The sequence below is a fragment of the Heterocephalus glaber genome, unplaced genomic scaffold (assembly GCF_053883595.1).
Source record: "Heterocephalus glaber isolate CG9 unplaced genomic scaffold, H.glaber_assembly_v1.0 deba00001553, whole genome shotgun sequence".
NCBI lineage: Eukaryota > Metazoa > Chordata > Mammalia > Rodentia > Bathyergidae > Heterocephalus > Heterocephalus glaber.
In genome coordinates, this window is record NW_028258344.1 from 11,356,715 (window position 1) to 11,417,662 (window position 60,948).

The following is a 60,948-nucleotide window of genomic DNA, read 5'->3' on the forward strand; positions in this document are numbered from 1 at the left end:
TCCTTTTTATTTTAAATTGCCTGAGCTTGCCTTGAACTTGTGATCCTTCTGCCTCAGTCTCCCAGAGTGCTAGCATTATACATGTGCATCACAATGCCCACTTTAAAATGAACTTTTTCAAACAGTGTTGACACCTATCTCAAAAAATTAACATTGATCTAGAAATGATGCAATTCAGGATAAAGTATAGATTAGGATAACAAAAAGCAGTTACAGAAGAATCAAGCAAGAATACGAGAGTGGAAAAAAGTACAGAAGTAGATGAAGGAGGAGGAGGTAGCTATAGAAGTCTTTAAAAATCTCGGCAAAGAGGTTGTTACATAGAAATCAATTCTTATGCCTTCTAAATTTATTTCCATCTCTGGGAGGGAAATTTCTGATAGTAAAATGTGTTATTAAAATACATCCTCTTCAGTAGTGTGGTTATTGCAATAATTGAATTATCTATTCCCCTTTAGGTCATATAGCAACATTCTGTTGGGAACTGAACATCCAAAGGAATAAATATTATTGTTTTAATTAGTTTATTCTGACTTATGAACTGAATTGGGAGAAATATGATGAATGTGAAAATGAAGAGCATAGTGAAGGGCATAAATTAGGCACTTCAGAAATGTTGACTGACATTAACTTGTCTAACGTCCTATACTATTTAATAACCTTTGCCAGAGAATTTAGAAGGCCTAAGCCCTAGTATTGGATGTGTCACTAACTTAAGTAACCCTTAGCCAAGTTTGACTTTTTTTTACTTCAAATCACTCGAAGTTCTTTGCACCTCTAAAAGTTGATGGTTCTATTAAATTTAGAGGTGGAAGTTTTTCTTGTTGTTTTCAACTTTTACAATTTTAACTAGGGTATGCTGGATGAATAAGAATCTTTATAGCATTGTCTTAAAACCAATCGCTGACTTATTTGAAAACAAAGAGTTTCTTTGCAGTGTCATTTCTCTTGACAGTGCCATGAATCCAAGGATTATTCTACACAAATCAGAGAACAGTTGCATAGTTGTACTTAAATTTAAAGTTCCGCAGAGCCATTCACTTGAGATGAATTGAGGTGAACAAATATTGGTTTGATTTTTTTAAAATTTTACTAATACGTGTTTGCAGTACATACAGTTTACAGTCATCTTGGGGAGTGGTTATATGTACACTCTACAGCTTGTTTTTTATTTTTACTCCCTCCCCCCTTCATCCCTCCTCATTCAATTCTCCTATCCCATTTTTCATTCTTGTTGATATTATTAACCTTAGCTCATGTTATGATATGTAATGTTTATATTAATTGAGGTTATTAGGTTCCTGTACAGGGTTCCTCTCATTTCCCCTCTCCCTTCTCACCTCTAGCCCTTGTACCCTTGAACCACTTCCCTATTGTAAAAGATCCATCCCCTTGTCCTCTTCTACCCATCCTTTATTATTCTGTTTGTACTTTGTCTCACTCAAATGAGAGATACCATACGATATATAAACTTGTGTATCTGGTTTGTTTCACTCAACATTATATTTTCCAGGTGCATTCATTTTTTTATAAATGTCTCAAATGTGTCTGTTCATTTTTCTTGTCTGTTTCTTGACTGAGTCTTTAATAGTAGGTGGTTTAATTTTTTCGAGTTCTTTGTATATTCTAGATATTAGTCCAATGTCTGAAGAGTAGGTGGCAAAATTTTTTTCCCATTCTGTAGGTTGTCTCTTCACTCTACTGATTGATTCTTTTGCTGTACAGAAGCTTTTTAGTCTGATATAAACTCATTTGTTGATTCTTGCTGTTATTTCTTGTGCAATTGAGGTTCTGTTTAGAAAATTCTTTCCTACACCTATGTCTTCAAATGTTTTACCTATTTTATCTCCCAATAGGTTTAATGTTTCTGTTTTGATGTTTAGATCTTTGACCCTTTTTTTTTTTTTGTACCACGGATTGAGCTCAGGACTTTGTGCTTGCCAGGCAGGCACGGCGCCACTGAGCTACATCCCTAGCCCTGATCCATTTTGATTCTAATTTAGTATGAACAAGTATTTCTAAAATTAATTTGTAAAAGCTCTAAAATATACTGGTGTAATTTGCTGCAGGAATCATAATTAAAAGGAGTTTGGAAATGGGCTCAGGTATGCAAAACTGTTGGAGAAACAATCACTGCTTATTTTATTTGTTTTTGTGATCTGTGATTTCTAATAAAAAATCCAATGATAATGTATATTTTAGAAGCATTTTTACCATTTTGAAATGATATGTGATATGACTGTTAAGAGTGGATTGCACTGGGGATTTAGCTCAGCGGCATGGTGCCTGCCTTGCAAGTGCAAGGTCCTGAGTTCCATCCCCAGTACCAAAAAAAAGAGAGTGGATCAGTGTTGTTGATCATCTTTATTTTTAAAGAAAGCCAAGGTATGACTTCAAATATTGGTATATTGAATCTTATTCAAGTAGTATACTTTATGTAAAAATTGTTGAAGTTGTGAAAATCAGAAATATTTTTCCACTTCTATTAAAAGAATACAGTTTACCTATCAGGTTTCTTGGGGACACCAGGAGGCAAGACATCCAAATGTACTGTGTTCTTTTTTAAATTTTAAACTTTTGCTATTAATATTCATCTATTGTAATTTCATCTATACTGTTTATGCACATAGTTCAGTTTTAAAATGAGAGGAAAGAGGAAAACTAGTTGCAAAACACAGACTTAAGTAATAAACAGTGGTTGTGAGTCATTATGGTTTGTTGTGTAAGTGTGTACAGAAGAAGAATCTGTAGCTCTCTTAAAATGATAGAGTTCCCAAATATTTAATGAAAAGGATGGTGTATATAGTGATCCTTGGTGTCCATGATTCCGGACCCCCTGTGGCTATCAAAATCCACAGAGCTCAAGTCCCTTTTATAAAATGACAAGTACTTGCATATAATCTACATACATCTTGTATAAATCACCTGTATATTACTTGTAATACTTAATACAATGTAAGTATGGTGTAAATAGTTGACATACTATATTATTTAGGGAATAATGACAGAGGGAGTCTGTACACGCTTAGCACAACCATAGATGCAATCATTCTAGTTTACAAATGAGGTACTGGGCGTCTCAGCATGGTAGCACACATCTGTAATCCCTGCAGTCTAGGAGGCTGAAGCAGGAGGATTGCAAGTTCTATCCCTACCTGGGAAATTCAGTAACTTAGTGAGACCCTGCCTCAAAACAAAAAATAAAAAGAAGGACTGGGGATATAGCTCAGTCTAAAGGCCCTGTTTCAATCTCCTCAGTACAATAAAAAACAAAATACCATATAGTAATACTTCAATCAGTGCTGGAGAAAGACTATAAAATGGTGGGAAGCTTCAGCAGGATATGCCAGCACATCAGAAATGCAACAAATTAAAGTTTTGTTTTTCTAGAACTTTCTGGACTTTTTTTGTTGTGGAGGTTGGGATCAAACCCAGGCCCTTGATTATGCTGAGCTCATGCTCCACTACTGAGCTGCACTCTCAGCCTTCAGATTTCAATTCTGATATTTCTTTCTATGATTAAAGAAGAACAAGTCTGTGGACTATGGCACTTATTAGAACTTTTATTTAAATATTAGTATAATCATTTGTAAAAATAGAATATACCCCCTTTAAAAGGTATGCTATAATATGGTCACAAGTTGAATGAATGTCATTGTTAAGCATTGTTATGTATGGCAGTAGCAAGTTGGCTCTGGTCACTTACAATTTATTTTCAACACCTTTGAGAGAATATATTTAATAGTGGTTAAGAATGGAGCCTCGTGAGCTGTGAGTGTAGTTCACTTGCTTAGTATGTGTGTGCCCTGGACTCAATCCCCAGCTGTGCGGGGAGTGGGAAGGATAGAGATTCAAATTTACCCAGACCTCACCTATCACTTATAAATTTCTTGTGAAGGTTGTTACTAAGTTTAAAATAAATAATACTTATAAAGCAGTTAACATAGTGCTTATAACATAGTAAGTGCCAAATAAATGTCAAGTTATAAATACTTAAATATTCTGAATGAATTATATTTTTACCTTAACTTTATTTCTCTGCTGTTTCAAAGGAAGACATAACACAGCTTTTTCTTTAGTAAGTCCTAAGAAGCTGTAAGAGTTTTGAATAATAAAAGAAAATTTTTTAGTGATGATTCCTGACCTAAGATTAAGTTGATAACCCCATTCCTCCTAATGTTAGATATCCCACTGTCTGACTTCAGCCCATTGCCCTTTCTTTGGGCTCCACTAGCTCTCTTCCAGCAATTAAAACTACTCTTCATGGTTTTACCTGTGTCTTTTGGCGGTGACTCCCAAATCCATGGCTTCTACTCTGATCTCTAAGTCTTTTCCCTTCAGACTGATAAATCCAATTGCCTACTACATGATGTGCTGCCGCACAGGTAGCTCACATTCAACATGTATAAAGCAAAATACATCTCTATCTTTTTGTTGATGCCCCACTCCCACATTTCACCAATTTTCTTTTCTTTTCACTGTTTCTATTTCACTGTATGATCTCATAGTACTTTGAAAAGGTATTTTAGACTTCTGGGTCTCCTTGATTGCCTACATGTTGAAAGTCCTCCTGATTTCAGAGTTAGCTCAGTTGTAGAATTCTTGCCTAACATGCTCGAGACCCTGGATTCAATTCGCATCATCACAAAAGAAAAGAAAAAAACCCTCCTGGTTTTGCCTCCTAAGTAATTCTCATGCCTCTCCCATCAGTTCCATTTCTTCTCCTGCCTCTTAAAGCCCTCATCATTTTCTGCCTCTTGGAGTGATTCCTTTATGTGATTTCTCAATATCTAGTCTCAACAACCCCCATTCATTCTCCATTTTGATTTCAAAGTGATCTAAAGTGCATATCTGACCACTGTCATTCCTGTGTATACCTTCTTCATTTCTTGCAAGATCAAAGTTGAAGGTCCTTAGGTAGCATGGCTTGTCAAGCTCATTGTGATCTTCTGGCCTCTGTTTATCTACTGGCATTCCCAGGCTTCTGCTCTTAGCTCCCATGTAATAATTGCTTCTCTACCCTATGCTAATGAACAGTGTTAACTAGCTAGTACTGAGCTCAAGAGTTCCCTTCTTCAGGACATCTTCCCTATCTGCTTTCACTACACTGCTGCTCAAAAGTTAAACACTTGCTCCTCACCGGTGTTTCCATTGTAGCCTCTGGTTACTTCTATCCTAACCCATTTTTGTACTGAAATTCTGTCTTTCAGATTCTTTGTCTATATTTTTGCAGCCTATGAGGAAGTCTTGGACTCCCTGAAATATATTCAACATATTTGTGCTTATCTCTATAAGTGGGAGACATAATTGTCATTGAAATTATTTAGTGGTACAGAAGCACCAATAAAGTAAGAAAAGAATAAGAAAAATGCCATTTGGTCCTGTGGGAATAGTAAGTCCAGTCAAAATGAGATTCTTTCCCATTTTTCCTATTAAGCATCATAGACTCTCATTTCTCTACAGGAATGCTGACACATTAATGTGACTCAGCTTTCAACATTTTTTATTCCTTTTCATTATGAGTCAGGTTATTTTTTATTTATTTTTTAATTTTTTGGTTCCGGGGATCGAACTCAGGTCCTTGCACTTGCACAGCAGGTGACAAAACCATTGAGCTAAATCCCCGGGCCAAGTCAGGTTATTTTTTGTGATATTCTTTTCCATACTGAGGATTGAACCCAGGGCATTGGATATGTTAGGTGTAGCTCTATCTCTGACCTACACTTTAGACCCTGAAGTTAATTTTTATTATAACATAGCAGAACACATAAAAAGTAGATCCTCAAAAAATGTTTATTCATTTAATGAATATTAAACTTCATCCATGCAAACTCAGCCTTTGTCGTTGATTGTTCATGTTGCTGTGGTCATGTGTTCACACCTCAAAATACAAGCCAGAAATAATGGAGGGAAAAAAATTCACCATTCTATGCTGCATTCCAGAGAAGACTAATCTTCTTAATGCCCCATTTTAATTACATGCCCACCTCTTAACCCACAGTAGCTCTTTATTTAGTTCAAGTTCAAACTCCTCACACTACCTTACCTATTTGACCTATTTGGGGCAGTGCTTCTACAGATAAGTCTGTACAATTATATTAGTTTGCTTAAGAGGCAGAGTATAAATTGTTTGTTTTTGCTTGAATCACCTTTTGATTTTTCAAACCTAGTCTTAGTATCAGAATTTAGACTTGAATATATATGGCTTCATATTATCAAATATTTACTGAGTGCCCACTATGGGATAGGCACTATACCAGTGAATAAAGCTTTGGATATAATAAAAATCAGTGCAGCCTCTGTCCTCACAGAAGTTTTAGTCTAATTTTGAAGGCAGATAAACTGCTATAATCTCAGGTTTAAAAAAAATGCTGGGATAGGGGAAGTGACCCAAGAAGGGCACCTAACCAAGCTCTGGAATCAGGTGTGATTCTCAGGCCTAGTGATATCTAGCTTGATATCAGTCATCAAGAAGTACATTACAAGTTGAAGGAAGAGCAGGTACAAAAAACCTAGTGGGAAGAGAACTTGGCATGCTCAAGAAAGTAAAAGAAGTTTCTTAAGGCTGGGTCTCAGGTACAAGGAGCTATCTCTAGTAAAGTAGTTGACTACAAGAGGAAAGAAAAGATACCTGTTTGTCCAAGAACTTGCTTGCTCTTCTCTTCAGGGTCTGAACTGATCAAATCAATTCATTATGTTCTTTCAGAAAGGTTTAGGAGGAAAAAATCCAAATGTATAAAATGAATTTGTTGGTTCACAAATATATATATATATTTTCAGCAGTACCCAGAGCTTTCCCACTGAACTATATCTTCAGCCTTTTTTATTTTTTATTTTGAGACAGTCTTGCTAAGTTGCCCCGGGTGGGCTTGAAATTGTGACCCTCCTGCCTCTGCTGTCGATTGATAGGATTACTTGTATACACTACATGCCCAGCCTTTAATTTATATAATTTTATGCATATAAAATTCATGAGTCAGTTACCGCGAGATTACTGCTGTTTGCTGGCACACTCCCTCCCCACACTCCTTGGATCTCCATTGCTATTGGAGGAATATTAGATTCCTTAGCATAGTTGTCAGACCTCTGGTGGTTAATCTCCAACCTGCCTCTGTCTCCATTTTCTATTTCTCTCCTTTATCCAGACTTATCTTTTTCTCTGTTCTACCTTTAGCAAACCCTTTGTTTTCCTGCTTTTGACCCTTTACTTACCCTTACTTCCCCTGTAACAGCCTTCTTTCCATTCACTGTCTGTCAAATATGGTCTTGAAAGCTCGGGTCAAATACCTTTTCTGTCAAATCTCTGGTTTTCTTACCATCCTCTCTGCCACCTCCAATTTTCTATTCCAGAAATGTTTTCTTTTTTCTTTTTAATAAAATACACCTCAGTCCTGCAGTGTTTTTAAAAATGTAAGTTGCAACCCATTAGTGACTCATGAAGTAAGTTTAGTGGGTTGTAACTAGCATTGAAAAACTTGGGAAAAAATAGACCAGAATAGAAAATAAGAAAATGTGTTGTACATAAAAAGTGGTGATATTATTTCATGTTACTTTTGTTGCACTGCTGGCCTACCATATAAAATGTGTTTTGTACTGTGGGTCTTAGTTCAAAAATTTGAAAAACACCAGTTGACATCCTATATGGAGGTCAGATTGATGTCCTCAGATTGATTATTTGTTACGTGAGGATTGGTACTTGTCACTGAGGCTCTCCACTTCATATAGAATTGCCTTAATTACTTTTATCATTGCTAAGCCAAAATAGCTGACACACATTAAAAAAGGACAGGTTTATTTAGGCTCACAGTTTGTAGAGGTTTCATTCTATAGTTGGCTGGTTCCAAGACGGGCCAGCATGGCAGAGGAGAAACAGTCCATGGTAGGGTAGGCAGAAAGCAGTGAAGCAGCAAGCAGCAGCAACAAGCCTGCCTTTATATTCTGTCCAGGCTACAAGCCTATTGATTGGTGTCACCCACACCCAGGGTGGACTTTCCATTATCCACAACTAGAACTATGTTAACCAATTTAGTTATCACACACCTTTAATCCCAGTGTGAGATCCAGCCACCTCTGAAAAGCCCCAGCTATGAGCACATGAGGCTTTGGGGGAGACATATAGATATAAGCCATAACAAGAATCTAGGGTGCTACTTTGATCATCCTAAGAGTTGATATTCTTTGAAAATCTCCCTAAATCTTTTTTTTTTTTTTTTTGGTACCGGGGATTGAACTCAGGACCCTGCACTTGCGAGGCAGGCGGCAGAATCACTGAGCTAAATTCCCAGCCCTCCCCAAATGTTTTTAAACTCTTTGTTTCATGCTTGGATTTTCTCAGTTCTATTTTTCCACCTGAAAAATGTCCTAAAGAGTCATCTGTTCTCTAAAGAGGTGCAGTCTGGGATGCTGCCTCACTGTTGTCATATTGGAAATTATTTGCCTCTTACCTTGTCTGCATCCCTCAGGGCTTCTTTTTTGGTGTATTCTGTTATTTTTGTAGAGCATATTGTCTAGTAGATTCCTGAGAAAGTATATATGGGAGGTAATTTTGTACCTTATATTGTCTGTATTCTCTTTCACAATTAAGTGCTAGTTTGGCTGATTATAGAATTCTGGTTAAAAATTGTTTCCCTAGGGCCAGGGATTTAGCTCAGTGGTTCCACCGCCTGCCTTGAAAGCGCAAGGTCCCGAGTTCAATCCCCGGTACCAAAAAAAAAAAATTGTTTCCCTGTAGACGTTTAATGGCATTACTCCATTGTCTTTTAGTTTCCAAGGCCCTGTGAAGAGGCTATGCCATTCTTATTTCTGCACTTTTGTATGGCCTTTTTCTTCCTTTCTGAAAGCTTTTCAGGTCATGTTTTTGTAATTTCTATTCTAAAATTTTTCAATGATTTGCCTTGAGAAGGAGGACTTTTCTTCAGCCGTTGTGCTAGATACTCAGTAGACCTCTTAACTGTAGCATTTATGTTGTACATTTTTATGGAAAATTTATTATTTCTTGGAAAATTTCATCCTCACTGTGGGATGAAATTACCAAATAAACAATTTCTTTCTGTATGTTTGATTAGTTATATGTTGGATCTTTTGGATTTGTCCTCTAATTTTTTATCTTTTTTTGTCCATCTCTTAGGATTTTTGTTTCATTTTCTGTAAGTCTTCTTTAACTAACTACCATCCAGCCTTTATGTCAAATTTTTTTGTTTCAGCTATCATTATTAATCTCCAAAACCTTTTTCTTATTCTCTTACAGTGCTTTATTATTTTGTTTTTAAAAAGTTTCTTGTTCTTGTTTCATGTATATCATATCTTCTGCTCTATGAAAGGCTTTTCCTTCAAAGCCAGGGCCTTTGCACGAAGGTACATCCCCTTTTTTGTTTTGAGAAAAGGTCTTTCTGTGTTGCCCAGGGTGGGCTCAAATTTGTGGTCCTCCTGCCTCAACTTCTCAGAGTTCTGGGGTCCAGAACTCTGGCATGCACCACTGTGTACAGCTATGAAGGGCTTTAATCTTTGTTCTATTTCTAGCATTCTATTGCCCATTTTTATTCTAGTTTTTTTTTCATGTTTATTGTTGCTGTTGTTTTGAGGTACTGGAGATTAAACTCAGGTTCTCACATGTGCTAGAGTGCTCTACCACTGAACTATACTGCTAGCCCTTTCATTTATTTATTTATTTATTTTTGGCGGTGCCAGGGATTGAACTCAGGATCTTGCACTTTCCAGGCAGCTGCGGCACCACTGAGCTACATCACCGGCCCACTTTTAAATTTTATTATGAGTCAGGAGCTTGTGCTTGCTTCAGCAGCACATATACTAAAGTGAGTCAGGAGCTTGCAATTCCCCTGCTCAGTCTCCTGCGTAACTGGGACTACAGGTATGCACCACCACTCTGGACTCAAGTTTTTTTGTTTCTGCTTTTTTGTTTTTTACAGATTTTACAAATATTGTTTATTTTAATGAAACTGATACAAACAATGTCCATTTGAAACCTACATACCAAGCCAAAAAATACAAATAAAATCAAACAGAGCAGTCTTCTGTTGTATGCACATCTACATGAGTAACTTTTTTGATTGCTAATGAATATCTCTTCTGGTTCTTTATGTTAGAGGTTTTCCTCAGGTGACTGGTGCGTCCTTAAAACTGAGTATCTACAGTATACACACACACACACACACACACACACACACATACGCACAGGATGAGATATTAAAAGAGTACATTAAAAATTGGGTAAAAATGTTGTATATCTAGGTGGGACTTTGTCTTAGTCATTTCTGCACTGCTGTAACCAAACAACTAAGATGGGTTAATTTATGAATAATGGAAATTAATTTCTCACAGTTCTGGATCCTGAGAAGTCCAAGATCAAGGTGCTGGTGACTTTGCTGTTTGGTGAGGGCCTGTGCTTCTAAGATGGTGCCTTGAATGTTGTGTCTTTTAGAGGGAGAAGCACTGTTCTTCACATTGCAGAAGAGCAGAAGATTGTGAGTCCACTCCTGCAAGACCTTTCTGTAGCAGCTTTAATCCATTCATGAGATCAGAGCCCTTAAGAACTGAACACCTCCCGACTGAGCACCTCCCCTTTTTTGCCTTGGGAATTAAGTTTCAGCATGTGTTTTGGAGGGTTCATGAACGTTCAAGCTAGGGCAGACTCATTAAACGTGAACCATCTTTTTTTTTATGGTTTTCCTGGGAATTGAACCTAGGACCTTTGCACTGAGCTGTATTCCCAGCCCTTTTAAAAATTGTTTTTTATTTTGAGACAGGGTCTCAGTAAGTCACCAGGTTGCCCAGCTAGTCTTGAATTTGTGGTCATCCTGCCTCAGCTTTCTAGAGTACTGGGATTACAGGCATGTGCTGTCCACACCTGGCCTGAGCCATCCTTTTTGATAGGGCAATCACACACTGCAGCGGCAGCACCAACTGTTTGTCCCAGGATCACTCACTTTTTCCAGAGAAGCAGCCTCTTGTTACTTTCCTGTTGCACTGAATTCTGCAAGTTAGGCCATCTGCCTGATGTCCCCTCTGCAGGCTGTTAGGTTTCATCTTTTACCTTTTGCCTAGTGTGAACTTCGTCTTTTCTTTTTTAAAAAAAAATATTATTTTATTGGTACATTTTAGGTATATGATATAATGACATTCATCATTGGAAATTTGCACCTTTACATAATCACTTGGTTCTTATTTTTCCCCATTCCTCTGCCCTCCCTTCAAGCCTTCCATCCCTCCCTAGTTACAAAGACTTTGTTTCCATTTTTTCATTTTCTCATATTAATTCCATTCCCTTCTTTCCTTTCCCCTACCCCTCCAACTTCCCCTTCCCTTTAGCCCCTTTTCTTCCTATTTCACATTATCTATTATACCTTTTAGTCCTTATTTACACTTTCAGTTTCTCACACTAGAGAAACTATTCAGTATTTACACATGTGTGTCCTATTTATTTCACTTAAGAGTATCACCTCAATGTGCATCCATTTAGCTATAAATGTCTCTAATTTCTCCTTCTTTATGGCTGAGTAGTACTCCATTTATAAAAAAACCCCACATTTTCTTTATCCAGTCTCCAGTTGATGGGCGATTGGGCTGCTTCCAAGTTTTAGCTATTACAAACTGTGCTGCTATGAACATGGGTGCACATATATCACTGTGGTATGATTCTTTTAATTCTTTGGGGAAGATCCCCAGCAGTGGAATAGCGGGGTCAAATGGGACTTCCAGTCCTAGTTCTTTGAGGTATCTCCATACTGATTTCCATAGTGGTTGCACCAGTCTACACTTCCACCAGCAGTGGAGCAGGGTTCCTCTTTCCCCACAGCCCTGCCAGCATTTGAAATTGGTTGATTTCATGATAGCAGCCATTCTTTCTGGAGTGAAGTAGAATCTCAGCATTGTTTTCATTTGTATCTCTCGAATGACCAGTGATGTTGAGCATTTTTTCATGTTTATTTGCTATTTCTACTTCTTTGTCTGAGAAATGTCTGTTCATTTCAGATGCCCATTTTCAGATTGGGTCTTTAAATTTGGGAGGTCTGATTTGTTTAAGTTCTTTATAGATTCTAGAAAGTAGAAAGTAGACCTTTGTCTGAGGAATAGCAGGTGAAGATTTTTTCCCACATTGTGGGTTGTCTTTTCACACTGCCGGTGGTTTCTCTTGTTGTGCAGAAGCTTTTTAATAAGAAGAGATCCCACTTGTTGATTGTTTGTGCTAGTTCACGGACAACTGAGGTTTTGTTCATAAAATCTTTGCTTACACCAGTGTCTTCAAGGGTTCTACCTAACCTCTGTTCCAGCCAGTTCAGTGTTTCTATTTTAATATTTAGATCTTTAATCCATTTTGATTTTAGCTTAGTGCATGGCAAGAGATATAGGTCTAGTTTTAATCTTTGACAAGTTGAAACCCAATTTTTCCAGCATCATTTATTAAAGAGGCTATCTTTCCTCCAGTGAGGGTGTTTGGCTCCTTTGTTGAAGATGAGATGGCTGAGTGTACCTGGAGTTGTTTCTGCATCTTCTAATCTGTTCCACTGGTCCTCAGGTCTTTTTCTTTGCCAGTACCATGCTGTTTTTATCACAGTAGCTTTGTAGTATAGTTGCAGGTTGGGGATTGTGATACCCCCTGCCATGTCTCTGTTACCTAGAATTGCTTTTGCTATTCTGGGTCTCTTCTTGTTCCAAATGAATTTTTGGATTGTTTTTTTTTTTTTTTGGTTCTGGGGATTGAACTTGGGACCTTGCGCCTGCAAGGCAGGTAAGACTTTGTCTTTTCTATTGGGTTTTCCCTGTTGCCTTGAGGGAATTCAGAGAGAGAAGGTGAAATATCTTTGTGGCCACATTTTAAAACAAGAAGTCCTTTCCTTTTCTATGGACAACTTATTCATAGACAGCACTAAAAAAAGAGGAAATATTCTAATCTCTCTCCTGCACAGGGATGTTGGACTTAATTCACCAATGTTAATACATTTATGAGGATGAAATCTTTGTGGAAATATTCATTAGTATGCTATTTTTGAGATGGCATAAAAATGCTATATAGATCTTATGATACAATTTAGAGTTTCCCATTTTAAAAAAGCAGTTAGTCTTTGTCATTGTAATTGTAGATTTTGCAGGCCAATGTCTGTTGGTTTCTGTTGATCAATTCAGATATCCAGAGTTGTGACATCAGGAGATGATTTATAATACGAAGCATGTGAATATGACCTTGTGAATGTGTGAGCTCTCAGGATATTAAGGTGTGAGTTTTATTTTTAAAATAAACTGTTTTATTAACCTCATTTTAATGTGTTTTCTTTTGTGAGCATATGACCATGGTTTTTCCATCTCAGTAACTTCTGTCAAACTTCTTAAAAAGTAATTACTTACAAATAAAGGACTATCTTCAAATAATTTAAACATCCACAGTTTTCTGTGTATACAGAGTGTCTGTTTTATGTATTTTGGGGGGTTTTTTGGGGGGTGGTTTTTTTGAGGGGGGAAAGTTTGAGACAGGGTCGTGCTGTGTAGTTCAGGCTGGCCTTGACTCACATTTCCCTCTGATACCACTGAAGTTGAGATCAATAAACTCTGACAAGTAGAGGAGAAGGCTCATCAATTTTAATTTTGAAATCTGCCTACATACCGTTGTCATCAGTTTGTTTGAATTACTTTTATAAAGATGGTGGGCCCATCAATTTGTAGCACTGGCTGGCCTCAGACTTACGGCAATCCTCCTGCCTCAGCCTCCAGAGTGCTGGGGTTATAGGCATGCACCACCATGGCTGGCAACAGAATGCCTGTTTTAGAAAGCACAGGGCTAGACTTGTGGGAGGGCTAAAGGAAATGAGATATGATATGGTGCTGTTATGGAAGACTGTCATGATATGAGATTGTTTCATATGATTCTTTTACATTATACCTTTTTTTTTTTTTTTTTTGGTACCAGGGATCAAACTCGGGTCTTTGCGCTTGCACAGCAGGTGACGAAACCACTGAGCCAAATCCCTGGCCCTACATTATACCATTTTAACATAAAGCTAAAAATCTTCTTAAACTTTTACCACTTAATTTATGTTTTAAAATATACTTGTCTATTAAAAACGAACATGATGTGATTTGCAGCATAACATAGAAGACAGAACACAAGCATTAGTGTTGGATAGGCCTGGCTTGAGTTCCTGCACTGTAATTCTTGTATTAATTAAGTGAATTTGAACAAGTTACTTAATGTTTCACTTTCTGTAAGTATCAAATGGGGCATAAGGTTTTCCTCATAGGGCTTACCATACCTGAGGTGATACACATAAAGTCCTCAGCACCATGCTGGCTCTTTTTACTGAGGTATGTAAAGCATCTACAGAGTACTTCTTCCTCCTACTTACTTAAGAGGTTCTGCTGAGTCAAAACTACTAGTAGAAGGTCATATAATTAAAGCCTTTCTTCTGATACTTAGGAAATTTAATTTGAAGATAGGTATTTAAAAAAATACTTCTACTAAAGTAGTATTCGTTTATGTTCAGGAATTTCTAAAGAATTGATAAAAAAAAGAATTGATCTCTATCTGTGCTGAATTAGCAACCTATAAAAACAATAATTAGTTGCTGGAGGGAACTCCAAATTTCTGAAATACTCTAATTTATTTACTGAGCTACTTTAACTTTGTGTGTTACCCAGAGGAATTTAAAAATATGTCAAGCCTTGATAGATTATTCCTTTTTATGTTAATGCACTGTCAATATGTTGGGTTCATCTTGCCTGTGGGCCTTGTGTCTTCCCTGCTGTTAATGCTACAGCAGCATCATGATCCTCCTGGACTTAACTTAGCACTCAACGGCAGGCAAGGACCCACAGGACCAGTCTAGCAGTGCCCTGACTCACATTTCTCTCTGACACCACTGAAGTTGAGATCAATAAACTCTGACAAGTAGAGGAGCAGGCTCATCAATTTTAATTTTGAAAACTGCCTACATACTTTTGTCATCAGTTTGTCTGAATTACTTTTATAAAGATAGTGGGCTCATCAATTTGAAACCTATCATGTCAGAGCTGACCATTAGGGACTTCTGAGTTCTCTATTAGATTATTTCCTCTGAAACCTTCTCTAGATAGTCTAATTGTATGAATGTTTCTGTGAGAGAATAGTGATGAAAATATGAAGGGATTATGGGTCCTTAGGTCTTTATGAAACAAAATTTCTCCCCCCCCCTCAGTGGTACTAAGGATTGAACTCAGGGTGCATTCTCCGCCCTTTTTATTTTTATTTTGAGACAGTACTGCTAAGTTGCCCAGGCTGCCCTTGAACTTGTGGACATCCTCCCTCAGCCTCCCCAGTAGCTAGGATTACAGGTGGGCACCGATGTGTTTGGCCATTTCATATACTTCTGAAATCTAGTACGTTAGGTCAACATATGGCAAATGGGCTAATTAGATTTGTCTCATCTCATAAAAAAGTAATTGTATTACTAAGTTGAATTTCCTGCACTTTGAATAGTTATTCTAAATTTGAGCCTAATTTTTTTTCCTTTTTTTTTTTTTTTCCCAAAACTGGGGATTGAACTCAGGGCCTCACACCTGCTAGTCAAGAGCTATACTACTGAGCCATACCCTCAGCCCTAGTTATTATAAATTTTAATGGAAAATATTATGTAGCTCCATGAAAATATTTTTTATTCAACTAAAAATCCCCATTTATGCTTTTTTATTTAAAAGGTGTAATATTCTAGGCATATTATATTTATATTTGTATTGTTGAAAATAGTTTTTGAAAAATTATTATTATTATTATTTTGGTGCTGGGATTGAACCCAAGGTCTTGAACATTTTAGGCAAGTGCAGTACCCATTCCCATTTTAGGCAAGCGCTACATTCCCATCCCTAAAATTTGCTTCTTAAAAGGATATTATTAAACAAACATGAAATTTGTATCATATGTGTATATTATAAAGAATAATAATGAAAAACTCATGTATCTATGATACAGTTTGAAAAACAAAATGTGACTGATATATTAGAGTCCCTGTGTATCCTTTACCAATTTAGATTACCTCTCCCCATTGCCCAAATACCCATGACAAAATGTTGTTTATTATTCTCTTGATTTTTTGTAAAACCAGTTTTGAAATTTGTATTTGTCATTATGTGGTTGAATTTTTCATATTTGACACTTGTAAAAATGACATAGGCCAGGTATGGTGGTGTACACTTGTAATCCCAGCACTCAGGCACTGAGGAGGATCGCTGTGGGTTTGAGGCCAGTCTGGGCCACATAGCGAGTTCAAAGCCAGCCTGAAGTACGGTCTCGAAAAAAATTGGTTTTTTCTTGATACTTACTTTTAACATAGTGTTGGTCACTGACCCATGTCAGTTCTGTATACTATTCCATGATATCACTACCGTGCAGCTTAATTATCTAGTCTTCTCTCTCTTTTTTTGAAATAAAGTCTCACTATGTTGCTCAGGCTGGTTTCAAACTCCTAAGCTCCAATGATCCTCCAGTCTCAGTCTCCTGAGTAGCTGAGGCTACAGGCATGCACCCCCACACCTGGCTGTTCCTCTGTTCCTCTCTTGATGTCCACATGGGTTGTTAATATTTTTTGGCTAGTACAAACATTGACTTCTGATACATGTCCTTGGGTGAATGTGAATGAGGGCACAATTGCTAGGCCAATTGTTTTGATTTCAGAATTTTATGCGAAATACAATTCACATTTCTTTGAATTTAAGGAGGATTTGAGGTTGAGGTAATTTGGTCCAAATTAGTGATTTGATAATTTTGTATCAGTTTTAGCAACTTTTCTTGGGAAAAGTTTGCTTTTGGAGTCCCGGTGGGCCTCGCGCCCGCCGCCGCAGCCACTGCCGCCGCCATCTTTCTCTGTCCCGGCCGAGGTAGCCATCTTGCTCTTGCCGCGTGCTGGTGTTAGAGGACCCTCCCTGCTTCACATTTACCGACAGCATGAATCTAGAAAAGTTAGCCAAACTTCAGGCTCAGGTCCGGATGAGGGGCCAGGGTACAGCTCGCAGAAAGAAGAAGGTGGTACACAGAACAGCTACAGCTGATGACAAAAAGCTTCAGAGTTCTCTGAAAAAGCTGGCAGTAAATAATATAGATGGTATTGAAGAGGTGAACATGATTAAAGATGATGGGACAGTTATTCATTTCAATAATCCCAAAGTCCAGGCTTCCCTCTCTAACACCTTTGCAATTACTGGTCATGCAGAAGCCAAACCAATCACAGAAATGCTTCCTGGAATAGTAAGTCAGCTTGGTGCCGACAGCTTAACAAGTCTTAGAAAATTAGCTGAACAGTTCCCACGGCAAGTGTTGGATAGCAAAGCACCAAAACCAGAAGACATTGATGAGGAAGATGATGATGTTCCGGATCTTGTAGAAAATTTTGATGAAGCGTCAAAGAATGAAGCTAACTAGAATCTTTTCTGGTGTTTGGAAGCTGGCATGGACTAGATTTAACAAATCAACTATGTGGTTCCAAAGTTTTACCGACACAGAGAACATCATCTGTTACTAGTTCAGTAATATAATTTTTTCTTTTTTTTTGTACTGGGGATCGAACTTGGGACCTTGTGCTTTTGAGGCAGGCAGCAGAACCACTGAGCTAAATCCCCGGCCCTTATAAATATTTTGTATATTAATAATGCTGTTTGTTCAGCATTTTTCGGTCATTTGATTTTGCATTTTGCACTTCCTACCAGGATCTATTCTTTTGGTCAAAATATGAAGTATTGGTACAGTTTGAGGATGTTTGGAGTTTTGATTCTTGGATTTTTGTTTGGGGGGATAATTTTGGTATATATGTATATGTATGCTTGTGGGTGTGTGTATACACAGTGGAAAACAAATTGAAATACAGTTCTATTAATCCTCTTCCTTCCTCCAGTAGAAATAAAACAAATCTTTACATTTGCTACTTTCCCCCCACCCAGTAATACACAGAATTAATGAAAAATAAGTTTTTTATTTCAAATCTGAAGACATTTTTACTGTTGGAGGTTTGGTGTTTTAATTTGTTTGGTTAACTGCCATATTTTTCATATATTTCTCTGGGTTTAAGATATCTTAAGGGGAAAAAAAAGATATTTTAAGGAGCAGGGCATCGTGGCGTACACCTATAATCCCAGCACTTGGGACGCTGAGGCAAGAGGATTACCTTGAGTTCGAGGCCAACCTGGGCTGCATAATGAGTTCAAGGCCAGTATGAACTACACAGTAAGACCCTGTCTCAGAAAACCAAAAAAATTTTTTTAAAGATGTCTTAAGATATTTTACTACTAGTCTCATGCTGGAGTAAGGGGTCACTTATCTTTGGTGTAGTTACCTTTGATTCACTTACCTGGTCAGACCCAGAATTTCTTTTACTCTGTTACTTCCTTTTTTTCTTTTCCATTTTGCTTTACAATGCTGGGGATCAAGCCAAGGGCTTCACACATACTGGGCAATTGTTCTGCCACTGACCTATATCCCCTCCACCATCTTTCTTCCTAAATGCTTTCTTTCCCTCTCCTTTTGGTCTTTAAGTGGCCTTGTCAGCTTTTGGTAATACTGTTCCTTATCTTCCACCTAGCTTAAGAAAGATGTTCTCCTTAGAGTTAAGGGACCTCTCTTTATTGTAAGATTTTGTTCCCTCATCTTGAGGAACAACAGTTCATCTTCAAGTTTTTATTTCTGCTCGCTTTTACAGTTTGGTAGATTTCAAACTGGAACAGCTAGCATGTGCTTGCTAATACTTTTATGCCAGCCTTACCCTGTATCCTAACTGTTCTCAATAGCAGGTACAAGAGTGCCTCTTTCAGCAAGGTTAAAACTGGGAATGTCCTTTTGATTGGGAAGAAAATAGGCCATAGGCTCATCCTCCAGCACAAATGAGCATTCTGTGAAATGATAACTGGCCCTAGAAGGATTATTTCATTCCTACTCTTGGCCTTGAACCTACCTCTGGGTTGAATTTTATTATGTAGCTGCTCACAGTAACCTCCTACATGCTTAGAATAATGATTTGTGGGGAGCACTGGTAAAGTACAGTATTTATTTTTTCACCTCCTTTCAGAGAGCTTGGAGGTAAACTGCATTCATTCACTCAAGTTTCCCTCTTGCTATCTGATAAAAGCTTGGATTTTGCATATCAGCTTATAACCAATATTTTAGGATAAGATTTAGAAAATCTGTCATTTCCTGGCCCATCACCAAACTACAGTTTAACCTTGCAGCATATCAACTTTTTGTCTTTAAACTAGATATCTTTTTTTGGTGTCTAAAGCTCAAGACCATCAATTTAGCCAGGTGTGGTGGTACACACCTGTTATCCCAGCACTCTGGGAGGCTGTGGCAGGAGAATCACCATGAGGCCAACCTACTCTACTTAATGAGTTCAAGGACAGCCTGAACTACATAGTGAGACCCTATCTCAAGGAAAAAAAATTTTATTGCGGGATCTGTAGACATGAAGGGAAAAAAACTCTTGTGTTTTTTCATCCAAACACTTCAACCTATTTTATAAATCTGATTTATATAATATATGGACTTAAAATAAGAGTAACAAAATAACTAAAAAAAAAAAGTTTGCTTTTAAAATTAGTGGTAATTGATTTATTTATGAAGTTCAGAAAATAGGAATTCCAGATAATTTAGATGTGTTTTTATGTCTAGATGAAAGTTACATATATATATATAAAACACATATTGTCATTTCCAAGAGTTGGAATGTAACACTGATAATAGTAGATAACACCTGGTGCATGCCAGGAAATAATTTTTTGTTCGGTTTCTTTTTGGCTTTGGTGCTGGGGGTTGAACCCAGGACCTCAAGTAGGCTGTTGAGGTTTTTTTGACGTCCTGCAAATTGAACTCAGGAAGTGCTGAGCTATATCCCCATCTCACACTACCTCTCTGTTTTATACAGGATCTTGCTAAATTATCCAAGCTGGACTCAAACTTGTGATCTTCCTCTCTCAGCCTCTCAAGTAGCTAGGATTACAGGCATGTACCACGTGTACAGCCTGGAAATAGTTCTGGTGTGGGTGTGTGTATATGTGTAAATGAATCTCTGGATATGAGAGGTAAAAAAAATTGCCTTCAGATTTCTTGGGTTTTGGAGGAAAAAAAGAATTATTTTTTATATACTCAGCCCACCTTGATTCCCAGTGGATCTTCTACTAACCACAAATCAGATGCTGAATTGACTTTTTACTGTGGTATTGAAATTCTACAAGTTTAAGAAAAGTCACCTTTACAATTACTGTTCATTTTTAGTGCCTTCTTTTGTGTATATGTGGAAATGTTTTACAAGTAAAATTTATGTGCATTTCTGATATAATGCCTTCCCTTCTGATAAATCCTAGTTTTTACAATAGTTCACTCACTTTTTTGTTTCCTACCCTTTTCCCACCTCTCTGCTGAAGACATTTACTTTTACCCCCAAAGGCACCTGTTTTTCTAGGGTGGTAGAGATGCAGTAGAAACCAGATCCGATCCTGCCCTTAAGAAACTTAGATTTCAGTGAGAGAGAGGAATGTTTAAACAGATAATTCCCAGGCATTATTCTTTGTTAAGAGATGATTCATATTTAGTCCTAAGGAATGAGAGGGTTGAGGAAAACCTCAAAACAGCAGCAACAACAACAACAGCAGCAACATTAAAACAGCAGCAATATTAAAACAGCAGCAATATTAAAACAGCAGCAACAACAACAAAAAATTCTGTTCTTTGACTTTAAAAATACTTGATAAATTTAGGTATTTGCTTACACACTCATTTTTAGAGGTCATTCTGTACATATATTTTCAGAGCTAAAAAAGGAGAAAAAGAAAAATAATTTATTATGAACTTCCTGAAATACCATTCTGCTTTAATTTCATAAAAAGAGAGAACTGCTTTTCTCATTGCCTTAAATATATTTTTTTAATACCATGAGTCATCACTTCTGGAAATGTTGTATTTTTTGTGATGCTAAGGATCAAACCCAGGGCCTCACATGCAGTAAACAAGTATTCTGCTACTGAGCTATATCCCAAGTCTTGGAAACTTCTTATTCAGGAAACTTTTAGCAGTCATTGATCACATATGATGATGATGATGATGATGATGATGATGATGATGATGATGATGATGATGATGATGATGATGATGATTTTTGTACTGGGGATTGAACCCAGGGCCCTCCTACTGAGCTTCATCCTTAGCATCCCCATCTTTTTTTTTTTTTTAATTTTGAGACAGAATCTCATTAAATTGCCAAATTGTCCAAGCTAGGCTTGAATTTGGGATCCTCCTACCTCAAGCTTTCAGATTACTGTGATTACAGGCATACACTGCACCACACCCAGCAAAGTCTTGTGGTTATTAATCAAATTGTGTGACAGGGCATTTAGAATTATGTAGAGTAATACATGAGATGGTGCCTTAAATCTACATAGTCATATACTTAATAAATGTGAATATTTTACTACTGGCTCACTTCACTTTAAGAAAGAATAGATATATCATGTGATTAACCTCTGGTTACTGATGATCATTTATTGAGAGGTTCATATGTGAAGGATTATAAACTGCCCAGTAGATTTGGCCATGAGGAGAGCACGGTGCCATGGGCTAACAGATAGAGGAGATAGAGAATGGAAGTTGATAACACTGGGTTGAAGATTTAGTAGTAGAGATAGAGAAGACAGTAAATGTGAACTCTGTTGATTAAATAAAACTTACTGAGTGTGTGTTATGTTTACCAACCACCTGGGTCTGCAGGGTTTTTCTGGTGTATAGGACTTTGAGTGTTAAAACCAGTCTGGGCAAACCATGATAATTGGTCACCTATTTGCCAGACACTGTGTTAGGCTCTGAGGATGTAAAGGAAATAGACATGCAGAGAGAGAATTATTTATATGAAATGATAATTTAGTGTAGAAGTAAATTTTGGGGGTCATGAGAATACCTCCCTAAGATATTCAAGGTATTGAAGATATTCAAAGAGACGACTTTGAGAGGAGTTGAAACCAAAAAAAGGAGTAGGTGCTACCCTTACAAAAACTGGGAGGAAGAATATTTCAGGCAGAAAAATGTGCTGTATGTATTCTTCAGAGAAGTACAAGTTGTATTTTCCAGAAAGAGAAGGTGAAATACCTAAAGGGAGTCTAGGGAAGGGAGGCCAGGTGCTTACGCTACAGCAGTTTGAGGATGTGGGTAATAGGAAGAGAGATTAAGCCTGATGGCCTCTGTTTTCAGTGAGACTGGGACATCACTAGGGGAGAAGGAAGAGGAAGCGGGATGGGAGTTGGAAGAATGTGGGAAAACCACAAGTTTCCAGGGTGATCAAATGAGATCATTATAGGCAAAAAGTCTCTGAAAATTACAAACCATTAAAAGAAATAGCTGACACTTACTGGCTGCTTCCTTAGTTTCAGGTGCTAATTATGATATCAATTTTATCACATTTAGTTATCACAACAACCACAAACTGGAGTACTGGAGATTAAACCCAGCACCTTCATATTGAGCTACATTCCCAACCTGTTTTTAATTTCGTATTTTCATACAGTAGCCTAGGCTGGATTCAAACTGTGGTCCTCTTACCTCAGCCTCCCAGAGAGCTGGGATTACAGGCATGTGCCATCATGCCCAGTACTATTATTATTTCACCATTACAAATGAAGAAACCTGTGCACTAAGGAGTTGAAACTTGTCCAAGAATACACAGTTCCTAAGAAATGGATGCCAGAATTCTGTAAGTTCTAGAAATCTGTAGATTCCTTCATTCTTCATCTCTGCATTTAATCCATTTCCATATGTGCTCTTGGACAATACAGCCACCTCTTTTAGTATTGTTATCCCCAAGTGAAGAGTCAGTAACCAAGGTAGAATCTTGTTCACAGTCACATGGATAGCCAAGATATATGTTTAGGCAAATATCATTTTCTCCATATTTTATACTTTAACAGTCTATTAGTCAGATTTTCCTTTGCTGGACACAATATCTAACACTCACAACTTAAAGGAAGAGAGGTTTAATTTGGCTTTTATTTTAAGGAGATTGAGTCCATGGTGAAGAATGCGGTAGAGCAAAGCTGTTTAGTTCATGGTGGCTGGGAAGCAGAAAAGGGGAACAGTGCCAGAGAGGAAGGGGCCAAGGACCATATAGAGTACCTAAAGTCAACCTCCATGGTCCTCTCAGACACACCCAAAGTGTGCTCCACCAATCCTTTGGGTGTGTTCCAAGCCAATCTAGTTGACACTCTGCTATGATGGCCACACCTAGCTTGCAAAATTTTTTAAAATGGGGGAAAGAGAAGGAAATGAGATTTTTAAAAGGGAGGTGTGTGTGAAATGCTGTTTACATGCACCAAGTCTGCATGAGTAATGTGATCATTATGTCCTATAAACATTTATAATATGTTATATATGTATACATACATATAATATTTACATAGGAGTCCAAGAGATGTAGGGATGGGGGGATTGAAAAAAAATTAAGAAATGCCAGCTGGGCATGATGGCACATGTCTGTAATTCCAGCACTCAAGATGCTGAGGCAGGAGGATTGCCATGAGTTCAAGGCCAGCCTGGGCTACACAGTGAGTTCAAGGCCAGCAAAGTGAGACCCTGGCTCCAAAAAAAAAGGGAGAAAGAAATGTCGTGTGCATGTACCAACTTCCCACAAGGAATGTAATCATTATGTACTACAAACATGTACCAATGAAAGTTATAAAAAAGTGCATGACACTCTTTTCCATCCTCCCAAAATATTTTAGCCATTCATTTGTATTTTTGTATTTTGATCTCAAATCCATTTTCCTTCAAAAATATAGACATAACTTCTTAGCTCCTAACTGGTTGCAAGATTAATAGTAGCTTTAGGTTTAAACTGCCCTTAAGACCTTTAAACTCCAATTGCCTTCTGAGCCTTGAGTTTTTGAGAAGTAGTAGAGGTTCTTTGGAGCTCAGTTTTGTTTGAAACCCCTTGGTGTAGCATAGGAAAAAGCTTTAGAGGCCTGACAGTGGGATTTCCATAGATTCAGCCAGAAGCTGCTGATGAAGGTTGGGGTTGGCCTTCTTATCAATGGTAGACAAAGGTCTCAGCAGCATAGGGTTTGTGTGTTTGGGACAGTCACAGGTCAGGGATTTTCTGTTTAAATTGTGACCAGTGTTGGCTTTAGATAATTTCTGCATTTATAGATGAGGACTAGGAGATAGTGTGAAAGTTAAGAAACATTGCTTCATTTTTATATTGCTAGTTAATGATTGAGATAGGGCTGGAGTTATATCCTTACTTTTTAAAACAAGTACTTTAGTGGGATTAAAAGCCAGTGTGATGGTACTGACAAGATTAATTTGCTAGTACATGTCTTGCAGATGGCTCTGCCTTGGTTCTCAGAATGCTTCCTATTAGGCTTGTAGATATTGAGTATTCATCTCAGAAACTTTCGAATGTGATATCACACAGCATTCCTTCACGAACTCTTTAAGTGAACCCTGTATGTCAGGCACTGTTTTTCACCCTGTGGACCTAGTGATGAATGTGACAATCTATGCCCTTGTAGCACTTACGGTTTGAGATAGTCTTAAAACTGTTATACCAACTATTTCATTTTTATGATAAGTGATATGTAGGATAAGTGTAGGATGCTATGTAAAATATAAAAGGGTCCTTCACTTAAGTTCAGGGTCAAGGAAAGCTTCACTAAGGAAGTACATGATTCAGGCAGATTCCCAAAGAGTTTGTGGGAATTAGCCAAAGTGTTATGGGCTGAATTGTGTTCCCCTCTAATTCAAATGTTGAAGTCCTAACCTGCAGTATGTCAGAATATGACTGCATTTGGAGGTAGGGCTTTTAAAAATATAATGAAATTAAAATCCTGTAGGTAAGCCTTAATCAAATATGACCACTTTCTTTATTAGAAAAGAAAATTTAGACCCAGGGATCTGCAGGGTGATAATGTGAAGACACAGGGAGAAGATGGCTATCTATAAGCCAAAGAGAGAGGCCTCAGAAAAATCCAGCTCTGTTAGCACCTTGATCTCAGACTTCTAGCCTTCAGAAATATGAGAAAAATACATTTCTGTTGTTGAAGCTCCCAAGTACCTTTTTATGGCAGCCCTGGCAAACTAATATATCAAACAAAAAGTAAAACCGTGAGTGTTCCAGGAGGAGAGAAAAGTATGTATGAAGACTCAGAGGGGGGTTGTGGTCAGCTAGTTTAATATTTAAGGACTCATTCCATCTACTCAAAGCACAAGGAATAAGGAATAGTGTGATATCTACGTTGACAAAACTAAAAATCCTTTTACATTAAAATTTTCAAAAGACAGCCCAAGGATCCTGAAGTTAAGCCATGCATCTGTTGTTCTAAAAGAGACAATAACAACCTGGGCATTTAAGATTAATTATTGATGGCCCAGTCTCCCCAAACCTGATTTTTCTTGTACTTGCTTCTAATTGTTCATGAGGTTGTTTTGCCTGGAAGAACTTTTTTTTTGCTTTTCTGACCCTGGAAATCCAATTTGTAGTTCAAAAGAGCAGAAATCCTTATCTATATGATTCCTTTTCTGACTAAATGGACATATTTGTCTTCTTTCACTGATACACCTGTGGTTCTCAGACATTTTGATCTCACTGAACACCTTATACTGTACTTTTTTTTTTGTATTGAGGATCAAACCCAGGGCCTTCACACTGAGCTAAATCCTCAGTCCCTTTTTTTATTTTTTATTTTTTGAAACAGCATCTTGCTAAATGGCTAAATTTCCCAGGCTGGGCTCAAACTTGCCTCAACCTGCCAGAGTGCTATTGAGGACCCCAAGGAACTTGTAGTTATGCAGGTTATTATTACCTATATTAAAAGTTAAGGGTCAAGGATTTTAAGAAAGTTAAAACTGAGAAATTACCTGTTAACATAAAGCGTATTTTTATGAAAAGCAACTTTTTTCCAAAGCTAAAAATTAGTGATTGACTTTATGTTTGAAATTCTCTTTAATATTTGCTTTATTGGTAACAGCTGAATCTTTATACCTGCTTCTGTATTCATACTATTACAATATGTTCTTCTGACTGAAGTATATAAAAACAATCTAGTTTTACAGAGGTGTACAGTTGAAAAGGCAGGAGTATTTTAAAAGCCTTTTTAAAAATTGTGGCAGGAATGTATTTATAATATTTCACAAACATATACTAATAAGAAATTAAATCATTGGAACAAAATACAGGATGCAGAATCAACCTTAGGTACATTCAGCTATCTGATTTTTGACATAGGGGCCAAAAACATGTGCTGGAAGAAAGATAGCCTCTTTAATAAATGGTGCTGAGAAAACTGGCTATCCACCTGTGGAAGATTGAATCTAGACCCCTATCTCTCACCATGTACTAAACTATAATAAATATAGATCACAGTTCTAAATACTAAAATAGGAACACTTAATCTGCTGGAAGGTAAAATAGGTAAAACTCTTGAAGTCATAGGTATAGGAAAGGACTATTCTGAACAGAAGCCCAGTTGCACAATAAATAACGTCAAGAATCAACAAATGAGATTATATCAAATTAAAAGCTTCTTCACAGCAAAGGAAACAACCAACAGAGTGAAGAGACAGTGTTCAGAACGGGAAAAATTTTTTTCTAGCTATTCCTCAGAGGACTGATATCTAGAATATATAAGAATTCAAAAAAACTATACCTCTCTTAAAATGAGACTCAATCAAAAAAATGGGCAAGGTACTTCTCAGAAGAAGTACAAATGGCCAATACTGTAAATACATGCAAAAAAATGTTCAACATCTCTGCCCATTAAAGAAATGCAAATTAAAACAACACTGAGATTCCATTTTACTCCAGAAAGAATGGCTGTCATCAAGAAATCAAACAATAACAAATGCTGGCAAGGCTGTGGGGGGGGGCGGATTTAGGACTCACTTGAATGATCTGGGAGGATCTCATTGAGATCTGGGAGGATTTCAATCTAGTACAGTCTTACATTTTAAATGGACTTTGATATATGTATGGTTTTATGATTTTTTGCATTAGTAATCTAGAAAATATTGATTCATGTCATTGACTTATGCAAATGTTCCAGATGTTAACACATTTCATTCAACAATATTTTTCAAAATATTTTTTAAAGTATCACCAACTGAATGCAACAACAATATCTCTCAGCTCAGTGTAAAGGAACAGACAAGGCTCATGGTGGTAGAAACAAATTTTCCAAAAAACTTTTCACTTGAAAGCTTAAATGTTGTCATTGCCAACAAACATACTGAACTGTTTTCCTTGATGTGACAGGCTTACTGTGTTTATTTTCAAGAAAATGTCTGCCAAGTACCTAAGTTTGGCAAATACCATCATTTGTTAGCCATCCTTTGAGGTAAAAGGGGGCTCTATGTTTAAACAGCTAGTTCAGCTTGCAACTCAATCACACAAGAGTTTTTCCTGTAATCGTTAGACTTTGAAACACAGCAGAAGTACTTTATGTGTACTTCCTGTTTTGTCACACAGAATATTAAAAGAAATATGCTCAAACTTCAAGTTTTAATAAACTGATTTTTACTACTTTATCAGTGACATTAAGTGACCCCTTTCTCTCTCCCTCCTTTCCTTCATCCCTCCCGCCTTCTCTCTGTCCCTGCCTTTCTTCCAGTGCTAAGAGTCAGACCTATGGTTTTGCACATGCTAGGCAAGTGGCCCATCACTGAACTATACACCCAGTCTCCAACACTTGCTTTTTAAAAAAGCTGCAGGTAAGTAAGTGATGGTGAGGAAAGCAGTGAGTTCTGATACAGTGGCTGCACTCTTGGTTTATGCCAGAGTACCAGCACTTCCAGCTCCTGTTGTTTTTGTACCATCAGTGTAAATGTCAACACAATGAAAAAGGCAAATAATATCTTAGCATTATTATAAAAATAGTTTGATTTCACAGACCCCCCTGAAAACATGTGCCTTATCACTTTCCTGTTGCTGGGACAAAATACCCAGCACCTGCACCTTAAAGGAGAGGTTTATTTTGGCTCATGGTTTCAATGGATTCAGTCCATAGTTGGCCAGCTCCAAGGCAAAAATGGCGTAGCAAAATAGCATGATGGAGCAAGCTTTTCACTGTGGGGCAGCCAGAAAGCAGAGAAGAGGAGATCTGGGGAGGAAAATACACCCTTCCAAGGCAGCCCGCAGTGATCCCTCTTCTTCCAGCCAAGCTTCACCTCCTAATAGCACATTTAACTCATCAGTAGACATGGTGAAGGAAAGTGGCTCACTTTGTGGCAGCCAGGAAGCAGAGAGAGAAGGGAGAAGTCAGAGAGGGAGATTTACCCTCCAAAGGCAAACGTCCAGTGACATTCACATTCAGCCATGAACTCATCGGTGGATCAGTTGATAATTGTAGTACCCCCATGATCCAATCACCTTCCCAAAGTCCAGGCTCCGAATACATGGGACTTTGGGGAATACTTTAGATCTAAACCATAGCAAAGTCCTAGGGCCTTCCAAGGGTCCATGGCTATACTTTGAGAATTACTAGTATATACCATTTAGAACTAAATCATAGCCTGATTAATTTTTTTAATATGTGTGTACTTTTTATCACATTAATAGGTCTGCTTCTTTAGAAATAAAATGTGCGTGTACTAAAAATTTAAAAAGCAAATAAAAGATAATGAAAAGGAACAGTCTCCTATTTCACCATTACTCTAAAGCAAATATTTTTAAGGAAAACAAAACCTTTTTATTATAGTAAATTGTAAACATACACAAAAATAATCTGAATAATATAATTAGTATCCATAAACCCCTTGCTTAGTTTCAACAGTTATCTAATTATGGTTTAATCTTATTTCAGCTCATTAACCCTCACTCCCTACACAGAATTTGGAAAAATTCCCAGACATCAGGTTGTTTCATCCATAAATATTTCAATATTATCTTTTTAAATGAAATATAACATAATAGCATCATTACAGTGAAAAAACTTTTTTTAAATTTCATGAGATATCGTGATTGCCTCATAATGTTTTCACCTTTTTAAAGTCTAATCAAGATCCATTCATAGCATACACACTTTGTAATTGGTAATTAATAAAGTCTTTTAATCTATTTTGTGCCTTTCTTTTTTTTTACTTATAATTTACATAACCAAGTAACTAGTTTATTAGGCCTGGAGAATTTTCCACTAAATTTTGCTGACCACTTCCCTATGATGTCATTTAGCATGTGCCCATGACCCCTGTATTTCCTATACATTTTCAGTTAGAGCTAGAGACATAATGAGATTTGGGTTTAAATATTTTGGCAGGAATGCTTCATAAGTGCTGTGTTTCCTATCAGGAGGGACAAAATATTTGTTCAGCTATCCTTTTATTAAGCGAGCAGCCATTGATGATCATTGCTGACATGCATGTCATTATATACATTGCATATAATAATTCATTGAAAAATTGTTGTATCTTCCCACCTTTGGATGCTGGGGATTGAATACGGGGCCTTATGGATGCTAAACACATGCTTCACCATGGAACAACAACCCCAGCCTATTTCTTTCTTTATCTTCCTTATTCATTAACTAGACTTATTTTATAAAGATAAACTTCCATTTGTTGACTTGGTTATACTAGGGTGCAGTTTGTATTGAAAAGGCCTAGTACAGGCTATCAATTTTCCAAATAATGACTTAGTTCTTTAGGATGATCCTAAAGAAACTTTTTTTTTTAAATCCGGTATTGGGGAATGAACCCAGGGCCTTCACACTGAGCCATATCCTCAGGCCTTTTCTTATTTTTTACTTTGAGATAGGGTCTCCCTAAGCTGCTAAGTTGCCCAGACTGGGCCTGAATTTGTGTTCTTCCTGCCTCAACCCTCCCAGAGTGCTGGGATTGTGGGTGTGTGCCACTTCAAAAAACAAAAAACAAAAAACAAATCAGAAAAATGATTGACCATCACACTTAATTACGTTATTTCTTGTTCTATCAACAGTTGATGGTGGACTTGAAAGATTTTTAATTTTATACACCTATTGTACCCACAGGGCCCAGTAGAGACCCAGGTACATTAGGTAATCAATAGGTATTGAACTAAATTGAATTTTTGGTTTGGTTTGGTTTGGTTTTTTGTTTTGTTTTTTCTTTTGGTACCAGGGATCAAACTCTGGACCTTGTGCTTCCGAGGCAGGCAGTGGCACCTCTGATCTAAATCCCCAGTCCTGGTTTGTTTTTTTTGAGAAGGCTCTTGGTATGTAGCCCAGTCTGGCTTTAAATTCTAAATCCTCCTGCCTCAGCCTCCCAAGTGCTGAGCTTACAGCCATGTGGTACCACACCCAGCTTCATACCTGGCTTTAACTTGAATTTTTATTGTACTCTTTGTCAAATAAATATTAGTCTTTAATTAGTGGAAGTATTAACTAAATCAGTTATTAGTAACTTATAAATTATGATGTCAGATCAAGAACTTAGGATCAGGAATAGTTATTTTCTTTCCTTTTCCCCTCATGTTCTATAAATGACTTTGGACATTGCATCATCTTTTACTATTTCATTCCATTATTAAAGAAGTTATGTTAATTGTGATTCAAATGTATAGGAATAATGACAGCTGTTTGTTTTTTTTTAATTAGGTAAAAGGTGAACCTGCAGTAAAATCTAGGTACTAAATTCATGTGAATGAATGTCAGTGCTGACCCTGAGACCTAAACTGGAAAATAAACATACTTTATCTATTTATGATATATTTATTGAATTATAAAAATGGAGTGTAAAATAATTTTCCCCTTGCCACGCAAGAATGCTTAACAATAAACAGTGTGTGATTGTACTTCTAATTTGTCTCCATTAATGGAATCTGAACTAAGCAGCATTTTTAAAAAAATATGAGTAATTAGCCATGGATTAAAAGCTGATTATAACATATAAATCATTTGAGACAAATTTAAACTCAAAAGTCCTATCCCAAATTCTAATGTCAAATAAAATTACTCAACACATCATTAATATGGTAGTTTTATCAGACAAGATTAATGGAAATATCTGACTTTTGAGAATTGTGGCAAGAATTCAATTGGATATCAAATCTGAAGATTTTGTTTCCAAGATAAACAACCTCTAATTGTTGTTTATCAAATTTTATTTCCTCTGGACCATTGCTAAATGAGGCTTTAAAGTAATTATAGGTCAATAATTCTCCTCTATAGAATTTAGTCCCTTCACTATAACATTAAAATTTATGTAAGTCAACATGCATTTAAGCCCCCCAACCCCAATCAACACTGCCTTGTTTTGGAGGGATATTATTTATTTATTTGTGGAGCTGACGATCAAACCCAGGGGCTCACATGCTAGGCAAGCACTCTGTCACACTCTGTCACAGTACTACATCCTTGGCCCCTAATGTAGTCTTCTATTATTAGTTCATTTACTATTTGTTTGAATGGCCCAGGTATTTTTATTTAAGCATCTTAAACATCATACATCGAACACTGTGATTCATTTTTATATTTTATTGCTTCAAATGCTTTAAACTATGGGAAATCTTTGGTAAAAATAAAGAATAAAATTTTCACAATAACAACACAAAGCATTGTACAACAATGTTCTTCAAAACACATGTATTTATTATATTGTTGATAATGTGTTATATTGTGCCTCAACTTTGATTCTTAACGTAATTTCTTTAGTGCAACGAAATCAAATTTGTTTGTTTGTTTCTTTGTTTTTCCAGTCTTAAGGATTAAACCCAGGACCTCATGCATGCTAGGGAAAGCACCCTTTTACTAAGCTATATCCCCGGGCCATAAAAATCAAGTTTTTTTCTTTCTTTTAATTATTTTTGTGGTCTTGAGGTTAAACTCAGGGCTTCTTACATTTTAGGGAAGTGCCCTATTACTAAGTTATATCCTCAGCCTGTGAACATCAAGTTTATTTCTAAAAGTTACCAGCCATTTCAGAATTCTAGGACATGAAGTCTGAGAAAACAGTGAAATTTTGACATTAATCTGCTCTACAATATTAGGATATATTTTTCTTGAAAATTAATTGGCCTTTTCAAAATCATTCTATTAAGCTGTTACTGCAGAGAGGTGACCTAGCATAATGGTTAAAACCATAGAATCTGGAGCCAGAGTACTTCAGTTCTAATCCTAGCCCCATTCACTGGTGTTACCTTGGGTGAGTTATTTGACTTTTCGTATGTTTCTTCACTTGTAAAATGGAGTTGATCCCTGTACCTAGGTCATAGGGTTAGCGTGAGGATCAAGTGAATTAATATATGTAAAATGCTTGAAGGGGCCTGGCACATAATGCTATATAAATATTAGCTAGTGTTATGAACTTTACTGTTAAGACCATCAACAAATATTGTCAAGAATACCAATAGTTCTAATTATATTAGTGTTCAGAAATACATTTATTTCATCAGGAAATTATAATATTCATTAGGGATTTTAAGCATTATAATATTCAAAGGGATTTTAAGCATCCTAGAGTCAAATGTTCTTCCAGAAAAACACATTTCCAACTTAAAATGAAAGCTAAGAGGATTTCTATGTAGAAAATTATTTTACATTCATCTTTTTTCTTCAATAAATATTTAGGTGTCTGGTGTGTATAAAAGAGAACTTTTGAGAATAATTGGATGAATCACATTGGATCTTTCTGGCACTTACTGTCTAATAGAGGATATATAAATACAAATAAATAACTGAGTTAGAAGGCAAGAGGTACAGATAATGCTCATGGAAGCTTATAGGAAAGGCACATTCATCCCTAAAATAATGAGGAAACATTATTGTAGTGACATAGGGCACCAAGTAGTCCAAAACAGGGGAAAATAATCCAAAATAGGGGAAATATTATAACTCTCAACCTGCTAGATATCCAAAATGTGAGGTTGGGTTCTCTAAAATTGAAGAATGAATTCTAGGAACAACAGAGATTAAAGATAAGTAATTTTATTGAAGGAAAGACAGCTCCTGCCTAAGAGTGACAGGAGGGAACACCCAGAAAGTGAGTTGCTTGCCCACTCCACTTTCCAAAGGTGTTTTATTGACCAAAGCCACGAGATGAAGCAGGTATAAGGTGGGACAAAACTGGTCAACTAATAAGATCCAGTGGAAAATCACAAAGTGGGCATAAGGTGGGACAAAACCAAGATCAGCCAATAAGATTACAAGTACAGTCACCCAGGTAATATTGATTAAATGGGGATCAAATGGGAAAAGAAGTCACATACCAAGTGTACATAGAATGAACAAGGAATTTTCGGAAAGGAAATGGGCTAGGGAGATTTTGGTCCCCATTTAAGGTGATTGATGTCTATTTAGAATATCAATCATTGCTATTTATCTCTAGGGAAAGTATGTTAGTGTAGTACTTTTTCTTTTTTATGCTGACCTTCAGTGAATGTGTTTCGATTGTTTTTTATATTGACTCCTCTTCAAAAATTTTTTTTGAGACTGGGTCTCACTGTATAATTCAGGCTGACCTTAAACTATGTAGCTCAGGCTGGCCTCAAACTTCTGGCAATCCTCTTGCCTCAGCCGCCTCAGTGCTGGGATTACAGGTGTGCACCACTTGACTTCTCTCTAATACCCTACAAGATATCTAATTAATTTAGCTGCCTATAATAGTAGGAGCTTGTGCTTGAATTATGCGTTGGAGGTTGAGCAGTACTAACATATGTAGAGAAATTCAGTGCTGTGTTGCACATAAAGAAAAGACTTGTTTTCCTTGGCACATGGGGTACATGTAGGGAAAATATGAACAATCAAGGAGACTAAGCTAATACAATTATTTTGCGGTTCTCAGTGGGACACTTAAAAAATTTTTTTGTTTTTGAGACTTGGTCTTGCTGCATTGCCCAGGCAGGCCTTGAACTCCTGGGGTCAAGCAATTCTTCTGACTCAGCCTCCTAAGTAGCTGGGACTATCTGTGCATCCCACTGTGCCTGTCCAAGGTGGTTTTTTTTTTTTTTTTTAAATCAAGGTGAAATTCACATAATGTAAAATTAACTATTTTAAAGTGAACAATTCAATGATATTTAGTACATTTGTAATGTTAGGCAACTACCACCTCTCTTTTTCATCACCCCAGAACAAAATGCTGTACTCAATGAGAAGTTTCTACCTAGTTTTGTAGCCCTGGCATCTGCCAATCTGCTTTCTGTTTCTAAAAACTTATTTTTTTATATCAATGGAATCATACAGTTGTGACCTCTTGTGTTTGGATTCTTTCACTTGGCATAATACTTTCAAGGTTCATTCATGTTATAGTATATATCAATTAGTATATCATTTTTATGGGTGGATAATATTTCATTGAATGTATATACAGTTTTTCTGCTCATCTGTTGATGGATATTTACGTGTTTCCATCTTTTGGGTGCTGTTCTCAGGTTTTTGGGCCTGTTTTCAGTTCTTTGAGGTTTATATCTGGGCATGGGTATATATGCTGGGTTATACAGTAATTTTCTTTGAGGACTCTCCAAACTGTTCTCCATAGCAGCTATACCATTTTACATTGCCAACAGCAATATCTAAGAGCTCTCATTTCTTTACATCCTAATACTTATTTTCTACCTTTTTTATTATTGCCATCCTAGTGCGTGTGAAATAGTATTGTGCTATGGTTTTATTTTACATTTCCTCAGTGACTAGTGATGTTGAGCATCTTTTCATGTATCTGTTGGCCATTTGTATATTCTTTGGAGATTTGTTTAATCAAATCTTCTGCCTTTTTTTTTTTTTTTTTTGGTACTGGGAATCAAACTCAGGTCCTTGCACTTGCCAGGCAGATATGGTGTCACTGAGCTACCTCCCTTGCCCCTTTTGCCTATTTTTAAATTGCTATTTATCTTTCTGGTTTGTTTATTTGTTTGTTTGTTGCATTGTTGCATAGCTCTTTATATATTGTGGATACTAGACTCATCAGATATGATTTTTTTTATTAGTACCTGTTTGCAATTCATGCAGTTTATAGTCATCTTGGGAATGGTTACATGTACATATTACAGCTTGTTTCTTTTTTTAAAATCTCTTTTCTCTTCCTTCCCCTTCCGTCCTCCTCCACCAGTTCTCCCATCCCCTTTTTCATAGTTGTTGGTATTATTTGTCTTACTTCATATTACAGCATATAGTGTTTACATTCATTGGCGTTAGGTCTCCGTACATAGCATATCTTTATTCTTCTTATTCCCCCTTCCCCTCCTTCTTACCCCTCACTCTTGTTTCCTTGGATTTCTTCCCTCTTGCAAGAGATCCATCCTCTTGTCCCATTCTCTCCATTATATCATTTTCTTTGTACTTTGCCTCACTCAAATGGGAGATGCCATATGGTATTTAAACTTGTGTCTGATTCATTTCACTCAACATTATAGTTTCCACGTACATCCATTTTCCTACTAATGTCTCAAATTTGTCATTCTTTATAGCCAAATAGTAGTATTCCATTATATATAGATACCACATTTTGTTTATCCACTCATCTGTTGTTTGGTACACAGGCTATTTCCAGAATTTAGCTGTTATGAACTGTATGCAAGTACATTTGGTATGCAAGTATCACTGTAGTATGATGACTTAAGCTCTTTAGGGAAAGATACCTAGCAGGGGGCTAGCAGGGTCATATAGAATTTCTAATTTCAGTTCTTTAAATCTCCATACTGATTTCCATAATGGTTGTAACTAGTTTATATTCCCACCAACAATCATGAGGGTTCCTTTTTCATCACAGCCACACCAGCATTTGTTATTGTTTGATTTCCTAATAATTGCCATTTTTTCTAGAGTAACATGGAATCTTAGCATTGTTTTAATTTGCATTTTTTAATGGCCAGAGGTGTTGAACATTTTTCGTATATTTGTTGACCATTTGTATTTCTTTCTCTGTAACATGTGTATTCATTTCTCTTGTCCATTTCTTGACTAGGTCTTTAATTTTATTCTTTTTTTTTTTGGTACCTGGGGTCGAATTCAGGACTTTGGGCTTGCCAGCCAGGCACTGTGCCACTGAGCTACATCCCTGACCCTGGGTCTTTAATTTTAGGTGGTTAAACTTTTTTTACTTCCTTGCATATTCTAGATATTAGTTCTCTGTCTGAGGAATAGCTGGCAAACATTTTTCCCCACTCTGTACATTGTGTCTTCACTCTACTGATTAATTATTTTGCTGGACAGATGCTTTTTAGTCTGATATAATTCCTTTTGTTGATTCTTGCTGCTATTTCTTTTTTTCTTTTGTTTTTTCCCCCATTAAGTTTATTGGTACATTTTAGGTATAAAACACATTTACATACATCACTGGGATCTTGTACCATTACATGAGTATCTTGGTTCTTATTTTTTTCCCCTTCCCCTGCCCTCCCTTCACCCCCTCCACCCTTCCCTATTTGAAAAGATTTTGTTTCTGTTTTTTTCCTTTTCTCATATTTTTTCTTTTCCTGTCTTTCCTTTCCCCTACCTCTCCCACTTCCCCTGCTCCTTTAGACCTTTACTTCCTATTACACAATATCAATTATCCATTTTAAAATTACAATATCAAGATCTAGGAGACATTACCACAGATTTTACAGAATTTAAAAGGATATAGAAAGCATATTTCAAAAATGTGTTTTGAAATAAATTTGACAACTTCTAAGAAGTACCTTGGAAGACAAATTAATGAAACTAACTCTGGAGGAAATATAAAATTTGAATAGCACCTATTAAAGAAAGTATATTCCTAGCTTGAAAACCTACCTATATGACAACAACAGGCTCGTATACATTTTAACTGATGAATTATATCAAACATTTAAAGCAGAAAAAAAAAAAGGAACACTTCTCCCCTCATTTTAGGAAATCAACATTGTGCTAATCCTAAAACTGGATAAAGATAATAGAAGAAAAAAGTATGAACATAGATAGAAATTTGTTTAACAAAACCAACTCTTAGAAGTCAGATCTGGTAGTATGTAGAAAGTGGTTTTGTTTTAAGGATGGCAGTGTTGGTTCAGCATTGGAAGATCCAAACCCAAAAGTCATCATTTTAACAGAGGAAAGGAAAAAGCCATATGATCCAGTCACTACTTGGAGAAAAAGTATTGGACTAAATTCTACAGCTGTTCATGGTAAAAGCTATCAGGAGACTAGAAGTAGAACAGAACCTTTTCAACAGATTAAAGACATGTACTCCATATTTCCAGCGAGAATGCCTTATATGAATGGAGAAGATACAATGCTTTCTCCTTAAGGTGGGGAACAAGGGCAGATATGCTTACTCTTTATCTGTCCATTAAACTTTGAAACCTAGGCCCAACCAAAATAGTCTCGCACAATTAGCATAGGATTGGCACGGCAGAAGCAAAATCTTTATATGTAAATGAAATGATCATCTACAGAGAAAATACTAAGAAATCTCTAGGAGCCCCTAGAACTTGTATTTGAATTTAGCAGGATTAGAAAACACAAGGTATATATAAAAATTCAGGTCTATGTATACTTGCTATAAGTGAAGAATTGGATATTGAAATTTAAAAGTTATGTAGGAGTACAAAGGACCTAGAAAAGTTAAAGAAACAAAAAAACAAACAAAAACAAAAACATTGTTGGAAGACGTTTAGTACCTAATTTTAAGACTTCTTCAAAAGCTACAGTAATCAAGGCAGTGTTGGTGTAAGGAAAGACGTATAGATCATTTGAATAAAACAGAGAATCTAGAAATAGAACCACACATATATGGTCCACTGAGTTTTGAAAGATTATTTAACATTAGCATTCTATAGAATATAAACTCAATTCAAGAGCCAAGGAAAAGATAGTGTTTTCAGCAAATGGCACTAGAATACCTGGTATCCGTATATAAAAAATTAACCTCAACCCTTTATTTCCATACTATATAAAAATAACTTGAAGGGATCTATGAACCTAAATAGGAAAGCCTAAAAGTATAAAACTTTAAGAAGAAATTGTAAGAGAAAATGTTTATGAATTTAGGGTAGGCAAGAACTACCTAGGACACAAAAGACATGATTCTTATAAAAGAAAAAAATTGATAGTGCCGGGGATTTAGCTCAGTGGTTCCACCACTTGCCTTGAAAGCATAAGGACCGGAGTTTGATCCCCGGTACCAAAAAAAAAAAAAAGAAAAGAAAAAAATTGATAAATGAGATTCCATCAAAATTTAGAACTTTAAATGACATCATTAAAATGAAAAGTAGTCCTTAAACAGACCATATTTACAATCCATATAACCTATGACCAGAATATGTATGAAGAACTCTTACAGCTCATTAATAGACAACCCAATTAAAAAGTAGACATAAGATGATAAATAGCCAGTACACCACAAGGAAAGGTGTGCAACTCTAGAATCAGAAAAATACTAATCAGTACAATAAGAAGATTGAATTATACACTCATTAGGGAGATGAAGTTCAAAGTTTTAAAAGCCTTGTCATGACTTTTTCTTTTTGTTGAATTCTCCCCCTTTGCATTTAATTTGTCACGCCCAATGGATTCATTCTGCTGTGTTTCCTGGGGTTGTGATCCTCATTGTCTTTTCCTAGGATATTGTCTAAAATTTTTTGGAGTGCCGGTTTGGTATTCATGAAGTTACTGAGGTGCTCTTTATCATGAAAGTATCTTATTTCTCCATCAAGTTTGAAAGATAGTTTTGCAGGGTACATCAATCTGGGTTGGAGGCTGTTTTCCTTTAGGGCTTGAAATACATCACTCCAAGCTCTTCTTGCCTTGAGGGTTTGCATTGAGAAGTGTGCTGTGATTCTGATGAGCTTTCCTTTGTATGTGATTTGTTTCTTTTCTCTCACTGCTTGTAGAATTTTATTCTTCTGTTGGATTTCTGGAATCCTAACTATTATATGCCAGATCAAGGCTAGTTGGAGTCCTATATGCCTCACTTATCTGTATGTCAAGTTCTTTTCCCCTCCTTGGGAAGTTTTCTGCCATCACTTCTGTGACCAGTTTTTTTATGTCATCTGCACTCTCTCCTCTTTCTTCATTGACTCCAATCAGCCTTTTATTATTCTTCTTCGCATCATCTAGGAGCTGCTGGATTGATTTCTCATGTTCCCTTACAATTTTAAAGCAATTTTTCTTTTCCTGGTCACTAATTGCAATCTTATCTTCTATATCTGAATTTCTGTCCTCACATTGGTTCATTCTGCTGTGTAGACTTTCGATGGAGTTTTTAATCTCCTGGAAATCTGTTTGCATCTGTTTTATGGATTCCATTTGTTTCTTATGTTGGGATCCCATCATGTTCCTCAGATCCTCTAATTTTTTATCTGTGTCCTGTCTAGATTTATTAATCATGTCTTGTACTATGACACAGTCTTTGCTGTTATCTGAGTAATTATTTCTGATTTCATTTTTTCCAGATCCTGTTTTGTTGCCAGTTCAGAGAGTCCAGGTGGTTGAGTATCAGATTATTCCATCTTATTTCCCTTTGGAGTTGCTGTAGGTGATCTGGAAGTCTGTTTTTGAAACTTGTTTACGTGTCTTCTCATTTCTGTGTGGGGGGGTGCTGCTCCTGGCACCCTCACGACTCACCTTCTCTGCCCTAGGAGCATGGAATGGCGTCAGGCGAGCTTCCTTCTGGGTGCTGGAACTGGCTCACCTTCTCTGCCCTAGGAGCGTGGAATGGTGGTGGGGGAGCTTCCTTCTGGATGCTGGGACTGGCTCAGCTTCTCTACCCTAGGAGTGTGGAATGGCGGTGGGGGAGCTTCCTTCCCCTTGCTGCTATTTCTTACACAATTGAGGTTCTATTTAGAAAATTCTTTCCTACACTTATGTCTTCAAGTGTTTTTACCTATTTTATCCTCCACAAGGTTTAATGTTTGTTTTAATGTTTAGTCTCTGATTCATTCTGATTTTAATTTAGTACATGGTGAAAGGTAACGGTTCAGTTTCATTCTTCTGCAATCAGATAACCAGTTTTCCTAACGCCACTTGTTGAATAGGCTATCTTTCCTCTATCATTTTTATGGACCCTTTGTCAAAGGTCAGATAGTTGAATGAGTCTGGTGAGGTTTCTGTATTCTCAGTTCTGTTTCACTGATCCATGTGTCTGTTTTTGTTCCACTACCATGCTGGGTTTTTAAAAAAATTATTATTATTGCTTTGTAGTATAGCTTGAAGTCAGGTATTGCTATCTTGCCTGCTTTGCTCTTATTGCCCCAAATTATTTTTGCTATTCTGGGTTTCATATGAATTTTAGGATTATTTTCTCTAGATCTGTAAAATATGCTGTTGGTATTTTGATTGGGACTGCACTGAATCTGTATAACAGTTTTGGAAGTATGGCCATTTTGACAATATTGGTTCTGCCTATCCAGGAGAAGGGACATCTTTCCATTTTCTGATGTCCTCTTCAATCTCCTTCTTCAGAGTACAGTAGTTTTATTTGTAGAGCTCTTTCACTTTCTCGGTTAGATTAATTCCTAGATATTTCATTTTCTTGAAGGTACTGTGGATGGTATTGTTTTCGTTAAACCCTTTTCATCTTGTTCCTTGTTGGTGTACACAAATGCTAATAATTTTTTTTGTGTTGAACTTGTACACTGCTACTTTGCTGAAGTTGATTATTGTAGGAGTATTTTAGTGGAGTTCTTTGGGTCTTCTATGTACAGTATCATGGCATCTGCAAATAAAAATAATTTGAGTTCTTCCTTATCTTATATGTGTGCTTTTTTACCCTTTTATTTCTTTCTCTTGCCTAATTGCTCTGGCTAATGTTTCAAGTACTATGATGGATAGAAGAAATGATAGTGGACAGCTTTGTCTTGTTCCTGATTTTAGGGGGAATGCTTTTAGTTTTTTCCCATTTAGTATCATGCTGATTACTGGTTTGTCTTAAATAATCTTTATCATATTCAGGTATGGTCCTTCTATATCTGTTTTCTTCAGGATTTTTATCATGAAGGGGTGTTGGATTTTGTCAAAAACCTTTTCTGTGTCTGTTGCTATGATCATGTGACTTTTGACCTTGCTTCTCTTTATGTGGTGTATTGCATTTGTTGACTTATGTATGTTGAACCATCCTTGTGTCTCTGGGATGAAACCTACTTGGTCACGGTGTATCATCTTTTTGATAATGTGTGGTGTTCCATTTGCTAATATTTTGTTGAGAATTTTTGCATCTATGTTCATTGATGAGGTTGGTCTATAGTTCTCTTTTTTAGTTGGGTCTTTATCTGGTTTGGGGATCAGGGTGATACTGGCTTCCATAAATGAATTTGGGAGCACTCCATTCTTTTCAATTTCTTTGAAGATCTTCAGGAGTATTGGTAATATAACATCTTTAAAGGTTTTGTAGAATTTAGCAGTGAATCCATCAGGTCCTGGGCTTTTCTTAGTTGGTAGATTATTATTGAGTCAATTTCATTGCTTGTTATTGGATTGTTAAACATATTTATGTCTAATTGGGTTAGTTTTGGTAGTTTGTATGTGTCTAAGAATCCTTTTTCAAAATTTGCTAATTTGTTGGAATATAATTTTTCAAAGTAGTTATTATTTTCTGGATTTCGACAGTGTCTTTTGTGATTTTACCTCTTTTCATTTCTCCCATCCAAGTACTAACCAGGCCCAACCCTGCTTAGCTTCTGAGATCAGACGAGATGGACCGCACTCAGGGTGGTATGTCCATAGACCTTTTTTTCATTTCTAATTACATTGATGTAAGTCTTTTCTCTCTTTCTCTTGGTGAGTTGGGCTAAGGGATTATCTATTTTATTTGTTCTTTAGAAGAACCAACTCTTCAATTTGTTGATTTTTTATTTTTTTAGGGTTATTTTGGTCTCAATTTCATTGCTTTCCACTCCCATCATTATAATTTCCCTCCTTGATTTCAGTTTGGGGTTGGTTTGTTGTTGTTTCTCAGGTATCATAAGATTTCTCATGATGTTATTTATTTGGGCTTAGTCTGTTTTCCTAATGTGTACATTGATTGTGATGAATTTTCCTCTTAGGACTGCTTTCATAGTGTCCTAGAGGTTTCACTGAGTTGTGTGGTCATTGTCATTAACTTCCAGAAATTTTTAAATATCTTCTTTGACCCATTGATTGTTTAGGTGTATGCTCTTAATTTTCCAGGAGCTTTTGCCTTTTCTGAGATTTCTTATGTCATTGATTTCTATTTTCATTGCACAGTGGTCTGATAGTATGCATGAGATGATTTTGATACTTTTATATTTAATTCAGTAGGTTTTTGTGTACTACTGTGTGATCTATTTTGGAAAAAGTATCATGTACTGCTGAAAAGAATGTATACTCTGTTATATAAGGGTGGAATACTCTGTATAGAACCATTAAGTCTGTATGTTCAAGGATGTGGTTCAGCTCTTACATTTCTTTATTGTTTTTTTGTTTAGTTGATCTGTTTCTTTGTGAACGTGGGGGTGTTAAACATCCCCTATTATGATTGTATTAATGTTTTTTGATCTTTTAATTTTAACAGTTTTTGTTTTATGAAGGTAGGTGCTCCAATATTCAGGGCATATAAGTTTATCACTGTTATCTCTTCTTGTTGGATTGTTCCTTTAACTAGTATGTAGTGACTTTCTTGGTCTCTTCTAGTAAGTTTTAACTTGAAGTTTATTATGTCTGATACTAGAGGTGCTACCCCTGATTGTTTTCAGGATCTTGGAGCATGAAATGTTGTTTTCCATCCTTTAATTTTTCGTCTGTGAATATCTTTTTGGATTAGATGATTTTCTTGGATGCAACAGATTGTTGGATTGTTTTTTGATCCACTGTGCCAGTATGTGTCTTTTGATTGTAGAGTTGAGGCCAATAATGTTGAGAAATATTACTGAGATTTGTTGGTTATTTACTATCATTGCCTTCTTTATCGGTTGGTGTATCATTTGTTTTTCTTTTCCTGATGTTTTTTGTTGCTATTTATTCATTGACCTCACTAGTTTCATCTGTGTTTTTAACTGTCCACTTTTTTGTTTCTTTTTTTTTTTTCTGGTAAGAATGTAAGGTGGTATGGCTACTTTGCAAAAGATCTAGCTGGTTGGTTTTTTTGTATATCCTTTTATTGGTACATTTTAGGTCTAAATATAATGACATTCACCATTGGAGATATGCACCTTTACATACTCTCTTGGTCACTTTGTTGTTTCTGTTGAGGATGTTCTTGACTATTTTCTCTAGAGCTGTTTAGCATTCATATATCTTCTGAGCTGGTCTTTTTCATTAAAATAAGGTATTCTCCATTTTGAAGGATAGCTTTGATGAGTAAATTAATCTGGATCACAAGTTCTTTGCTCTTAGGGCTTGAAATACTTCGCTGTAAGCTTTTCTGGCCTTCAGGGTTTGTGATAAGACTCTGCTGATTCTAACTGGTTGATCTATATATGTTTTTCTCTGGCTGCCTTTAAAATTCTGGCTTTTTGCTGAATATTTGTGAATTTAATGAGGATATTCCTTGAACTTCTCCTTTCATCATAATTGGTGTTCTGTAAGCATCACTTACTTGTATTTTAAATTCTTTTCTTATATTTGGGAAGTTTTCTTCCATAATTTCTGTAAACATGTTAGTGAATCCATCTGTGCTATCATCTAGAACTCCTATTAGCCTTAGATTAGCTTTCTTGTCATCTAGTAGCTGTTGGATTGTCTTCTCTTTTTGTCTTATTTTCTTTTTGACTTCTTTGAGCTCTTTATTATAATTCAGTATTTTGTCCTCAATATAACTCTGTCTTCTAATTTCTGCAATGTATGTTTTTTATTTCAGGTATTTCTATCTGACATCTTTTTAAAGACTCCACATCCTTGTTGAATTTGTTGTTCAAATTATCAGACATGATATGAAAATATTTTCTCTCACTTTGATTCAATGTGTTCTTTTTTAGAGTTTGATAACACAAAAGCTGAGGCCATCAATTTGAGACATTTCTTCTTTTACAACATGAGCATTACCTTCTAATTGCATGTTAGTGCCATCCAGAAAGTTTGATATATTTTCGTCTTCATTCATTGCAAAGTATTTTCTAATTTTCCTTTTGATTTCTTTTATCTCATGGGTTATTAGAATTGTATATTTTGATTCAAAACATTTAGAGATTTTTTTCAAGATTTCTTTGTTATTGATTTCAAATTTAATTTCATTGTATTGAGAGAACATACTTACATATTATCTGAAGCTTTTTACATTTATTGAAATGTTTTTTATGGGCCATACTATTGTCTGTCTTGGTAAATATCTTGTGTGCACTTGGAAAGAATGTGTAGTTTTCTGTTTTTGTGTGTTCTTTAATATTAGGTAAAGATTATAGATCGTATTGTTTAGGTCTTCTATGTTCTTGCTGTTTTTCTGTCTACTTGTGTTAATATTGAGAGATTTTGAAATCTCTGACTATAATTACAGATGTGTCTGTTTCTCCTTGAAGTTGTTTCAACTTTTACTTATATACTTTGAACCTGTTATCAAGTACATTAGTGTTTAGGCTTGTTATGTACTTTTGATAATTGGTCCCTTTATCATTATGAAATGACCTTCTCTTTCTCTGGTGATATTTGCTTTGAAATATTCTTGGTTTGTTGATATAGCTGTTCCAACTTTCTTTTGACCAACATTAGAATGCTATATCTTTTCTCATCATCTTACTTTAATCTAACTGTATTTAATCCTTAATCTTACTTAATGTAACTATTTTCATATTTGAAGTGTCGTGGTTTTGTCTGTAAGTAGTATATAGTTGGATCTTTTTAAAATCCAATATAATGGATTATTTATATGGGGCTGTTTTGACCATTACATTTAGTGTCGCTATTGATCTGAGTGAAGTTTAAGTCAGTTAGATTGCTATTTGTCCTATATGTTGTTTTTTTTGCTTTTCTGCCTTGTTTTGGATTGAGGATTGTGATTTCATTTTATCTCTTTCATTGGCTTATTAAGTACAACTCCTTTTTACCCACCTGTTTTAATGCTGATTTTGGGGTTTAAAACTACACGTTTAATTTATCGCTGTTAATTTAATTCAATTGAATTATATCATATTGCTTACAGGCATTTACACTTACTTACAATAGTCTACTTCCATATCTGTTCTCCCAGATTTTACTCTATTGATGTCATATTTTACTTGTACATTGGCTATAAAAATCTATAATAAATTATTGATATTTTATAAAAGTTATCATTTAAGAAGGTTTAAATTTTTTAAAAAATCAACATAAATGCTTATACCTATTTCCAGTGCTCTTCATTCCTTGTAGATCTATATTTTCAGAAACATGGAATAATTTTTCTTATGTCTGCAGGCCTTGTGAATCTTCTTGTTATGAATTCTTTCACCTTTTGTCTGAAAGATCTTTATATTGCCTTCAGTTTTGAAGGATACTTTTGCTAGTTATAGACTTTTTTTTTGGTACTGGGGATCGAACTCAGGTCCTTGCACCCACGAGGCAGGCAGTGGAACCATTGAGCTAAATCCCCAGCCCTTGTTATAGACATTTTTAAAATTCACTTCAAAGATGTTGATCCTTTGTCTTCTTCCTCACACTATTTTGGATGAAAAATCTGCAGTCATCTTTACCTTTGTTCTTTTGTATATGACATGTCTTTTTTTTTCTAACTGCTAATATTAAGCTTTTGTTTTTAGGTCCTGGAAATTAAACCCAGGGCCTTCACAATGAGCTACATGCCCAGTCCCCTCCCCTCTTTTTATTTTGAGACAGGGTCTTGTCAAGTCCCCAAGTTGCCCAGGATGTGCTCAAATTTGCTATCTTCCTGGCTCAGCCTCCCAAGTGCTGAGATTATAGGTGTATGCCACCTACCTGGCTTATCACTGGTTTTTAGCAATTTCTTTATGATATGTGTTGATATAGTTTTCTTCATGCTCCTAGTATTTCAGTGGGATCAATGAATTTAGTTTTTATCATATATGCAAAAAGTTTACCTATTATTTCTTCAAATGTTTTTTCCGATCATCTTCCCCAATATCATCTTTATCTTCTCTTTCAGAGACTTCAGTTATAAGCATTTAGGCTGCTTAAATGTGTTGACAGCTCATTGATTCTTTTTAATTCTTTTTTCTCTCTATAGTTCATTATAGAAAGTATCTGTTGCTATCTTTGTTCTCTAATCTTTTATAACGTCTAATCTTGTTTCCCCATCCAGTATAATTTTTACCTTAGAGATTGTTTTCATTTCTAGAAAATGGATTTATACTTAACTTTTATAGTATATTACCATTATAGTAACTGTTTTAATGTCTTAATCCAGTGGTCACACCAACTATATCAGTTGTGGGTCAGTTTCATTGATTGGTTTTTCTCCTCATTATGGGTCAGATTTCTTTTTTTTTTTCCTTCCTCCTTCCCTTCCCTTCTCTCCTCCCCATCCTTACCTTTTTAAACTGGGGATTGAACCTAGGATTTTGCATATTCTAAGCAACTGCTCTAACACTGAGCTACATTCTAGCCCTTTTAAAATTTTGAGACAGAGTCTTGGCTAAGGCTCAGGCTGACTGTGAACTTGTGATCCTGAGTAACTGAGATTACAGGCATGAACCACTACACTCAGCTAGTTTTGTTTGTTTGATACTGAATGTCAGTTACTTAATGCCAGTTTGATACTGAATGCCAGTTATTTAATATTGACCATTGAATGTCTGACACTGTAAATGGATGTTGGATTTTTTAATTTTTTTATAAATGTACTTGATTTTTAATTTGAGATGGGATAAATTACTTAGAAATAGTTTATCGTTTCAGAACTTAGTTCTATTTGGGGGCAGGGATCCACATAGCATTTAGTCTAGGGTTAATTCCCTCCCGATACAAAGACCAGACCCTCCTGAGAACTGTATCCCATTGAACTGGGAAGTTTCCTAGTGAGCCTGGTTGGAACAGCCAGTATTCTTGGTCCTTTTTGAGTGCCCAGTATTGTTTCTTCCAGTACTTTCAGATGGTTTATTCTTTCCCAGACTTGTTATAGTTTCCTCACATGTATGCACTGCGAGTACTGTCAAATTCTTGAGGACCTTCTGCAGATCTCTGGTGTTTTCTGTACAGTTAAATGTTCTTTTGTACTCTATCTTGTGAACTCTTGCTATCTTATTCTCCCTGAATTCACAGTTCTGTTTCCTTAACTCAGGGAGTTGATAAGTTCTCTGAATATAATAAGCTGGTATAAAAAATCATTTTCCTTCATGGCTTAATACTCAGTATCTTATAAACTGTTTTATATATTTTGTCTGCTTCTTTTTCCTTCTTTCTTTTGGTTGGTTCAGGTGGGAGGGTCAGTCTATTCCTTGTTACTCTGTCAGCAGAGTCAGAAATCCCCCAGAGTTCTCCTCTCGATAGCCACCTCCCATTCTGAGGTAAGGAAAAGTTCCAAGAGTCTATAACCCATAGCTTCTGGTATAACCACAAGTAAAGTGTGACTGTTGTTTAGTCTGCCTATTTAATACTTCTTAAATCTCCAGAACATTATAAAGATTTGCTGTGGGTAGTGATTTATAGATTATTTGGGCCAGACTTCAGGGCTCTGGGGTCTCCTTAAAATGTGTCAGTGTCATTTTCAAAACACAAGGCGCCATTGATAGATTGCAAATCAGTTTTCACTCTTACTTGGTAGTCATTCTGAAAACTTAGTTCTGCTTCTATATGTGCCATCTGGATAAGGTTACAGTTAAGGAAAATTTACTCTCTAAAGATCTTAATAGTATGTAGGGCTCCCTAACATAGGAAATTTATTATGATTTGAGGATTTATTTCTGCAACACTGAAAACCTTTGTGGTCCAACTCTGAGAAGTACTGTGTGATTCTTGTTAATGTTATTCTTGAGAAGTTCTTTGAAATTAGAAGGGGAAGCTTTCGCTATCTTATTTGCACTAGAAAAAAAAAAGTGACCAGTATTTTAATTACATCAAGGGAGAGAGAAGGCTTTAAAAAAGTTGAAAATAATCACAGATTGATTCATACTATTTTACAGCACTTACTGTGGATCTATAACTTGTTTGAGCAATGGATGACAACGAGTGGATAGACTTTTTTTTAATTTGTCTCCATGAATTGCAAAGATTTAGTCTTCCAAACAAGTCTTACTTAATAATAATTTATTTACCCAGTTTTTCAAATCAGTTCTATGTAATTGCCAACTACAGCTTATGGATAGTATGAAGCAATTGATGCTACTTCAGTACTATAGTATTTCAGACAAAAATAAAGAAACTTGTTGTTATAGGGAACCCAAAAAGCCTAATTATAGAGGAATATATGCTTTCTTTTAGGTTTTCTGAGATTTTATATTTTTTGTTTTTTGCCAAGAAGTACAGGGTCTTGCTATGTTGTCCAGGCCAGCCTTGAATTTGCTGTGCAGCCCAAGATGGTGTTGAACTCACGATGCTCCTTCCCCAGCCTCCCAAGTGTTCATATTATAGACATGTTCTACTGTGCCCAGCAAAAATGATTTTTCTGGGTGGATTGTCTAGGGCTTGAGGACATCTAGTAGTTTATTTTTGGAGATAAATATTCTAAATAACAGAAAACATAAGAAGGTACCCCTGGTAAGTATTAGGTTGAATTGTGTAGATCCCAAGTATTGTGGCATTTTATTATGTAGAGATCACCTGAGGTGAGCAGTTGTATCAGTACAGGTAGCTGGAACCCAGAAGAGGCTATTCTGAGCTAGGAATAGTGTGTAGACATGTACAATGGTAAGAATTTTCCTGTATGTTGTGTGTGTTGCCATGTAGCTGTATATTGTATAGCTCTATGTATGTATATAGTAAGACTGGCAGACTGAAGTGTACAAAAGAGAGTAGTTGGAGACTAGGTGGAAAAAGTAGGTTAGGGTCAGTCAGATAGGAGGTCCTGATTCTCTGAATTTGTACTTTATACAGAGATAACAGTGAAAATGAGGAAAATCATAGAGGAGACTTTGTAAAGGAGAAAGCTAAAGACTTGACTAAATCTGAGGATTCAGTGGGAAGAAGAGTCAAAGGTTTTCAGCCAGCACATGAGTGACATTCTTGTCATTATTACACACTGGAAAGTCAGAAAGGAGAGTCTCAATGAAGTTTGATGCCAGAGATTCCTGAAGGTTTTTTTCAAAAAGTTCACATGTTCTTGGTGTGGCTCCTGAAAGAACAGCTCTGATGGGCATTCATTCTCTCTTGAGTTAAGCTTGGCAGGACAAACTGGTGTGTGGAAGGGTATTTAGAAGTTATGAGGTCACCTGGCTGAATTCTTTCATTTTATTGATATGCACATTGAAGGCATTAGATATTGTGACTTCCCTTAATGTCCATTTCCTACCTTAATTCAGTTATTATAAATCAAGTCAGTTACTGACTTGACCCAAACCGTTTTCAAACTCAGGTGCATTAAGTTAAAATACTGAGGAGCCTCATTTTCCTTTATGCATAAATTCAGTCACAAACCTTGCAGAAGTGTACTATGGACCTCCAGGCTGTGAAAAAAACCCCAAAATTACAATTTGGTTAAAGATCTCAATTGGCTCTAATTTGCTATTCTGGATTTGAGCCTTATGGCTCTTTTCATAAAATAGAGAGTGTTCCAATGAGCCCAGCAGACAGGCTGGTTTTACGAAGAAGGGGCAGAAAAAAGCACAAAGACCAAAAGTAGATCAGTCATTTGGAAAGTTGCTTTCTTCTTACAGTTGGGACAGGGAAACAGAACAAATAGAAAAACAAGTGATAGGTTAACAATAGATTACTTCAGGTTACTTTTTGTAAAGATTAAAGGATGTAAGGATTAAAGCAGGGAGAACTTCATTGTCATGCCCATTGACCTGGGAAATTTGGCTGTCTCTCATTTTCCTGTCTGCGAAAGTGAGATGACAACTTAATTTGTATATGGTGATGTAGGACTTTAGTATGGCTGACTGCCTTTTCATTTTTAGTCTGTTGGAGCTTAGTTCAGGAGCTTAGTCCAAAGCAATGGCCTCTTACAGTTTTTGTTTAACCATGCCAAACCTGGGCCTGGCATCATGGGTCTGCTTTCACAAAATGTGCCTAAGCTGCCTGCCGCTGTCTGAGGGAGAGGGAATAATTAACATTCTTATTGGGAGTCAGTGTCCACGATCTTATTTATTTTTGGTGGTGGGGACTGAACCCAAGTTGTAGTACATGCTAGGCAAGTGCTCTGCCACTGACCTACATCCCCAGTCCAAGTGTCCACGGTTTTTAAAAAGAAGTAGGAGGACTTTTAGTGGAAGTCAGCAAAATAATTGCTTCCTTTCTTTGCTCCCTAACGATCACTCCTAATGACTTCTCACGCGTGGAATCCCAAATTCTTGTGTGACTCCTACCCTGCCTGAGGAGAACGAAATTATGTCAATGCTCTGGACGAATGAACTTCGTTGTTTTAAGATGCGACTCCTTACTGCATGCACCTTAGCTGTACTAGGAGAGTGCCTTCACTTTCTCCTCCTAGGCCTTTCTTTACCTTACGCCCGAGGGGCTGTCTCTGTCTCTGTGTGTGTCTCTCTCTGTCTTTCCTCCCATTTCCGTCGGCCTGCGTCCAGTTCTTCCTTCCTCGGACTACACATCCCCAGGGACTCTCCATCTCCGTGGATTTACCTGGGTCTCCTGGCTGCGCCTCGCCCAAGGCTGCTCTGGGCTACGAGCCTGAAAAGTGCGGGGGCGGGGCTGAGCGAGTTTAATCCCCTCCCATTCATCAGGACGCCGACTGGTGATTGGTGAGGGCGGGGCCTGCCGCAGGGGCGGGACCTAGAGGTGAGGCCCAAGCAGTGCAACTTCAGCGGGTCGCTTCTCACTTCTCCGGAGTAGATCCCCGAAGGTGAGCTTGTGGCCGAACCGAAGCCCGGGCCGGGGCGGGGGGGGTTCCGTGCCGGCCAGGTGGAGGAAGCCGGCGGGCGCGCCGGGGTAGGTGTTTAGGACGCTCGGGCCAGGTGCAGCTTCCGCGCCGGGTGGGAGCGGGGCGGGGCGGGTAAGGGCGGGGCGCTGGGCGCTGGGCGCTGGGCTGAGCGCAAGGGAAGCACGGGGAGGGAGACGCTGAGACCACACCGGGTCGCTCGCTGTCTTTGCAGCACTTACTCACTGCTCGTGCACCGGAACAGAGAACATTTGAGTTGTTCCACACACCTTCTCTCCCAAAATCTTGAGCAACCTCAGGTATTGTAAAGTTTAAAAAGTATATTTGTAGCTCGTGGCTCGGGACTGGAGGAGAAAATAGTGAGCTTGTGGGATGGCTTTATGTTGACTTCGTGTTGTTGAGCTGGCAAGAAGGGTGAAAATAGTAATGGGGCTGTTACTTAAAGACGCCAGGGTTTTCTGTAGGGAGTGTACCGTGGCAATTAAGTGGCGCCGGCTTTTCATGTCCTTTTTCATTGTTGTTGTTGGTGGTGGTACTGAGGATTGCACTCGGGACCTTGTGCTTGCGAGGCAGGCGGCGGAACCACTGAGCTAAATCCCCGGCCCGTCCTTCTTTCTTTTGAACTCCGGGCCTTCGCACTGAACTACATCCGCATCCCATTTTTAAATTTTTACTTTGCGACCAAGTTTCGCAAAGTTGCTAAATTGACCAGGCTGGGCTCAAATTTTTGAACCTCCTGCTTCGGCCTCCTAGAGTGCTAGGGTTAAGGGTGGACACCACCACACCGAGCAAGCCTTTTGGCTTTGAAGTTGGAATGCCTGAGTTGGAATCTACTAATTAACTGTAAAAACTTGGACAATTTGCTTAACTTCTGTATATCTTAGTCCTCACACCTGTAAAATGAAGGTAGTGGTAGTTCCAATTTTACAGGCTTGTTGTAAAGATTGAATTGATACCTAATGCTTGACAACAATAAATGTTGGCTATTTTCCCTATTATGCATTCTTGTGAGCATTAAACTCCACAGTTATCACCGGAATTCCGATGCTTTTTCCTCAGTGCTGTTAACTAAAAATGCTCAGAGTTTTCTTGGGAACAGTGTTTTTGCAAATTGAGTCCTACAAGAAAAGGTCTGTGTACTTTTTTCTCATCCTAAGGGTATTACCTCCTATGATCCTACACCTTGTTGCAAATCAAATTCACTCTCAAATGCTATAGACACAGGAGTCTGTTTTGTTGTTGTTTTGTTTTGTGTTTGTGATGCTGGGGATAATTTCTAAAGCCTCACTCATGCTAGGCAAGAATTCTACTACTGAGCAACACCACCATCCCCCCTGACTTCAAGGCTGTTCTAAAAGATGAAAAAAGGCAGTGCCTTTACGGTGAGTGTAGCCTCATTTTAAGCACCACTTTAAGGTAGATTTATCACTTTATAGAATTTTTAAATTGTGCTATTTGAGATGGGTTCTTATTTATATTGCAAGACAAGGTAAACCATAGCACCCAACATATGTTTAAAAAAAAAAATCATAGGATCCATAGCTTGACACATAGAATCTCAGTACTGAAAGGGATCTGAAAAATCAGACCAGCTCGTTTTTCCAGATGAAGTTGTGGTCAAAGACACAGAATCAATAAATAGCAGAGTTTAGACTAGAATTCAGCTCTGATGATCAACAGGTTATAAAATCAAAGGACAATATTACCTCTGCTTTTAATGATTGTTACTGTTTTTACTTTTGACAGTTTTATGGTGTCATAAATAGTTTTTCTCTCAGCATTATCCTCCTTGGTAGCTTAATTGCATGATTCATAATCATTCTTCAGCACCTTTGATTTAAATCACAAGTCTCAAAGTTGCTATGTCAAATTATTGCTTTGAGAACGAGATGATTGTCTTCTGAAGCTTTGTACAAACATGTTCTAACAGTGCTTTGGTTTTGTTGTTTAAAATGCACCCCTTTTTCTCTTATGTACAGAAGGTAAACAGCCAGTATAAACAAACCGACCTACTTGGCAGTTTGTTATCACTGTGTTATTGGTGAAGTTTTCTTGATTGGGTAGGATAGAGATAGAAAGTGGAACCTAAATGCAAGCCCAGGGAAATAAGACTGGGACTTGAAAAAGTATGTTGCAATCTTGTTTGTATCTTCAAAAACATTATGGAGTGAAATTATTTTGAGACATTGGTGTGTTAGTTGCTAACTCTTACCCAGCCTTTTGGATAGCTCACTCCCTCACCTCTGGGTATTTGCTCAGATGTTACCTACTTAAAATTGCTTACAACCCCACACTTCCTATAATATATATTTACCTGTTCATATAATTACTCCTTATCTGTTGTCTGCCACTAAAGAATAAGTTCCATGTGGCTTAAGAGTGCTTCCCAGTTGTGTTTGCTACTGTATCCTGAGTGCCTGGAAACAATTCCTGGCACACAGAAGGTATCATATATGTGGATCTGATGCAGACATTTCCAGCAAGAGCCCTCTTCTCCTTTCCCCCCACTTTTGGTTATTTATCTTTGAGGCCACGTTAATTCTTCCTCCTACCTTGTACCAATAGCTACCATCTTATTTTACTTGACATTTTTTTTGCAAGTATGCCACTCTTGTTGCCAAGCTTCTGTTTGTTCATGCCCCTTCGTTTCATTGAATCTTCTACACCTACAATTCTGAAGTTCCCTTTTCAAACGCCTTCGCATCCTTGTCTGCAGAATAAGATCAAGAGTGAGATGCCTGGCATTTAGAGTTTCCTACAGTGTTTTTTCAGCCTGTAACTCCTATAGATTAAAACAGTGATTTCCAGCTTAGATTTGTAAATATAAAAGTATAGGGCTTTAATGGCAATGCCTTATAAAATGCCAGGATGAGTAATGCTTCATGATAATTTCTCTTTCTGTTTTTATCAATGAGTTTGTCTTTTCCCCCAGTGTGGTTGTACATTCTGACAAACTAGACTAATAGCTATTCCTGTTTGTACTGAAGACTTCTGCACTTTGTTTTGAGTGCTCAACATTCATACCTCCTTTACATGCCACTACCACCCCAAATACCAGACAATTTAAAGTGATTTTTCCTTCCTCAGAGTTCTGGTGGCTTGTTAGGGGCCTTATCAGAGTCTACTATAAATTGTAGTTCTTCAAGTTTTTCTTTTTTGTTTCATATAAACAAAATGACAAAAAGTACATACACAGACATTTCAGTTACTTTTTTTCCTTCTTAAAACTTTTTTTTCTTTCCAGTTACTTTTAAGGGAAATATAAAACCACACCAGCTGACCTACTTTTAAAAGAAAAGTGAACTAGGACCGGGGATTTTAGCTCAGTGGTTTCGCCACCTGCTGTGTAAGCACAAGGACCTGTGTTCAATCCCCGGTACCAAAAAAAAAAAAAAAATCGCAAAGTGTCCCAAGTTTGATCCCTGGTATTCCCCCCCCGCCAAAAAAAAGTGAACTTAAAGTTCTATCTTACATGCTTTTAAATCACTAAAGATAGATTCAACAGTTATTTCTGTAGTGTGGATATATAAGGAAGATGGCAAGGAAAATTTAAGCACTCAGTAAAATATACAAATGAAGACATTGAGGTCTGGATTCATAGAAGTAGATACAGGAAGAGCAACATTCCCAAGACTCACATAGATGGACAGGTAAATGTTTTTTTAAAAATACATAGTAATTTTACACAGGAAGTCATTAGGACAAGGTAGATTTTATGGAGCAACAACTACAGCTTTGGATTTTCTTGTGAAATATGTCTAAACTATATTTTTGGGGTTTTTTTTTTATCTTCAGGCGTACGTAATACTGTTTCTCTGCTTTGCTTTCTGAGCTGGATAGGACTAGATATTGTCTTCTCTCTGGCCTTGCAGAAAGTAATTTACTTCTTCTTATTGTTAACTCTAAGAAAGTTCATATCTTTTTATTTTCCTGGATATATAGAGATCTGTGCCAGAAACTTTTTAGTGTTTCAAAGAAAGATGGTAGATATAAGTTACTTGAGTACATCTGTTGTTGATGCTTGCAGTTTTAAGTTTGATATCAGCATGGATTTAACACATTTAGCTTAATTTTACATTACAAACATCTCTGTGCACATATTCTAGTTGGGTCAATATTTTCATTTTACTAGTAACTCACATTAAAACTTGATTTAAGAATCTGTCTACACATTTCTGCTGTTCAATTTTTATCTTTTCTTTTCCTGTTGCCTCCCAAACCTCTATTGGGATTTTCCATTCTAGGGCATGTCTTAGCCTAACTTATTTTCTTTGTTCTTGATTTTGATATTTATAGGTATACTATTTTTTTCTTTTCTTTTGGGTACTAGGTACTTAGGGATCAAAACCAGGGGTACTCTACCACTAAGCTACACACATATAGCACTTTTTAATTTTTATTTTGAGACAGGGTTTGGTTAAGTTATGCAGGTAGACCTCAAATTTAGGATCCTTCTGCCTAAGCCTCCTGAATAGCTGGGATTATAGGTGTGTGGCATCACATTCAGCTATAGATACTTGCTTAAATTTATTTTACCATTCTAAGGGCAAAGCTGTAATTTCTACTGAAAGGAAAGAGTTAATAGAAAAATATAAAGATCTAATTTTTGAAATGTTAAAATTTTACAAGTTATCTTTATTAGTAATATAGATAATAGAAGGTCAGGAGTTAAAAATAAATGTGTTACAATGTCAATAAATATTATAATTTAAATATATAATTAGCTGTAATTTGGGAAATGTTTTCTAATGTTCTAACCAATAAAGTTTTATTGTCAGAAGAATTTTGAAAGCAAATACTTTCTTTAGAGTACGGTAGTTTCCTGTATCATACTACATAAACATCTATGTTTAACCAGATTTCTCTTTCTTTTTAAAATGCCTTTGTTGGTGTGAATGGTGGTTTATGCCTGTAATTCCAGTACTCTGAGAGGCTGAGGTAAAAGGAAAACAAGTTCAAGTTCAGCCCGGGCAACTTAGTGACTTAGAGATACCTTGCCTCAAAATAAAAATTTAAAAAGCTTGATGCAAAGACTCTGGGTTCAATCTCCAGTGTTGAAAACACAAACCCATACAACTTTGTTAAGAGTGTTACAAATAATAAAAGCTAGTTATACCTCTCTAGCACATGTTAAGCACTACTACTAAATAAGTAAATCTGTATTTTAGGATGGATTTTATTGTTATCATATTAATATGGTTAATAATGGGGATGATCAATAAGGAGGGAGAAATTGATGACTGAGAGGCACAATGAAGGAATGATGAGTTACTGGTTACTATGATTATCTCACCAACACACTTTGGAATTTCCAAGCATGTCTCTCTACCTGTTGGATGAACAAGTGAAAGTCGTGTTTTATTAGAATCTGCTATGTGTGTAATAGTGAATGTCACAGTTCCTTTACCTAGTTGGGGAAGTTTTCAATGAGCAAGCAAAATGCAGTCTTAGATGCAGTCCATAAATGCTAACATGGAAATGAATGGGATAATAAGGGAAGATTGACTTGGGGAGAGAGCGCTTTAGTTAGGTTTATTGTCAAAAGGAGTGATATTTTTACAAAGATCTCAATGTGAAGAGCTGAGAGGAGTGCATGCTGTCTTAAAGGGGCGACAGGTACAGAAATAAAGACTAGAGACCAGGGGAGGGGCTTAGTGTGTGCGCATAAGCTGAGGAGGAGCTTCCATTGGGAGTTTAGTGAGTAGACGGTGAGAGGCTTCACGGGTACACCATGAGAGGCAGACAAAGGTTAGGCCATGTTGAGTAATTCAGAATTTGGATTTTATTCTGAGAGGAATAGAAGCCAAAGAAAAGGTGTAAGCAGGGATTTACATCAGTCTACTGTGGGGTGAATGGATTGGAGAAGTGTTAGAATAGAAGCAGAGATAGCAAGTTGGAGGTTCTCCCAAGATACTCCATGAGACATGATGGTGATTATTGACGTCCGGGTTTTGTTTCCTAATGCCTTCTCAGACTGAGTCCTTTGTTCAACCTCTGCAATCTCAAGCAGCTTTACCCTCGGCCCCTGCCTCTGCCATAATCACAGTCCTTTAGAAAAAGTCCTTCATGTGTGCTGTGTTCACATCTGCCTGCAAGATGTGCTGGGAGTGTGCCTCTTAAGGGAAAAGCTTGGGAAGCTGAGAATAGTGCAGCCCTTCTTGTGATTGGGATTCCAAGACAGGACCTTAGGAAGCTGAGAAGAATAGGGAGCCACTACTACCATCCCTGCCTTGTTGGTTCTGGTTCTGGACCAAGTGGAAAGACATGTTATCATTGAAGGAAGTTTAAGGCTTCCCTCCTTATCCTGCCAGTTTTGATTCTAGTATGTAAAAACAAAGGGCTGTCAGTAGTTACTTTCACCTCCTCAGTCATTCCCTTCCCTAAATGTCTGTAGTAAAATAGAGCCAGTTTCAGGAAATCAACAGGCTTATGTGACTTTTGTTGAGGCTCTCCAACACTTGTTTCAAGTTGTTGGATACACACTATTCTCTATTGTTAGTCCCAACGTGGGCTGTTTTGCAGGTATTTTATTTTTAATTCCTGTATCACTTTTACTGATCAGGATAAATAAAAGATGCCTCAAATAAGAGATGTGATAACTCTAGGAAAAACTGGACTATGTGATTACAGGATGAGGGAAGCATCACAGAGGGCAGAAGAGTGGGAATTAAAGGAAGGATGTATTAGTAATGAAGGAAAACAGGAAGAGTTGTAACTGTTTCATCAGGGGATGTGGGTGAGGGGAGGAGAGGTGATTACTATATGTCGTTCATTGGAAGATCCTGTTAGATTGCTAATCTCTTCTGCAGTGAACCTAATTTACAGATATGACAAAGATGTGCTTTGTTCTACTGAAACATTTCAGATGTGCTGGTAGCTACTTTCCTGAGAGGAGGAAATAAACAGATACAGAGTATATACAATTACAGAAGGCTTTTAGTACCAGTAACCAGTTAGTTTGGATTTAGAATTCCCTGGGAAAGTGCTTTTAATGAAATTTGAAATAAAGCCCACAAAGCCTTTTTGATGCTCAGGAATAATCCTTGTTCTGATCCATAATCCTGTATTTTCTGGGTCATTTTCCAGTTCCCAAACTAGTTCTGATTTAATCTCTATGATATGTGCTGGTGTGGTTTTTTTCTACAGATTTAATTTTTTAGAGCAGTTTTAGATTCATAGTCAAATTAAGAGGAAGGTGTGAATCAGGCATGGTGGTTTATACCTATAATCCCAGCACTCTACAAGGCTGAGGCAGGAGGATCATTGTTTGAGCCTAGCTTGGGCAGTTTAGTGATTTAGTGAGACTTTGTCTCAAAATTAAAAATGAAAAAAGAGCTGGAAATGCAGCTCAGTGTGAAGGGCCTGGGTTCATTCCCTAGTACTGGGGAGGACAAAGGAAGATACAGAGATTTCCCATATACCTGATATCCCTACACATAACACAGTTTCACCCTTTATCAACATCCCCCACCAGGTAGTTCATGTGTTAAAATTTATCAACCTGTACTGGCACATCGTAATCACTCAAAATCCAGTTTACATTAAGGTTCCCTCTTAGTATTGTACATTTTATGGGTGTGGACAAATGTATGTCACAAATCCACTAGTATCAGACAGATCGTACCTCAAAAATCCTCTGCTAGCTGTGTGTACACCTGTAATCCCAGCTACTTTTGAGGCAAAGGCATAATGAGCTAAGCTAGATGTAGTGGCACACACCTGTAATCCAAGCACTTGGGAGGCTGAGGCAGGAGGATTGCCACAAATTGGAGGCCATTCTGGGCTACATAGTTTAAGGCCAGACTGAATTATGTAATGACTCAGTCTCAAAAGAACAAAACAAAAATAAAGGAGCAGTTGAAGTTCTCAAGGCCAGCCTGGGCAACTTAGTGAAGCCTTGTCTCAAAATAAAAAACAAGAAAGGCTGGGGATGTAGCTCAGTGTGGGGCTCTGGGTTCAATACATTTCCAAATCCCCCTAAAATCCTCTGTGCTCTGCCCATGGCAACCACTGATCTTTTTACTGTTTCAGTAGTTATACCTTTTCTAGAATTTCAGATAGGGGAATCATACAGTCTGGAACCTTTTCAGATGGCTTCTTTCACTTAGTAATAAGGTTTTGTTTTTTTGGTACTGGGGATCGAACTCAGGATCTTGTGCTTGCCAGGCAGGCGCGGTGCCACTGATCTAAATCCCCAGCCCACTTAGTAATAAGTTCTCTTATGTCTTTTCATGGCTTGATAGGTCATTTCTTTTTAGTATTGTTTCTCACCCTCACCAGCATTGGTGTTGTCAATTTTCTTGTTGTTTTAATTTGTTTCCTTTTATTGAGATACGATGTGAAACATCTTTATTTACTTTTTGTTTTGTTTTTTGAGACAGTCTGGGTTTTAACTCATGATCCTTCTGCCTTAGTTTCCCTAGTGCTGGGATTATAGGCATGGGCTACTGCAACTAGCTGTAGAGCATCTTTTCATGTACCTGTTTGTCATCTGTGTATTGTATTTGGTGAGGTGTCTGTTAAGGTCTTTGGTCCATTTTTACATTGGTTGTTTATTGTTTTGTTTTTTACATTTTAAGAGTTTTTTGTATGTTTTAGATAATACTGTAATGTCTTTCACAGATTCTTTCTTCCAGGCTTGTATTCCTCATTTTCTTGGTGTTCTTTGATGGATCATGCCTTTGTTGTTGTAGTATCTACAGAGTCAAAAGATAGGTTTTCTGTTATCTTCTAGCAGTCTTATAGTTTTGCATTCTGTATTATATACATGGTGTTCCTTTGTTTCTTCCTGACTCCATCAGCTTCTACCTTTTGGGTATAATTGTTCTCAAACACTAGTGCCTAATCCTGTCATTTTATGGAAGAACACTTATAGCTCTTCTAGGCTTAATTTCTTTCTTTTGAAACAGACTTGTTTTTATTTCCCTTTATGCCTTGGTATGATTTGCCACCCTTCTCTTTCTGCTTGTTAAGAGTGTTTACTGATAACTTAGAAATATGTCTGGGTAGGGTCCACTGGTCAATACTGAACCAGTCTTGGGCTGGGGATGTAGCTCAGTGACAGCACCTGCCTGGCAAGCATGAGGTCCAGAGTTCAATCCCCAGTACAAAAAAAAAAAAAAAAGTGAACCAATCTTTATGATATGTGAAGAAATGGGATTTAAAAACTCTCTTATTTTATTTTATTTTATTTTACTTTACTTCTTGGTGATACTGGGGATTGAACCCAGGGCCTTTGCACTGAGCTGCATCCTCAGAACAGAGGTTCTTTTATTTCTTCCTAACACTTTTTTAGATAGAGTTTCAGTTGCTAAATTGGCCAGCTGGGCTTAAATTTGTGATTCTCTTACTTCAGCCCCCTAGAATGCAGGGATTATAGGCATGACTACCATGCTCAGTAGTCTTTCTACTTTTTTAGAGGTAAAAGCAGAAGAATCTTTTGGCCTTTTTGTAAGAAAAAATTTTGGCTGCCCTCAAACAGATGCAGAACAGTAATTAGCAGGCAACAGACAAAAAGATGGATACTATGGTGAAGGAACAAAATGCTTTAAAAAACTTTAATGCTTATTTATTTTAAGCAACATTTGAATCAGCTAATTTTTAACATTACAATTTGGACAGTTTTCTGCCAGAGTTTACACAAATTGCTACTTTGTGTACCTTTATAAATTATTTGAATCCACAATTTTTTTAAAAAAGATAAATTCCTCTCTTTTTCTAAAATATATATCTTGATAGCATCTAAAATTCTTGTGCCTTTTTTATTTCATAATTTAGCCCTTGGCTGTCCTTGTTATGGGGCCAACCTGCTTTGTACCAAGCTGTTGGTTAGCTGTTTACTTGTGATATTTCAAAAAATGGAAGACAGGGGCCCTTTCTGACAGTGCTACCCAAACCCTGACCCCTCTTGGTAACAGAATCAGAAATCTGCCTTTCTTTAATAACTTTCTCTCTGTAATTGTATTGCTTTGTGGATACATAGTAACCCTCTTCTTTTCAGCTCTGCAGTATCTTCAGTAATGAGGTAGAAGAAGATCCATAAGAAACTGAAGCATAAGAAACAATAGTATAAGAAATTGAAGGACGTGGTGTGTGGGTTTGTGAGCTGGGTGCTGTCACTCAGTTGTGTGATAATGTATTCCTCTTAGCCTAGGTTTCTTCCTCATCTGTGAGGTAGGAATAAATGATACTTACATTAT

General features: G+C 36.9%; 1 protein-coding gene across 1 annotated transcript; it reads left to right on the top strand.

Moving 5' to 3' along the window:
* The first annotated feature begins 13,468 nt into the window (after positions 1–13,468).
* Positions 13,469–50,527, top strand: LOC101712222 (transcription factor BTF3 homolog 4). The gene has a single exon (XM_087190420.1). The coding sequence runs from the start codon at positions 16,925–16,927 to the stop codon at positions 17,396–17,398; it is 474 nt and encodes a 157-aa protein (XP_087046546.1). The 5' UTR covers positions 13,469–16,924; the 3' UTR covers positions 17,399–50,527.
* The last annotated feature ends 10,421 nt before the right edge of the window (positions 50,528–60,948 follow it).

What these genes read in the sequence shown, in the direction of transcription:
- LOC101712222 (XM_087190420.1), top strand. Translation starts at nt 16,925, where the DNA reads ATGAATCTAGAAAAGTTAGCCAAACTTCAGGCTCAGGTCCGGATGAGG.